Source organism: Fringilla coelebs, assembly GCF_963513975.1.
Source record: "Fringilla coelebs genome assembly, chromosome: 6".
NCBI lineage: Eukaryota > Metazoa > Chordata > Aves > Passeriformes > Fringillidae > Fringilla > Fringilla coelebs.
The window spans coordinates 54,563,010-54,631,420 of NC_140034.1; the positions used below are offsets into that span (position 1 = coordinate 54,563,010).

General features: G+C 47.4%; 4 protein-coding genes and 1 long non-coding RNA gene across 8 annotated transcripts; 4 read left to right on the plus strand and 1 right to left on the minus strand.

Annotated features, from left to right (window-relative positions):
- Positions 1–259: 259 nt before the first annotated feature.
- RAB3IL1 (RAB3A interacting protein like 1) lies at positions 260–13,490 on the plus strand. 4 transcript variants are annotated; one of them, XM_084208266.1, is made up of 14 exons: positions 260–325; positions 4,136–4,370; positions 4,556–4,651; positions 6,067–6,144; positions 6,720–6,935; positions 7,776–7,904; positions 8,038–8,053; positions 8,163–8,204; positions 8,624–8,752; positions 8,840–8,952; positions 9,255–9,278; positions 10,566–10,665; positions 11,231–11,297; positions 11,642–13,490. In XM_084208266.1, the coding sequence occupies exons 1-14, from the start codon at positions 318–320 to the stop codon at positions 11,715–11,717; spliced, it is 1,329 nt and encodes a 442-aa protein (XP_084064392.1). In that variant the 5' UTR covers positions 260–317; the 3' UTR covers positions 11,718–13,490. The 4 variants fall into 4 exon arrangements, with proteins under 4 accessions (XP_084064392.1, XP_084064393.1, XP_084064394.1 ...); XM_084208267.1 differs by lacking the exons at positions 260–325; positions 8,038–8,053; positions 8,163–8,204 and adding an exon at positions 1,170–1,520; XM_084208268.1 differs by lacking the exons at positions 260–325; positions 8,038–8,053; positions 8,163–8,204; positions 9,255–9,278 and adding an exon at positions 1,170–1,520.
- A 3,725-nt stretch (positions 13,491–17,215) lies between these two features.
- Positions 17,216–19,360, plus strand: LOC311155262. The gene is made up of 3 exons (XR_014616251.1): positions 17,216–17,910; positions 18,493–18,687; positions 19,057–19,360. It is a non-coding gene; the product is annotated as an uncharacterized lncRNA (long non-coding RNA).
- Positions 19,361–19,942: 582 nt separating this feature from the next.
- LOC311155252 (acyl-CoA 6-desaturase-like) lies at positions 19,943–35,140 on the minus strand. The gene is made up of 13 exons (XM_084208264.1): positions 34,734–35,140; positions 31,217–31,327; positions 30,028–30,225; positions 29,813–29,914; positions 29,193–29,318; positions 27,913–27,973; positions 27,506–27,582; positions 27,251–27,348; positions 26,588–26,684; positions 25,609–25,688; positions 24,458–24,583; positions 23,489–23,562; positions 19,943–21,865 (listed from the first exon to the last, which is right to left on the minus strand). The coding sequence occupies exons 1-12, from the start codon at positions 34,938–34,940 to the stop codon at positions 23,511–23,513; spliced, it is 1,335 nt and encodes a 444-aa protein (XP_084064390.1). The 5' UTR covers positions 34,941–35,140; the 3' UTR covers positions 19,943–21,865; positions 23,489–23,510.
- Positions 35,141–42,929: 7,789 nt separating this feature from the next.
- Positions 42,930–52,032, plus strand: LOC311155253 (acyl-CoA (8-3)-desaturase-like). The gene is made up of 12 exons (XM_084208265.1): positions 42,930–43,169; positions 45,113–45,223; positions 45,499–45,696; positions 46,449–46,550; positions 46,682–46,810; positions 47,942–48,002; positions 48,113–48,189; positions 48,671–48,768; positions 49,068–49,164; positions 49,369–49,448; positions 49,833–49,958; positions 50,164–52,032. The coding sequence occupies exons 1-12, from the start codon at positions 42,972–42,974 to the stop codon at positions 50,213–50,215; spliced, it is 1,329 nt and encodes a 442-aa protein (XP_084064391.1). The 5' UTR covers positions 42,930–42,971; the 3' UTR covers positions 50,216–52,032.
- Positions 52,033–59,501: 7,469 nt separating this feature from the next.
- LOC311155256 (acyl-CoA (8-3)-desaturase-like) lies at positions 59,502–68,289 on the plus strand (the record flags this gene model as incomplete). The annotated part of the gene is made up of 12 exons (XM_084208271.1): positions 59,502–59,720; positions 62,327–62,437; positions 62,827–63,024; positions 64,030–64,131; positions 64,295–64,423; positions 65,524–65,581; positions 65,934–66,010; positions 66,455–66,552; positions 66,845–66,941; positions 67,610–67,689; positions 67,798–67,923; positions 68,238–68,289. 12 exons carry the CDS (start codon positions 59,502–59,504, stop codon positions 68,287–68,289), a joined length of 1,347 nt encoding a protein of 448 aa, XP_084064397.1.
- Between the last annotated feature and the right edge of the window lie 122 nt (positions 68,290–68,411).

Genomic DNA, 68,411 nt, shown 5'->3' on the forward strand with positions numbered 1-68,411 from the left:
CATCCCGGACACTCCGTTCCCAGACTTCAGAGCATGGGCTTGGCCTGTGCTGTCCCTGTGGATCCTGGCCATGAGGCAGGGCAGGGCTGGAAATGACACAAACACCCAGGAGATGCTGCGACAGAGAATTGCTCCCTGTGTAGTATCCACAGCAAAATCCTGTAGTGGACACCAGGATCACCATGTCTGACTCTCCTGCCTCTGGTGTTGGGTCTGAGCCAGAGGCAGAGGATGGACGAGCTGAGAGCAGGGAGGGAGCTGTCGCTGTGTGTGAATGCTCCAAAGGAGTACAGCTGCCTGGAGGGAAGCCCAGGGCAATGGCAAGGTAGGATGTGATGGGAAATGACCTCTGAGGGCAGCAGCAGGTTTTGGTTCAAAATTCCAGTGCTGTCAATCCACAGGTGGCAATGGGATTTGTTGTGGGACAAGGGTGACAACAGGAGTGGTTTGTCTGTTGGGTTCTGTGCCCAGTGCTCCCCTTGAAGTATAAAAACCCTGGATGATCAGCAGCCGATTCCCTCCCAGCCAGATTTCTCCCATCCTTCCACCTTCCTGCGTTTACATCTCAGGTTTCCCCTCTGTATTGGCTTTGTTTGGCACTGTTTTGGTAGCGGCGGGCTACAGAGAAGCAGAAGTCCATCGGCAGTGGAGGAGCCCACGCTGGAGCAGAGGCGTGCCCGAAGGAGGCTGTGGCCCCACCGGGAGCCTGTGCTGGAGCAGGGTCCTGGCAGGACATGCGGAGAGAGAAGCCCACGCGGGAACTGCCCATTCCTGACCCTCTGGAAGGGACCCACGCTGGGGCAGTGCATGAAGAGCTCCTTGGAGAAGGAGGACTTCTCCCGTGGGAGGAACCCCACCACAGGAGCAGGGGCGGAGTGTGAGCCCTCCTCTTGAGGAAGAAAGAGGAGCAGAGACAGCAGCCCCCATTCCCCGTCCCGCTGTCGGGAAGGAGGCGGAGGAAGCCAGGAGCGATTCCGAGCCGGGGACGAAGAGCGGAGCGGAGGGACGGTTGTCGGACATTTCCTTGCACGTCCTCACTGCCCCGCGGTGAGTTGCTGGGTGACAAACCCCGCTAGCTGCCAGCTCAGCCCGTCCCGCCCGTGTCCGCAGGGACGCCTCGGGCCGGCGGCGCTCAGGGCGCAGCCGCGCCGCATCACGTGGGCGGCGGGGCCGCGGCTGCTCAGGATCGGCTCCGGAGCCTCCGGGAACCGATCCCGTTCTGGCTCCTCCGGGAACGGATCCGCCGGAGCCTCCGGTTCTGCTCTTTCCTGGCTCGGCGGCGGCTCCGGTTTGGGTCCCTCCGGTTACAGCTCCTGCTCCAGCTCCTCCGGGCACGACTCCCGCTCCGGCTGCGGCTTCTCCGGGCGCGTCTCCTCTTCTCTCTCCGGTTTCTCCTCCGGACACAGCTCCGGCTTCTCCCCCAGACTCCCGGTGCGGCTGCTCCGGCCATGGGGGCTCTGGCGGGCGCGCCTCCGCCGTAAGCAGCATCGGCAGCAGCGGGACCCAGCGATGTTGCGGGGGTAGGTGCGGGTCTGGACGGGGAAGGAGTGGCGTCCTGTGCTGGGGCTCTGTGTCTCCGTAGAGTCCTGGAATGGTTTGTGTTGGAAGGGGTCTTAAAGTTCATCTTCTGCTGCCACGGGCAGGAGCACCTTCCACTAGACTGGGTTGCTCCTTGTCCAACCTGGTGGGGACACTTCCAGGAATGGGGCAGCCACGGCTTCTCTGGGAAATCCATTCCATCACCCTCAAAGGGAAGAAGCTGTGTGGAAGCCAAGTAAGGAGATGGAATACAGAGGCAGCAGCATCCCCAGATACAGGACTTGTCATTTCATTGCTGAGGCAAAGATAAGAAACGCTTATGTGTGTTCTGCTATAATATAATAACATAAAAATATAATAAACCACTGCCAGATGCTCTGCCAAACATTTGAGGGATGATGCTGAGCACACATGGGATGATGGGCCACTCTGGACTGATGCTGGTCCATGGTAGTGCAGGTCAGGTGTCCATCCCAGTGGCGATGGAAAAGTCAGGCTCTGCTCCCAAACCTGGGGGTAAGAGTTTAACCTGGAGAGAGCTGGAGACTGCTTGCACAGGAAACAACCCCGACGGATCAGTGCTGCAGGAAACATGTGGGGCCTGCTGGAAAAAGTGCAGATCCTGCACATTTTTTTGCTTTTTCTACAGAAACCAACTTTAGAAGGTTGTGGGGTGTTGGGGATTTTTTTTTTTTTTTTGTGTAGGTTTGCATTTCTTGTGCCAGTGCATGACTCTTAGGATATGATCCATTTTTCCTGGAAAGACAGCTACCAGTCAGCAAGAGAGGGAGTGTTTTTGATGATCCTTTGGTCTCTGGGATAGGATTTCAGAGCCCCACCTGGACATTGAGCAGAATACAGCATAGCCAAGGCTTTCATAGGGATTCTGTTTGCATGGTGTGGAGAAAGAATGAACTATTCCATCGTAGATGATTTTCCAGGATATGTTTTTGGCATTAAAGAGTGTGGGTGGGACTGTTTAATTCCTCCGTATCGTCCAGTTTTCTTCCGTAGCGTGTGGAAATACACTGAAATATCTGTCTCCTGAGACAACTTTCAGCTGAGAATTAGAGAGTCATAAAGGAACAACATGATTTTTCCTTCCTGTGGGTTAGATTAAGTGTATTTATATCAGTAGACTGGTAAAGTAGTGAAATTTGAATCAGTAGACTGTCCCTTTTCCTTGCTGCTCATTTTATTTATTATTTTTATCCTCCGTGCTCTGTTTTCCTTGCTCCTTTCTGGTGTGAATTCTTCCCAGTGTTCAGAGAGTTCTCCATGTGTGCTTTTCTACATGCTTTCCTATGACACCTGAGCTGATTTAGCTGGGAGCTGCAGCTTTGTTCCTTCTTTGGAAGGTGGCTGTGGACAGCTGTTGCTCTTGGACAGCTTAGGGGCACAGAAAGGGAGAAATTTGAGTGGAAAAGGTGATAGAACACTCTGGGACTGAGGAGATAAGCCCAGCCTGTATGGAGTCAGATGAAGGGGAAAGAGCATGGCCTGGCTGGAATGCAGGAGAGGAGAGCACAGAGATGGGGCAAAGGGAAGAGGAAAAAGTGAGCCTGAGCAAAAAGAGGTGATGGCTGCTCTGCAGGAGGAGGTGGTGGGTGAGGAGCAGTGTCCAGGAGTGTGGGAGGAGGTGCACGAAGAGAAGGGCACCAGAGCTCAGCTAGAGCTTGTGAGCCAGAGATAAGCAGCAGCCAGTTAATCTGCAGGGCAGTATCTGTGTCTGGGCAGGGCAGAAAACTTCCACGTGGGGAAGTCTTGGATACACTGCCCCGCCTTCAAATGGAGAGAGATTCCATGGGGAGAGTTCAGTGAGGAAGAGGAGAAATGCAAACACCACAGTGACAGCAGTACCCTGCATGCAGGCACTCAAATGATGTTTTCCATTCCTAAATCTTCTCCAGCCTGTGTTAATTTGGGAGTTGACAGAGCCCTACTGAGCACTGGGGTGCAGTGTCCTGAGTCACTCTTCTGGTTTCTTCTTTCTAGGACATCTGTTTGCTGGTCACTGAAACTAAAAAATAGGGCTTCAACTCAGCTTGGGGAAAATACACTGGTTAGACAGCTCTGTGGGGGATTTTGGTGAGAATAGGTGGGAAAATAGGTTAAAAATGAGTTAAAAATAGATCTTTTCCTTCTGAAGCAGATGCAGTGGGTAGAGGAAGGCTGGTTGGCAGCAGAGGGAAAGGGGCTCTTTATATAAAGAATCGGAAAGCTGCATTCTTTTTTTTTTTTTTGCTACTTCAGTAGGGAAGTCTGACCTTAGGTCTACTGGGTGTATCCTGGAATCCTAAAAATCTATCTGCAGGGTGTTTTTCTTGGACAGCAGGTGAGAATGGGATCCCTGGAGGAGCTGTCTTTCATTCTCCTGGTTATCCTCAGTTAATAAGGACACCCTGCCAAAAGGGTAAAGCACTTCCATAGGGTTGCAGGGCAGAGGAACAGGTGCAGCTGTTGCTGCCCAAATTCTTCCCCATCACTCTCCCTGCCTCATTCCTGTTGCCTGTGCCTGGGGCTGGATGTGTTGTGAGTGTTGGAGGAAGGCTCTGGATCACCCCCATGCTCATTTTCCCTGTGCTGTTACCCCCAGCCAGGTCAGTTTGGAGGAAGAGAGCCAGAATCCACCTGCTGTGGGACACTGGAAGCCCCTGATGCCGTCCAAAGGTGACAAGGAAGAGCCAGAGGGTGGATGCCAGGATGCTGGAGGTGCGCATGAACCCCAGTCCACGGAGCAGCTCAATGTGTCCCGGCTGCGCAGCTCCTCGGTGGAGATCCGTGAGAAGGGCTCAGAGTTCCTGAGAGATGAGCTGCACAAAGCACAGAAGGTGAGCCCCAGGGTTTTGGGGAACTCCTGGGGAGGGTGGCACAGGTTGGAGCAGAGGGGGCTTTCCTGGAGGTGGTGACAGGAATCTTGGGTCATGGATCAGCTGCTGGGGTTGCGGGGAAGGGCTGTGTTTGACAGGGTAGGGCAGGGCATCAGCATTTCTATCACTCTCCATTTCCTCAACAGGAGCTGAAGCTCAAGGACAAAGAATGTGAGAGATTGTCAAAAGTCAGGGAACAGCTGGAGCAGGAACTGGAGGAGTTAACAGCCAGCCTGTTTGAGGTACCAACCTCTTCCTTTCCCATAATTTTTTAAGCTAAGCCTACTTCCAGCTCCCTTAAGACAGGCTTTCCCTCCCTACTTCCAGCTTTCCTCACACAATTTCCTCCTCTCCCTTGTTGCTCTTTCCCACTTGGAGAAACAGAGCTGGCCAGTGGTGCTCGTGGAGCCTTTACCTGGATTTCCTTCCCCTTCTAGGAGCTGTGGTGTGGCTTAAAGAGCACAGTAGTTATGGTTCCAAAATGCGGGAATGCCTGGAGCTGGAGCCGTGCATAGCTCCCTGTCCTTCTCCATGCCTCCTCTGCAGTCTGGGCAGCTGCTCTGTAATAGAGATGATTCCCTGGCTCATCTCAGCCCTTGCTGGGGGTGGGAACATGCTGGATGTCCTCATCCACTCTGCTCCAATGAGTGTCCAGAAGGCTTTTTGGTTGTTGGTTTTGTTTTGGTGGTTTTTTGTTGTAATGGGATTCTTGCCAAGCTGTATCCTGGCAAAATCTTATTCACCAGCAGCTCTAATGTCTGGATCTGTCTGGATAATGAGGAAAGCCAGAGCCCATCTGTACCTTTGAAATGCAGGGCTGTGAGAGGCAAGGAAGCATTCCCTCCCAAAATTTTGGCTACCTGAGCACAGGGTGATCTTGGAGATCATGTAGCCAAGGGCTGTCCCCTTCCTTTGGTGGCCTTGGCCAGATGCTGTTTCCAGACTGCAGGGAGGCCCCAGCTGGGCTGCGTCCCGCTCCCCTCTTCCTGTGGGAGAAGCTTCTAAGGCAGTTTCCACCATTTGGCCCCCACAGCTCCTGCTGTGTCACAGCTATGCCTGGAGCAGTGTGACCAGCTGTTCCAAAAGGGGAGCAGGAGCAAAGTGCAGTAACAAGGCAGCAGGAGCAGGGCCCTCACCGTGACTGAGCAATGAGTGTGGATCAGGATCAGAGGCACAGGCAGCAGTCAGGGTCAGGAAGTCAGTGCAGGGATCACCCAGCAAGGCTGCAGTGACTGCAGGAAGCAGGCTGAGGGGAGGCTGGAGTCACAGCTGTTGGAATAGGGGCATGCACAGCTGTGGTGTGGAACAGGTGATTTCTAATGTCAAAGCAATTCCCAAGGGCAAAGAAAGGCAGGTCCTTGCTTCTGGCATTCTTCTCAGCAGCTTCTGTCAGTGAGAGATGACCTTGGCCAGCTAAGCTCCTTAACTTAGTGAGCTACACTCCTGGAAAGGGGATGCACTCCAGGCTCTGGCACTGGAAGCCTTCTCTGGGAAATTCTGAGGGAAGGCTCTGCACAGCTGAAGGAACAAACTCCCTGGATGTGGCAGGAATGTCTGTCCCCTTGTCTGGAACGTGTGATGTGACAGACCTGGGACCTGCCTTGTTGGCTGTGTGAGCTGGGGTGCAGCAGGTGGATTAAAACTCTCTCTGGTGCAGGAAGCCCACAAGATGGTGAGAGAAGCCAACACCAAACAGGCTGCAGCAGAGAAACAGCTCAGAGAGGCCCGGGGCAAGGTGAGTGACTCTTTGTGACTTCATTTTTGGGGTTGGTGTGGTGGCATCTCTGCCTAGCCTGGCCACAGGGCTGTTTGTTGGCTGAGCAGAGTGAAGTGCAGCTCCATCTCTCTGAGATGCTGTGGTCCCTTTCTAGCAGACACTTGAGTGAGAGGGAAAAGCCCTCACAGACCTCCTTGCATTGCAGTCTCCTGCTGATCCAGCTCTCACTAGGGAAGTGGATCCACAGAGAAATGATGAGTTCAATTCTTACAGCTCTGGGATGGAAGGATAGGGCAGGAACCTGGGGAGTTGGAATTTCCTGACATGGCTGCACCATAGGGCTGCTCAAATGGCTCCATCTTGAGGAGAGAGAAATTTCTTTGGAGTGATTTGTTCTGAAAAGAGCCTGGGACAAAAGGGGTAGATTCCCAAACAGTTGCTGTTTAAAATTCTGGATGATGGTGTCACTGGGAGGATGGGGAGAGGCTTTGTGGTTGGGCTTGTAGCTGCTTCCCTGTGGTTTCAATATTTGGTGGGATGCAGCAAACTGGAGTCCAGCAGGTGCTGAGGGTGACTCTTGCTTGTGTCCCCAGATTGACATGCTGCAGGCAGAGGTGACAGCCCTGAAGACGCTGGTGATCACATCCACGCCGTCCTCCCCGAACCGGGAGCTGCACCCGCAGCTGCAGAGCCCTTCCAAAGCTGGCTTCAGGAAGGGCCACGGGCGGAACAAGAGCACCAGCAGTGCCATGGTGTCAGCTGCCAGCCAGAACGTGGCTCCAGAGCCCGTCAGCCGGGAGTGCAGAGAGGTGGGTCAGGGACGTCGGCTGCGTCGGCTCAGAGCCGCCACTCTGGGAACTCTGGGCTTCCTACAGAGTCTGTGGTCTCACTGAGCAGCTGTTTGTGCCCTGTTCCCTAAATTTGTGCTGAGGCAGGCACTGGAGTGCTTCCTTTTGTGGGGTTTCCTCTTTGTTGGGACAGGAAGCAGTCGAGGGATCACTGAGGGGCAGATCCAGGGGTGCCAGTGCTGTGAGCAGATGTGGAGATCTGCTGAGCAGAAGCCAGTTCCATTAGCCAGATGTGGCTTCCCAGCTGTCCTGGGAAGCAAATAGGAGGCACTTGATCAGGAAAAATGAAACTGAAGAAGAATGTACTGCAGGAATATGATTTTTTTGGGAGCTGCAGCCTGTGTCATGAAGAATTATTGAGGGAATACAAAGGCTTGGTAAAAATTTGGATCTGTCATTTCTTCATGGAAGCAACTTCCACAGGGTGGAAATCTCCTGTGGTTTCAAATCTCAGGGCTCAGCCTCCAGAGTGCCCAGTGTTATATATCAAGGATGGGAAGGTTTTTTGTCCCTCAGAATCCTTATGGAAGAAGTGATAAAAGGGAACCTGGTGTGCAGAAAGTTGGTGCTCTATGGGAAAGATCTTAAATTTGGCCTAAAAATGGTAATTTCTGTTCCCTTTCTGCACCTCAAGCTGAAGTCTAAAGATATGGCTTGTGGCCCTGTGGTGCCTTGAGGACTATGCTCAGTTCCTGCAGGGAAGGACTTGAGCCTTTCTCTGTATCTCATGTTTTTACCTCCCTCTTTGCTTGTCTCTCTAAACCTCTTCCTTCACTGTCTGTCTCTCCCTCTGCCTCCAAGTCTGGTTTCCCTGCTCTCCTCTCCCTGCTCCTTTGCATCCTCCCTGGGAAGGCTATCCACATCACCTATGAGCCAGGCTGGCAGGCCTTGGGAGCAGATGCTTCCTCCTCCTCCTCTTCCTCACGGCAGGTAACCAGCCTTTGGGAATGGGTGGGACCCACCTGCCTCTCACACTTCCAGCCTTTCAGTTCAAGCTTCCTTTTATGCTAATCTCCATTTTTGTTTTCCTCCATTTTTTTTTTTACATCCTGTGGCTCTGAAGCTGTTGCTGGTCCCAGGTGAGCAGTGTCCATGGCACAGAGGGGATGTGCTGGAATCTGGACTTTTCCAGCTGTGTTCACTCATGTTCTTTGTGTTGCTCAGCTTAGTTTTATTTTTTCCTTTCAGAAGCTTTTGTTGGGCTTGTAGGAGCTGCTCTGTGTCACTCAGGTTGGTGCTTTGCCCAGTGATCCATCTGGGATTTAAATGCCAGATCCCACAGAGTCTCCTCTTGCCCCTCATCATTTGTGCCACGGGTTGAGCGTGCACTTTGTCTATTCAGTAGTTGTGTGGTGGCTTTCCTGCAGCCACAGGAAGGAGGAAAAGCTACTGGAGGAAAATGGGATAGAGAGGTGCCTGCAGGCTTCTGGCACACACAGCCCAGGGTGGCTATGTCACTCTGGCACAGAACTGCTGCTGGGTGGGACACAAGAGATCCTTGGAGCCAGGCAGCTTCCCTCAGATACTTCTGTGATGTCTGAGCCTCTCCAGCTGCAGAGCAGATGTTTCATGGGTTTCCTGCATAGTATCAGGTACTTTCTGACAAGCTATTCCTCTCTCTTCGTGCTCCTCTTGGACACTCGCTGCAGGTCGACTCCATTTTATTTGCCGAGTTCCAGGCCTGGAAGGAATCTCCAACTTTGGACAAATCCTGCTCCTTCCTAGACAGAATTTACCGAGAAGATGTAGGACCTTGTCTGGACTTCACCAAGCAGGAGGTGAGTGCTGGAGAAGCAGGAGCAGCTGGCAGCTCTGGAGTGTTACCTTCCTGGAATTCATTCCTGCTCTCCCTTGTTTTGCTGCAGCTGTCGGAGCTGGTGCGAGTGGCAGTGGAGCAGAACACCCTCACCATCGAGCCAGTGGCTTCCCAGACTGTCTCTGTGGGGAAGGTGGCAGTAGAAGAATGTGGTGGCCCCAAGTAAGGACCATGTCTCCCTGCCTTGTTCCCTCCTTGCTGCTGGTTTGTCCCCTGTCATGGAGTGGTGTGACAGGCAACTTGGGGCCACCTCCCACTAGCAGGAGTGATGTGATATTCCAAACAAAGAGGAGGGATTTTATTCAGATATTAAATTTAAGTCCTTTCTTACCTTCTGTGGTGTCCCTGTGACAGAAGAGACGTGCAGGTTTCCTACCACTTTCCTGCAAATTATTCCCCAAACAACCCATCCTGTGTTTATCAGTTTCCTTTTGATTTTTAAAATATTTTTTTTGTCTTCACAGTGGCTTCCGGTCACAAATCGTAACGTAAGTGAAATATTTATTGTTCAGCCAGCGATCAAAGGTCTGTGGAGCATTAACAAGTCACTAACTCAGCGCCATGTGGCAGCTTGGAGGTTTTTGCTGAGCTGACCTAACTATTTAACTCTGTCTAAATTCCACCCAGGCAGGAAGGGAAGGAGCCCGTCGGCAATAAAAGACCCAAAAGGAATTTGTTCCCTTTTTTCCCAGATGCAAAACACTGATTTTTATGGCTATTTTGGTTTGTTTGATTGTGATAGCTGTGGTTTTAAACCAAGTGGTACTAATCAAGCAAGAGTCACTCTTTTCCAGGATGTTGCAATGCTCAAATATGTGGCTTCTTACAGGTATCTTGTTTACAAGGTCTTGGGTCATCCTGCACCTCTTGGGAGTTCAGTCTCCTTAGGTTGTGTTAATATTTGGTAAATGATTACTTCTCCTTGCATCTGGACACTTGGATCCCGTGTTTCCACTCTTGGCTAATGTTTGCCTTGAGAGCAGTGAAAAACAAGCCCAGGGACAAGCTCAGAAGCTCTCTGAAACATTTGCTCCCCTCTGCTGTCACCTCCTGTGGCTCCCCAGAGAAGGTTTTTTGCAGTTTGGGAGTGATGTTCCTCTTCCTACTGAGTCACTGAGGAATGTGGTGATGACTGCGCTAGTAAATTCTGCTTTATTGCTTTAAGTGGTGATGGGAATCATCTGCCTTACAAATAGCAGGAGAAAAGGGAAGAAAATAAAGGAATGCTGCACCCCTTGCTGATGATTGTATGGAAAAGGCTGTTTTCACCCTCTGAAATCTCAAAACTGGGAAGCCAAGCTCCTTTCCTGTCTGCTTGAGGAGGGGTTGGCTTGTTTTGAGTTCTTGGTATGTGCAAATCCTGCTCAAATGCTGGATTTACCTGTTTTGAGGCCAGCTTTGGTGCCCACCCAGCATGTTTACATCTCACCAGGAAAGCTGATACACCTGAGCCTGCCCTGGAATGTGGGGGACATGTGCAGAGACCAGGGGACATTGAGGCTCTGCTCCAGTCTCACTTCTGTAATATTACCTGTGGTTTCCTCTGGGGCTGTGTGTCAGGGAAAAGGTGCTTTCATCTAAAAGCTCCTAAACTTGCCATTTATGGAATACTTCCAGAAGCAAAAGAATATCAGCCAAGGAGTTTTTTTCCCTTTCCTCACGCTGCCTGACCCAGGGGGGGCTCCTGATCTCTCACTTCCATCTCTCCAGGTGGCTGAATTTCTGGATCTGTGCGTTGCCACTGGATTGCTGAAGTGCTTTTCCCCTTTCTGCAGGAAATGTGCTCTGAGCGGCCTCCCCAGGACTTGCAAGCACCGGATCATGCTGGGGGATTCTGGGAATTACTACTACATTTCCCCTTCCTGCAGGGCCAGGGTGAGTTCTTCACCTCCTCAGGGTGCCTTGACCCTCCAACATCATTCCATGCCCTGCACTGGGCGAGTTCCTGGGGGTCAGCCCTGGAATTGAGGAAAAACTGTGGGAATTGAGGTTGTTCCTGAGGTTGAGGTAGCTCTTAGTTGGTGATTAGGGGGCAGATCCAGCTCTTCCTTCTGCTTTCAGATAACCTTCAGTTCACTTGCCATGATTTCATTCAGTACAGAGCTTTGATTGTTTGGCTCTATTGTTATTATTTAATTCCCCTTTGTAAAGCACAATGATTTTCTGCTCTTTGGAAGCTGTTGCTGTTCCAGTCAGATCCTGGCTGTGGGAACAAACTGTCCTTTCTGTGGAGGGGAGGGAGATAATTTTTTAATGTTGCTGTTGGGGCTCTTGTTCAGAGGAGGATTTTAGAAGTTATTTCTTTCCTGAGCTGCATTTTTGAAGAGCTGATCCCACAAAAAGTTGGTTTCTGTGCATGGGTTTGACTCATTTTCATCATTTACACCAAAGTAATGTCTCAAATCTTTGCTCCTTTTTTTTTCCTTTCTCTGTCACCCAGATCACAGCAGTGTGCAACTTCTTCACCTACATCCGCTATATCCAGCAAGGCCTGGTGAGGCAGGATGGTAAGAGCTGGCTCGAGGGGATTGCTTTCTGTGGAGGCAGCTGAGAGGAATTGGGAGGAGCTGTTTGGATTGACAGGAGTGGGATTGGCTGGGGGTGTCTTTGAGAAGCAGATAAATGACAAAAGAGAGGCATGAGGGGAGCATCTCTTCCTTCCTTGTCAGCTTCCTGGGAGCTTTGCTCAGGGGTGGAGCTGGTAAGGGGTAACCTGGTGGGCCTGTCCTGCTTCCCTTCCCTCTGGGAGTGCTGGGAGCACAGCAGAGCAAGAGCTGGTGGCAGCTGTGCCCTCCTTACTGATTTTTTGGTGTTTTTTTTTTCCCTTCTCTGCCCCCATTGTGCTTTGCAGTGGAGCTGATGTACTGGGAGGTCATGCGGCTCCGGAGGGAGATGTCTCTGGCCAAACTTGGATTTTATCCCCGTGAGATGTGAGCAGAGCCCTGAGCCTGGAGGAAACTGCTCTTGGAGGAAAGGCTTGGAGTGCAGTGCCTGTCCTGCTCCCTCCCACCTTCCCTCTGCCGGGAGCAAGGAGCAAGACGCACAAGTTCCACCTTCTGCTGTCCCACTCCTCCAAGTGTGACTGGAATGCAGCTGTCACACTGCCCCTGGAGCTGGGCTGGCCCTGGCTGCTCCAGGATGGCCGTCCATGGACTCTGGAGTCTCCTATATGTAGTATATATCCATTTTTTTAAACCCTTTTGTTTTTATATGCAGCCTGCTTTGTCATAACCCAAGGCCAAGCCTGTGCAGGGTGGGAATTCTGGACCTTCCTTGTGATCCGGTCTGCCAGGACAGATGCTGGCTGTCTGTTCCACTTGTTTTTTTGGGATGTAGGGGGTGCTGTCCCTGAGATTCTGCTGACCACAGCAGCCCTGAAAATGCCAGCAGAGCACAATAATCTTGAACAGTTTGTTTCCAAGTACTTCCTTGTTCCTTTTCAAGGAGCCTGCAAGAGAAGCTTGTTGCCAGCGGAGTCACAAAGAGGGATTTGTTCCTGTTTTTAGCTGGATGTTTGGCACTGGGTTATGCAGGCTGGGGAATGGCTGGGGCTGTGCACCTGGGGCCTCCAGCAGAAGAAAGGGAGCAGGGAAATTCCCTAACTCCCAGCAGGCTGCAGGATTTTTTCCCCTGGACTAGGGAATCTACTCGAGTTGTCAGAGGCTGATGCAGGATCCTGTGACAGTCCCTGGTGTGAAGTCTCCCATGATGCTCCTAAACACAAACCTCACTCACAAACAAGTCTTGGAGCTGTTCCTGCTCTTGGGGGAGCTTTGGGCAGTCCTGTTCCCACTCTTCAGGCAGAGCCCTTGCCCCAGCTTGGGTTCTTTGTGTCTCCAGAGGGGGCATGCCCAGTCTCAAAGCCCAGAGATTCCTTCCCAGTGTTACATCAGAGCTGGAAATGCCTGTCCGCTGGGAATCATGACTTTTCCTGGGCTGCCATTCCCTGGTGAGGGAATCTGAGACCTCTTTGTGTGCCCATGAGGAATGTGGCTAAGGCTCCTGCCTGCCCCAAAATGTGCTGGGAGGGAGGGATGTCACTGGAGCTGTAGGAATGCACAGGCCTAACATATCCTGAGCCCAGACCCAGGTTTATTAAAGCCATGACAGTATTTTGTAGCTAATTTAGCCTTTTTTTCAGTGACTCTGGAATCAGCTCAGCCATCTCTCACTCTGGGGTTTCCACTTCTGACAGGGTTGTCACCCTGTCCCTCTGCCACCCTCAGCAAGCTGGTGCCCATCCTCAGCTCCATAATTCCCTTCTCTCCTGAAGGATGTTACAGTAGGAACTTGATTTTCTTCCACTGAGCTGCTGGATTTTGTCTAGGGGAGAGAGAAATAACACAGCTTTGGTTTTCCCAGCTGTGGATTTCAGCTCAGGTGAATTCCACCCCTGGAATTTCTCCCTGCATCTCTTCCCCTATTCTTTCTCTCTCTCCATGTCTTCCTGTGCCGTGGGCTGCTACACTGCACAAACATTGCAGCACTGGGAATGAGATGATCTCTCTGGCCTAGGAAGTGTTTTGGTTTGTGGGATATTTTTTTCCCCTTGGTGTCACATTGAAAAGCACTTTGAGACAGAAGGAACTGGAGCAATGCCTTGTCTGAGGTTGTCTTGCATTTCAAAGCAGAGAACAATTTGTGAAGGAAAATGAAGTCACTCCGTTAGCAGCGGGATGGTTGCACCCTGCTCTTTCATAAAGGAAAATAAACATTTGCTATTAATCTCTACAAGCCTGGTTGGAGTTGGAGGGTTGGGGTGTTTGGGGTTCAAGATAAAATTCTACAGGCTGGTGTTTGGGGTGCTTTTATTCATCACAGCAGGTACCTGTACTTCCTGAGGGAAGCTGAGGCTTCTCCTGCTCGGTTGTGTCTCCTTTAATTTGCTGGCTAGAAGCACTGCACGGGTGCTGGGTAATTGGAGGGTCTTTCTTCCTCTTTCCTGATCAGTCTCCCCCTTCTCCTCTCAGCAGGCAGAGGTTTTGGGTCGTTTTGGTTTCACTAAAACCTTTTGCTCTCCTCCCTGCTTGGCTCTGCACATTAACAGGGAAGATCTCATCCCCTCTGGGAGATGACAGTGGGAGAGCTGTGTGCAGAAAGGGATTTAATTTCATTTTCAATGAAAAAGCCGTGCAGGAATCTGGTTGTGCAGCACAGTCAGGCAGCCACGAGAGGGCACAGGCAGCCCAGGCACGGACTGTCCTCCCTCCCTCATTCCCTCCCTGGGAGAATGGAGCATCTCCAGGTGCCACCTGCTCCTGACCCTCCCTACAGCCTCTTGACAGTAAAACATTCCTACAGCTTCCCTGCACTGCTGGGAAAGGGAATTGGGCAGCTGGAGAGTGGAAAGGAAGGATTTGGATTTCTGTTAGGGATGGTCAGGTGAGACACTGGGAATGCTTTCCTGAGTCTGGGTCTTTCAGTGGAATGTCAGCAGGCATTGCTGTCAGAAACTTCCCTGTGACATTGGCTCCCAAGCTTCTAAGGTATGAGAAGACATCATGTCCTCTATTCCCAGCCTTTTCCACCAAAACTTTCCTGCTCTTTTTCCCCTCATTAATAAACCAGGGTTTGAGCAGAGTCTCTGGGTCCTCTGGTACCTCCTGCAATCTTCCTTGCACCTATTTACCCCCACACAGGGTCTGCCAGCCTGTCCTGGGCTGAAATAAAGAGCTTAAAAGGGATGGGAGTTCAAAAAAATCTGCTTTTATAGATGTGTTTGACTTGCTTGATTTTATTTTCATCCCTGTTTCCTTCAGGTTTGGGAGAGAAAAGGGATATTTAGATGATAGTGGAGGTTAGTGTTGAGCACAGTGAGGTGCTTCTAAGCATTTGGATATTACTATTTGAGAAAGTTGGATTTAGACCAGAGATTTGGTTGCTCCTGGCAGTTCCCTGTGTCTGCTGGCTGTGTCCTTTCCCTGCTTGTGGAATTACTCCAGCTTTGCTCAGGGCTGTAAATCATGCTGTCTTTGCGCAGCTGGTCAGGCTGCCCCCACCCACACACAGAGACCGATGGTTCCTGTTCCCAGGAACAACAAATGAAAGATTTTAAGTTTTTTTATTATTATTTGCTCCAGGTGCAATCAAAGAAAAGAGAGAAGATAAGCAGCTGGCCTCGGAAAAGTCAGGACTTTCCATGCTTTCCTGAGCTTCCTGTAGGATGAATCCATCGAAGCAGAGAGGATTCCCTGCAGAACAGGCAGCACTGGGCCAGCCAGGAGGAAATTCCAGTCATTTTGGACATTCAGGGAGTGTGGCCCTGCCAGGAAAAAGTCAGATGTCCTGGCACAACTCTCAGTGTGCACGTGGCACCCACGGCTGGGGCTGGCCAGCTCTGCCAAGGCAACCTGTTCCTAATAGGAGCAAATCCCTGTGGTGCCACCAGTGCTGGGAGCCAAGGGGTCAGATTTGCTGTTTGTCATGTCAATATTCCCATGTTTGTGCAAGGCTCACTGGGCTGAGCTGGAAAGTTGACTTTAGCCAGGCTGAGAAGGCAGCTGGACTTCATGCTGGTTTATATAACTTCCAGAGAATGTTTCACCTCCTTTGGGAGTGGATTAGGATGGAAAGGGAATGTAGAGAAAATGAGACTCAGCCTAGTTGTGGGCCGGATGTGAGGGGAAGAAGGGAAAATGGCTTTGGAATGGCCTTAAGATGAAGGAGGGTAGATTTGGATGAGATATAGGAAGAAATCCTTCCCTGCAAAAGTGAGGAGCCCTGGCACAGGTTGCCCAGAAAAGCTGTGGCTGCCCCTGGATCCCTGGAAGTGTCCAAGGCCAGGTTGGATGGGGCTTGGAGCAGCCTGGGACAGTGGAAGGTGTCCCTGCTCATGGCAGGGGTTTGGAATGAGATGGGCTTTGAGATCCTTTCCAACCTAAACCATTATGGGATTCTGTGATAAATCTGAGCTGCCAGTGGTGTCCTAGCTCAGGAGATGAAATAGCACTGGCTGGAGTGATGGAGCAGAGGGACAGCAGGGAAGGTTCAGGAAAGAAGAGGCACTCCTTAGCTTTTGTTTGGTTTAATCCTGAAATTATTCCCCTTGAAGGAGAAAACATAGCTGCACAGGAAAAGCAGAGTCTCTGATACAAATCTGGTTATTTACAAGTGACTCCACCAATGGAAAAGCCATTTGTGCAGGAGTAGAAGCCAAAACAGCTCTCCATGGGACTGTGTCAGAGGGGAGCTGGGAGAAGGAGACTGAAGGTGGAGGTGTTCCCCAAGATTTGCAGTGGAAGCCCCAGCACTCAGTCCTGCTCACAGAGCTTCCAGGGATATCTGTGTGGGCACACAGAACATCCTGCTAATTAACTCTGCTAATGCTTCTGGTTTCTGCTTTCTCTCTGGTTCTGGGACTGCAGGCTTCCCTCTGACAGATGTAGCCATGGGATTGGCTCAAGGACAGCTCCCTGCCCTTAATTCCCCTGGCTCACTGTGCTAATTCTGCTCTGTTAATCACCCTAGAGTCAATTTAAGGTGCTTCATGCCAAAGGACACTTATGTGGGTCACAGCTCAGTGACACCTTTGCTCTTTCTGCGTCAGCACCTGGACAGAGGTCACTTGTTGCTTGCCTTTGGTGACCTTCCCCTTTGTCAGGTCACCTGTGCCATTTGGCAAAACCAGGAGGAAGGAGGGAAGCACCAACCCAACTTTCCATCAAACTGATAAATAATGTCTCAAGAGATCTGGAGCTGTGTCTGATGGTCCCATGGTGCTTTCAGACAAGGAAAGTTTTGCAACCACCCCAAAATTTTGGCCACTTAGTCCTTAATTGGAGAGGGAAATTTGGTTCCAAACCTGATTAATTTCACACTGGAATAATGTGTAAGTGGAGAAGACCTTGTGAGCTGTGTTTGAGTAGTGCCTGAACCAACTGAGTTGGGAAAACCTAAAAAAAAAAAAACAAAAAAAAAAAACAACCATTTTCCTGTTGTCAGCAGTTGGGCATTGCTACTTTCTTCTTACTGTGCTTAAAAGCCTGGCTTTACACATTCAAAATAGCCAAATGAGTTAAACCCTCTCTCTTTCTGCAGCACGTGGGACTCATCCCTGTGCCAACACCACCACATCCAGGAGAGCTTCTCTAAAACCATTTACTAAATATTTCAATAGAGACCTTTAAAACTGTTCCTCTCTGTTTAGAGAGACATTGCAGAAAGGAAATTGCTTCTGAATCTCTGTCTGCTGTTTTGTGTTGGATTAATTTGTGTATCATAGGGCAGAGCAGGCTCAACGTCTTTTTGCTTTTAATTCTTTATTTTATGCAGACAAAACCATTCCCAGGGAAGGTTTGGGCTTGAAGGGATCTCTAAAGATCATCCAGCTCCTGACTTGCCCAGAAGCTCCTGCTGCACCATTCAAGCCCAGACATCCTGTTACTGTGGAGCTGTTGGTTTTCTGCAGGGAGGTGGAGGAGTCATCTTGCTGGAATGCTGCTGGAACACTGTGGCTTCACCATTCCTTGCCCTCTAGTGCTGTTGGATTCCGTTTCACTTGCATACCTTCACCAAATCAGGTGTTCAGTTTTAGACTCAGTGAGCTCCAGCATGATGGGGAGACAAGAATGAGCAAGGCATGGAATTGGAGTTGGCAGCAGTGCTTTGATTTCTGGTCACACTTTATTTCCCCCTCCCCAGGGTGATGGTGAAGCACAGGCTGTGCTGCTTTGCTCCATTTGGGGTTGTGAGCATGCCCTAAAGGTTTGTGGGCATGCAAAGGGTGATAATTTCAGCTCTGAGTGATTTACCTGGAGATGCTGGACCAGGAACTGGCCCCAATTGAGAAACCAGAAGCATCTTCAGCTCAGAACCCAAACTTCCAGGTTTTATTAGCATCTCTCAGCAATAAGGGAACAAAACACACGAAGTGCAATGTGGCTTCTATATTTTCTAGAAAAACCAACTGCTGCTTAATGAAGGCCAGGTTAATTGAGGCCAATTAAATTAATCAGGCAAGTGAACCAGCCACACCCATTCTGAGGAGGATGGGTGCCATCACAGGCAATTACTGTGATTAATCCTCTCATTGTCATCCCCACAGCCAGCACCTGGCCAAGAAGTTGGGGAGTTACCTAACTGTGCTCAGGAGGATGCTGCAGGCAAAGGTGGTGCTTCCAGGTGAGGATCCTCTGCTTGGCCTTTTCCCACTCCTTTCTCAAATTTCTGCTGATCCTCCCTTGACCTGAGCAGCCTGGGCTTGACCTTCAAACCTCAGAGGTTGGCAGAAGGTGGAAAAGCTCTGACACGGGGTATTTTAGAACACATCATCATTCACCCCAGTGAAACTTACATTTGTACTCTCCAACCTCTGGGGAGGGTAGATAACATATTTATTTTTATTTTATATTTTATTATATGTTCTGCTGTGTGGGAATTATTCACCTCCTGGCTCACCCTCGAATTCTGGATTATTCCCTTCATACTCTTTACATTGTGATTTCCAAATGGATAAGTGTGTGGCACCTTACAGCAGCGCCAACAATGCTCTGTTCTGTAGAAACCCTAGGACAGAGGGATGGTGTATGGAGGACTCAGAATGGAAGTGTTTTTATGTGATATTTGAGGAGTTTAGGCTAATTTTTCAATAAAATATATGTGATAACATTATATAACTCAGCACAAACACTGAAAAAGAGGGTTTTTCAGAGGCTGAGCTTGCTCTTGTTTTTTTGGGGGGGTTTTGTTGGTTTTTTTTAACAGAGTTTTAAAAACCTGTTGCAAGAAGGAAGCTTACAAATGTGGCTGCCCCATCTCTGGAAGTGTTCAAGGCCAGCTTGGAGAGGATAAAAATTGTACATCTGAACACCATGAAGCTGTTTCTCCCCATGCTGATGCCACACACAAATTATGTTGTGAAGAAATTTCCTGAAACCTCTAGAACTGGGCCCCTGCAGAGTAAGTAAAACATGATTTTTTTTTTTTAAAGCAATACTGTTCATGGATGAAGCTATTGATTTGTAACAGTTAATTTTTGTGTAACAGCCACCTGTGTTTGCATTAGGGGAACCTGTTTGTTCTGGGATGAAATGAAAGCCCTAAAAACAGGGTCATTTTCTGCTTGGAGTTCTGTGACACCTCGTGGCACCTGCTTTTGGGCAGGATAAGTTTGCCTATGGAGCAATTCCTTTGGACTCTGGCAAGCTCCAGTGTTGGTTTTAGGGGGTAGATAAGGATAATCTGACCATCACTTTGTCTCCTGACCCTGGAGAGCCTTTGTCTGCCCCTTCACCTAATGGGACACGTTTCAATGGGTTCATTTGGCAGAACCAGCTCTGTTAAAGCCTCTGGGCTGAGCTCAAGACAGTTTTGACCTAAAATCCACTGCTGGTGTTGACCCAAAACCCACCAGAGCATCGGATGGAGCTGTGGGTTGGAAAAGCTGCTGCAAGGTCCTCACTACACCCCAGGATGAGCCATGAATGGGCACAAAATGGACTTTAAGAAAATTGAAATATGTTTCTATGAAGTTTTCACAACAATGTTGGTCTCAGTTGCTTTCTCAGACAGTCTGGAGGCTGAGTTTGAGTGGCCAGGCAAATCTTTGACAGGAAAATCTCCTTTCCTTTGATGTTTGTTCCCAGCATGAAGGGAAGCAGCAGCATTGGTCCTGAGATTGTGAAGGCTAATAAAGCAATCATCTGTGCTATTAAAGTCAATGGTATCAAAGTAATTCCACTAATTTCACCACATGAAATGGAAAAAGGATTTTCCACACTCACTGGCTAACAGCTCCTCCATAAAAAGCCCCAGGAAAACCAAGGGAAGCCATAATAAGCAAGTCTGATCCCAGGTCCTTTTTTAGTTTGTTTCCACAGTGTTTTTGTCTTGAGATCTGTTTTTAAACTGCTAAAAAAAACAGTTACAAGGCTAAATCTGAAATTGGAGCTTGAATCACCCTTTATGTCATCACCCTTTATGTCAAATCCTACCCTGACTCTTTACAATTCTGAATTTGAACATGTTTTTGATCTCAGAGCAAAACCCGGATGGTAACATTCCCACCCTAGAAATGTCCTGACTTGCTTAGTTGGCATCTCCATGCCACCTGCTTGTGGGTTTGTATGGCAGAAGGCACTCCAGGAAGGAACAAATTCCCTGAGCACCAGGGGTCTGGAAAAAACCACATAAAGCATCTGTATGGTCAACAAATAGTTATGATTTTATTGAGTGGTAGAATACACAAGGAAAAAAGAAATTGTTCTTTTTGAGTTATTGGATTTTTTTTTCCCAGAGAATTATGAGTAACCAGGAGCTGTCCTATAAGGAATGTGGGTTTGTTGTTTTAACATTGGAAATGTTAGGGCTTTGTTAGGAAGGCTTTCTTGGGAAAGCATCTACTGAAGAAAAGGATGTATTTGCCCTAATGAAGACCTCAAATCCAGCCAGAGAGCTCAGCCCCTGCAGCAGGGAATGATGGTGCCTGGACATAGGTCCTGACAAGCCTCCCAAGCCCTATTTCAGTGAGCAGCTGGGAGCTAGACTCCTCAAATCCATGCTTGGAGGGAAAACTCCAAGGAAAGTCCTCTAATTCCCACTGTGCCTCTCCCTAGAAGCTGGGGGCAGCGAGTCCCTGCTCCCAGCGCTGTGAGAGGGGGGGCTCAGTGTGAGATCCAGCTCATTCTGAGGTGCCTGTGGGTGTCACCAGTCCCTGCCCCCACCTCTGAGCCCCAGCTCTGTCCTGTCCTGCCCTGTGTCTCCAGCACAGCCCTCCAGGCAGATTCCAGCCATGCTGGGCAATCATGGGACACCTGATTCCAAATTTCTCCTCCTTCATCCCTCAGTATTTTTTCTCCAACTCTCATACATCCCTCCTCAACACCTGACCTTCCCAAACTTCTCCCATCTCTCATTCTCTTCCCAAAACACTCCCAGAGGTTTCTCTTTGCTGCAGTTTGTGCTTTTCTCTGGCATCCTCAGTCATCCTGGTCCTCCAGCTCCTACTCCAGTCCCCCACAGTGAGTGGGGAGAACAAGTACTTCCTTGACTGTTGTTTGATTCTCTGCCATGAAACCAGCTCTGTGTTTCCAGCTCCCCATTGCCATGTATGTAGCTGGGTTCAAGAAACCCTGGCAGGCTCCCAGCACCCCTTACTGGCTTAGGGGTTGGTGTTTTTGTCATGTTTGTCTCTCATTACAGTGCAAATGAATGAACTTTATCAAGAGAGAAAGTGGACAAGATTCCACCTTATTATTTTCAGAGAAACTGGTTACTTAAGAGTCCTCAGAAAGCTGGGCAAAGCTGTGCTGAAAATTCTGTGTTTCAGTCATTTTGATGGCAGATTTTAACCTGCTCGTGTCTCACTCATTGCTGCCTTGTTGGAGACAAAGCTCATGGGAAGTTTATATCCATCTATGTTTCCAGTCTTACTGAAACTTCTGGAATATCTCCAGATAAACTTAATTTCACTTGGAGAACAATGATAACAAAGCAGATTGATTCAGATTTCCAGGGCTCTTTGTCAGGGATCTCTTTGACCTGCTCCAGTTAAAGAGGGGAGAGCTTGTAGAATCCTGGAATGGTTTGGGTTGGAAGAGACAATAAAGATAATCCCATTCCACCCTCCTGCCATGGACAGAGACACCTTCCCTTGACCAGATTGCTCCAAACCTCATCCAACCTAGCCTGTAACACTTTCAGGGATGGGTTGTCAACAAGGAATCAAGGCACATCAAACCAGCTCAGATTCCAAGCAAGAAAGCTGGGATTTTTTGGAAGGAGAGGAAAAAGCTATATGAGCCAGAGAGGCTTTGCCTGAAAAAATAAGGTTTTTTGGGGGAAAAAATGCCCATTTGCCTAACAGCTGATATTTCCCCCAGATCAGCCCAAACAGCTTCCCAAGAAGAAAAGTGAGAAGAAGGGGGCAGGGCTAAGGAGGAAAATATTTGCTCTGGAAATAAGACATAAAAACCCCAAGGGCTCTCAGAAGAAGAAATTGGATATTTAAAAGCTTGCACTGCTGATGCCACTGTGCTCGTGGTCGTCCTTGCTGGAGGTACATTCAAGGAAGGGATGCACAAATTAAGGCAGTCCTGATGAGGTTAGCCAAATTCCAGGGGAGCTCCTTACTACCTGCCTGGGAAATCACAGCATTCAGAAGGATGTTACTTATTTAGCTTTTTGCCCTAAACATTCCTGGTGGTACTTGGGTGAGCAAGACCCCCAGAACAAGCCCTTTACAAACCATAAACATTGCTTGCTGAAGTTGCAAGATGCTGAATTCCCCACTGTAAGCAAAGATAAAATCTCATTTTATTCTCCAAAGAGGGTGGGAAAGGAATACATTTTTTTTTTTTTTTTGCAATGCTGGCCACAGTCCCAGAGTCATCTCTATTGATGATGAAGCACCTTGCTGATTCTGTGGGATGCTGCTAGGATTCAGGGATTTGACAGAGAGGATCCAGTTTCAGAGCCGAGGGAAGTAATGAGGCGTGCAAAGTATCCAGAGTCTCCCTTCTGGTGTTTCCAGGGAGCACTGAGGCAGATGCTGGAGCTGGAGGCTGCTTTTGGAACCATGGCCCTTTGTCCTAAACCAAATATCTCTTTGTTGTGTTGCAGCTGAACTCGAACCCCTGGATTTATTTGGGGTCAGGTCACCTGTTCCAGAAGCACCTGGAAACTGTCCAACTGTATCTCCTGATAAGCTACTAGTGAATTTTGGTAATTAGGTGCTGGGCAGAAAATGGAGTTTTAGACAGCCTGTAAGACGGTTCTCCAAAGGTCTCTGATCAGCAGCACAGCCTGGGCAGGGCTGATTCCAGCTGGGATTTGAGCGGTTCCTCCTTTTGCAGGGAGAACTTTTCTCCTGCGATTCTTCCCAAGGAAAGGGTGAACAGTGCCATGACTCCTGGCCTCCGGCAGGCAGGAAGAGGCTCGGTGCCTGCCAGGCCTGTGCAGACAGGCAGAACCCTGGGTTTCTGCAGGGCAGGATGGTGAAAAGGCCGTTTGTGGCTCCCCTGGAGCACTGAGGAGTAATGAGCATGTTTTGCTTGTTTGATTGTTTTGGTCTTTTGTGTGATTTACTGACGATTCGCTGTGCCAGACCTGCTGCTCATGAAAAAGAAAACAGACCCTCTCCTAAAGGAGACCTTTTGCTGTTTAAACCCAGAAATTTCTACAGACCCCTGGGAAGAGGGGCTGATCTTAAAAACACGGCTATGTTAACCCTGCTGTGGTTAGGGGTTAGCTGTGCAGGGCCAGGGTCACAGCTTGCACTAAAGGGATGCTGTGGTTAGAGAAGGGGAGGAGGCAGGGAAGGGAGGGAGCTGGGCTCTGGACAGGGCTGGAAGCACAATCCAGCAGCTGCCAGTCCCGTGGCGTATGATTCCTCTTCCACGCAAACATGGGAAAGAGGCATGAGCTGACTGGGGTGTCCTTGGATTGCAAACACTCAGAGGCCTAAAACCCCTTAGGTGTGAATCAGGGTTTGCGTGGTTTAGGCAGAATGAGAACAAATCTTGTGAAAAGAAGGTCAAGGTCAGATATTAATGTCCCTTTTTTAAACATTTGCACTGCTGGCTCTGCTTTCCACTCCCTGGAGCACATTTTAAATCTGTATGGATTGAACAGGGCCTGCACCAGAAGCAGCTGGCAAGATAGGAAACTCCCCTCCAACCCTGGATTTAGACTGAGATCTGAGAGTAAAAGACACAAGTGTGAATCCCCCCCCATGTCCCCCCCATCCCTCCCGGTCACTCACACCTCCCCAGAAAGATTCATGATCACTTATGGAGATAAGCATCCAGCCAGAGATCTCCAGATTTCTTGAGGGACCTGTGGGAAGAAAAGGAGAAGTTAGGGAATCTTGCTTCTGTCATGTTTTTCCTGCAATGAAGGCTGTTACTGAATTTAATATCAATCACAGGATCACACTCACAGAACCCACCCTCTGTCAGTGTGAAGCCATTCCCCCTGCTCCTGTCACTCTAGACCTGTGTCGAAAGTCCCTCTCCAGCTCCTTTGGAGGCCTTTTAGGCATTGGAAGGGGCTGTAAGTTCTCCTGGGAGCCTCCAGGCTTCACTCCACTGTGCCTTGGTGCTGTGTGGCCCCGTCCTAACCAGATCTGGGGACAAAAGCAGGTTTGGAACCAGCTCTCCTGCCCACTGTGGCTTCCCACTTCAATCTTCTGTGCTCAGAGTGCTTTGTGCAGGAGGTGCCTGGACTGCAGAGCTTTCTCATGTTCCCTGCCATGAATTATTCCCCTCGGAGGAACTGAGACAGCAACATCAATACCGAGGCTGCTGACAGGGACTGTTAGATCCTCTCCAGCTCTGCCTGTAGGGAATTGCCTGTTGCTGCTGGCAGAGCTCTCAGGGGACACAGCAGGGGCTGTAACCTGACCTGTTTCCCTTTGATTCATCTCACTTTGCAGCAGGAGATCTGCTGGAAACTCCCAACAGCAGGAGCCACCATCTGTCAGAACAGGGTGCTATAAAAATCAGAATCATTAGGGTTGGAAAAGCCCTCTAAGATCGACCCCAGCACTGCTGAGCCACCATGTCCCCAAATGCCACGATCAGGTTTGTATCTGTCTAAAGGTCAAGTGTTTGTTACTTTGACAGCAACACACAAATTTCTGAAGGGTCTGCTATGTCCTGGATCTTCTGTGCTAGAAAATATCAGGTGTCCCTGGAAAAATGAGCTGCAGGTGGGCTCAGGAGGGCCTTACCCAACAATGTCTACGAATGCTTTCCCGAGAGGCTTCTCCTCATAATGGACTCCATACTTGGCACATAATGACTTCACCAAAGGCTTCACCTTCCAGAAGTTGTGCCGTGGCATTGTTGGAAACAGGCTGGAGAGGAAAGAGAGAAAACAAAGCTGAGAAAACTCTCGAGAGAAGCAACAAGGGATGGGCATTAGGATTTGCATCCTCAGGGGCTCAGTGCCTCGTCCTCAAACTGCACAAAGGAAGGGAGGAATAGACACACCCCTGCTTTACACTCCTCTGTTGCAAGGAAGTGGTGAAAACTGATTTTCTTGTCCTGCCTCAAAGCAAAGCCATGCTCAGGATACACTGAAAGCCAATTTGTGCAAGAAGGGACATGAGCACAATGAGAGGGCAGTGGGAGTGAGGGAACAGCCTCAGAGATGGCCGACCATTCCTCTGGGAATAACTGTTTCTTGCTGAACTGAATTCCCAGTGACTTGCTTTTCCACTTGTGGAAGCAGGTAAAGAAGGATTTTGGGGGCACCTTGCCCTATGCTCTTCCATGGGGATTTCCTACATTGGCTCCCAAACCAGCCAGCCTCACACTAAAAGCCATTTCTTTTACATTTGCTGTTGCCATTGGCAACAGACTGTCCATATGGCCCTGTTTTCCATATTTTTTCTGGAATCTGGTACCTAGCATCCTACACAGTTCCACACTCTATAAAACACTGGAATGCTATAGGGGAGGGGAGTTTTCTGAGGTGGATGCTTGGGATTTGAGCCCACAGCCTTTGCAACTGGTAGATACATAACAACAACTCCTAATTAAACCCTAAATTAAGGCTGTGAGAGTGAAAGCTTTGAAGCAAGAGAGAAAAATGTCATGGCTGTAAGAGAAGTCCACTGTCATGGAATGGTTTGGATAGGAAGGGATCTTTAAGCTCATTCAGTTCCTGCCCCACCATGGGCAGGGTCACCTTCCACTAATGCAGGTTGCTCCGAGCCTCATCCAGCATTAGCTTGAGCACTTCCAGGGATGGGGCAGACACATCTTTCATGCCTGTGTAGTCTGGAACTGTTTCCTGGGCATACAATGCTTCCCCAGCTCATAATTCCCTCCCCTGGGCTGGGACAAGCTGGCAGTGCCATCCCAGCGCTGTACTCACTGGTGCTCGATCTGGAAGTTCAGGTGCCCGGTGAACCAGTCGTTGAAAAAGGACTGTTCAATGTTGCAGGTTGCTGCCATCTGCCAGGGAGAGAGAGAGCTGTGAGAGTTAGGGATGGCTCATCCCAAAGTCAGGGTGAAATTCCTCTTCCCTGAGCTCTGGGAGTGCCAAGCCTGCTGTGGCTGGGTGCAGCAAGGGGAGTTTTAATCCTTCCTCAGGACTTTAGGTAATCAAACTTGCTGGTGGTGAAGTGATGTAGCAGCCCAAGCCCAGATTTCTAAATCTTAGCCTCTCCCATTGGAGATCAGAGGGTTGACAGCAGTACAAAGGTGGAAAACAGGAGGAACATGGACCCAAAGCTTCCCCATCCCTGTGTAGTTATTGCTCAGTTTGCCTTAAGTGAGATATTCTGAGAATATTTCTTAGGTATTTTTGCCATTAATGATCATAAAATTAGATATTTTTTCTTAATATTTTTAAAATTCAACCAAATTCTTGATAGCACACATTTAACTTGGATTTGCAGGGAGATAGAACTGCCAAAATATCAAGAATATGGCTCTAGAATAAAAAGGAGGAAGGGGAGAACTCAATCACTCATCTTCCAGAACAAAAGGACAAAGGCGGGCTCCAAAATGAAGAGTCAACATATTTTCGTCAGCTGTTTAATGCTGGGATCTAGAGGCCTGGCCAAAACATGCAGGAATGTTTTTTGGATCTGCAGTCACATCCAGCTTCACTCACCACAGGAGCAGGTAACCTTTTGATTGTCAAAGTAATTGCAGAACTTTGGAATTCCATGTCTTTCCCCAGCACTGTTGGCTCTGGGAAGAACATCTTTATGGGAGAAGTCATGGACAAGACAACTCTATCCTAGTAAGGGGTGGTGGTAACACTGGGGGTGGTGGTAACTCTCGCACTCTTTGAGTAAATCCCATTTTGGGGTGATTTAGAGGTGGTTTTCCCCCCTCCCAGTTACCTGGGAGCTCAGCCAGTCTCTGTGCTTCTCAGAATCAATTTCCATTGGAATGTGATTCATCTGGGTGACCCACACAAACCAATGACTCTCCAGAAACCTGCAAAACCAGGAAAAATCATGAGAATTTCAACCAGATGTGGGGACATCAGATAATTAAAGTGGGGTTTGCAGGGAGTAGCAGAGATTTGGATGGATATTGACAAGGAATTGACTGGAATCATCTTTGTTCCAGGCTTGTTTTCTGCAAAAGCAGATGATCCAATTTTGCAATTTTGCTTTTTTTTCCTTGCACTTTGAGTTTCATCAAATATTTTGGAAATAATGGGCTGGTTGTGATAAGTTTTCCAGCTTGATTTCAGACTTGGAGCATGCACAGAATTACCTCCACAGTCTGCTGGGAAGAGGGTGGGATGAGGCACTCTGGGAGGGTCCAGCCATGACCAAAGTGGGGTCAGCAGTGTGTGAGAAGAGGGAATGAGGAAAGGCAGGGGAATCCTGGCAGGACCATCATGGGACAGGAGAGGGTGCAGGGAGAGTGCCAGAGGAGCTGGAACTCGGAGATGCTGACAGGGAAGTGAAGCAGTGGGATAGAGCAGAGCTGAGGCCAGGCTGAAACAGCACTGGAGGGATGGGAGAGCAGCAGGGATGCCCTGGATGCCCTACCTGACAAACGTGAGGAGACACAGGGATCCCAGGACGCCGTAGAACGGGATGTAGGTGATGAAGTAGCGCAGGTAGTAGCTGATGGCCCAGGCCAGGTCCTGGGGGACAGAGAAAACATCAGGCATCACTGTGCCCATCTTGGATAACATGTGGTGATGTTTGGAACACTGGGTAATTCCTGCCTGCCCCCTGGCCTCCCTCTCTGCTCCAGTTTCCAGCCAGACCCCATAAGGATGGAGGGAATGTTTCACTCACCGCCCAGAACCTGCGCTTGATCATGGTCGAGATGATTTGGATTTGGAAATACACAGGGATGAGCAGAGGTGGGAAGACTGCAAGGCAAAGGGAAATGGTTTGGCCATCAGAGGGGTGGGGAGGTGTGTGACATGAGGGACTGCTTCCATGGAACTGGGAACATGCAGTTTTTCCATGGAGCCTCTCACATGGAGGTTATTCCCAACCTCAGCTGTTTTACATTCCCTTGCTCTATGGAGTAGTGTTCCAGGTGCTTGGATATCCCTGAGCTAATTTTGAGACTGCACAGGGTCCTGAGGAAGGGTGGGATGAGTTGGGATTTGAGGAGTTGCTCTGCTCACACAGTGAGGGCTGGAAAGGACAAGTGGCATTCCAGGAAAAGGGAAGAGGGGAGGGTGGATACTCACTGAGGAAGAAGTACTCATGCTGGTGGTTGTAAGGCAGGTACTTCAGCTTCTTCTTGCCATACTGCAGGACACAAAGAGGCAGCTCAGCCTGGGACTGGGACATTCCCAGGTAAAAGCAGATTCTCTGCAATAATTCTTACTTTATTGACCAGGGAGTTTTGACTGAATTCCCATGAGCGGGTAAGAGGAGATTTGGATCGATTAAATGTCCTAATTTTGTCATTGCATTAGGTGTAAACTCAATTTTTAAAGATAGTTTCTATTTACTTGAAGGAATTTTGATGCACTTCACCTTCTGCCATCCCTGTGTCTCTGAGAAGAGTTGCCAGCATGTCCATCTTTACTAATATGAATGTGATAGGCATAAAGTCTGATTTTTTGGAAGGGAAGTGTTGTAACACCAAAAAACCAGGCACATTATTCACTATGAGCTGAGCTCTGCAAGGCTGTGTGCTTGGCATCATTTGGAAAAGGATTTTTATACCAATGTGAGAATATTGGGATAGATTGATTTTGGCCAAATATCAGCTATTTTGAGGTGGAAATCTAGTTTTTCCTTGTTATCACCAATGTTTAGGTTTTTCTTTAAGTAACAGAACCATGGTCTGCTTTCTCAATAATACAAAATCTGTCTGAGAAACCATTTTTAATGTTGTATTTCCCTGTGCTGTCTTTGCTGCTTGTCCATTTTCCTGGGGTTTTGTTTTTAAAACTAGAAATCCTTGTTCCACTGTGAAAAACACCATGATTTAAGTGCTTTGCGTAGGTTTTTATAAACAGGCAGTAAATATTTTGGCTCTGGAGGGATGGATAGAACTAAAATTAAAATCACTTGATGCTGGAAGATATTTGCTATGGAAATGGAAGGTCAGTTTTGAAATGCTCCTTCTGGAATACTGAGGAACACTGTATTCCCCCCTCATATCGGTACTTCAAGCCAGCAGCATGAAGTGGCCTTTAGTGGCTTTTTGCTTTCTCTCCAGCCCCATCTGCATTATTTTTCCTGAGGTAACTCAAGACACTTTCTCCTGTGGTCAGCACAGGAAATGGATTGGGAATTAGTAGTCAGTGCTGCTCCTCAGCCCAAGGGTTGGCTCCAGACTACTGTCAGACCACGGCCAGACGAAATCCCTGGATTAAGCATTTCCTTTCTAGCATTCCTGGAAGTCCTGCCTGTGTAAGTCATGTCTAACAGTGGGAGCCAACTCCTGGATTTGCGCGACCACTCTCCAGGGCCCTCTCGGACAGTAGTTTTCCATGTTTTCCCCACTTTTCCTTACCTCAACGGGCTGTGTGTCTCCTAGGACAAAAATGTGCAGCATATTCACATCTGGGTCCTTCTGGAAGATGTTTGGCTTGGCATGGTGCTGGAAGTGGCGGTGGTTCCACCAGTTTGCAGAGGCACCCTGGGCAAGGAGAACAAGGAGATTTCATCCATGAAGAGCTGCTCCCAAGGTGGGGGTTACCCAATCATTTATAGGAACTAAAGTGGTGCGAGTCAAATTGTAGCCAAAGTGGGACTTGCTTTGGAAAGAACAGCGAGCAGGGAGTGGTGGAGTTGTTGGTTGCTATGAGACTGCTGCTTGCAGAGGGATCCCTAAGGATCATCCATATTGAAAGAACACAGAATAAACATACTCTGAGGGAGTTACAGGTCACTGTCTCTTCCCAGAAAATCCTGAAATGGTTTGAGTTGGATGGGACTTTAAAGCTCATCCAGTCCCAACCCCCTGCCATGAGCAGGGACACCTTCCCTAGCCCAGGTTGCTCCATGGGCAATGGTCACCAACTTTTTTTGTGCCTCTCCTCACTGTGGGAAGGTTGAGAGCCTCCCTTTCCTACTCTGCCACAGCCAAAGTGAGGCATTCCCAGAATTCCCTGGCTCCACAATTCCCTTTACCTTCAGGTGCCCAATGACAAACTTGTGGACGATGTGGTTCCAGGAAGACTTCTTGAAGACAGAGAGGTGTCCAAAATCATGTTGCAGCCACCCTGCCTGGGCCTGGGATAGGGAGAAATCAAATAGTTAAGAAGCTATTGGGAATCAGAGCTAAGCTGGAAAGAAATGGAGATGGAGGGCACATTGGCAGTGTGAGGAAGATCTCTCTTTGTCACCTGGGAAGTTGTAAGGATGCAGGCAAGGATGAGGGTTGTGATCCAGCCGGTCCCAAAGTAGGAAATCATGAGCCAAGCCAAAACTTCCATGACAATGATGTGGCCCAGGTAACAGGAGAAGAACAAGGGGCTGGCTCGGAACAGGTTCATGTCCTCTGCTGTCTTCCGCAGGGTCCGGAAATCCTCCACCAGCTGGGACTGCAACAGGACAGGCAAGAGCAGGGTGAGGCTTGGAAGTGAGCCTGACTGAGTTGTGGGATGGATGGAGGAAGGATGAGCTCCATGCCAAGGACCCTTGCTCTATATTCCAGCTTTTTGCCCTGTATTCCTATGAATAAACATCCTGGCTGGTCTGAGCCCACATCCTGACCTTTTGGACCTGGAGCCAGGAGAGAATCCAAGCTCTGTTGAATGTCACATCACCTGATGGCTCTTGTCTGAATGAGCTTCCGAAGCACTAAGGAGAAGCTGGAGCAAGAGGGAATTCAGTGCTATTGTGCCTAATTCCAGAGCTCGGATAATGAGCACCCACTATCACCCGTCATCCATTCAATCCATGGGCCAGCTCCTGTGCAGCCATCCATGAGGGGCATTCCTGGGTCACTGGGGGCCAGCGTTGTCCCCTCTATTGTGAGTGACACAGATATATCACAATCATGGCCAGCCACAAACAACGGGGCAGGATTGAGTTTCCTGACCAGAGCCAGTTGTGCCATGCTCTGGGCCTGAATAATGGATGAGCAGGGATACAGAGCTGCCCTGAGGATGGGCAGTGGCTGCTGCTCCTTAGCAAGGCCACCAAAATGGGACATCTGGGGACTTGTGTTTTGGAGCTTGGGCACCAGCAAAGAAGCAGCAAGAAGGGACCACAGTCACCAGGGCTGGTGCACATTTCCCATTCCACATGTCTCAGTTCCCATTTCCCTTTGGGATGGGCTCAGTCCAGCCTGGGTGCCTGGAATGGGCTGTCAGAAATTGGCTGTTGGTGGCTCTGTGGGAAAGAAAATATTTGTACAGCCAAAAGTGTCACCCCCTTTCCACACATATTTGAATCCATGATAGGATGAAAATATTCTACATGGAGATGTTCAGTCACTGAGAACTCCTTTACCTCTCTGGAGAGCATACCAAGAGGGAAAGAATGGTGGGAATAGCCAGCCTGAACCCCAGCTGAGGAATAAATACTCACATTTTTGTCTCGGTCTTGGCTGGGCTCCCCTGGAGCGAGTTCTCCAATAAGCAGCGGCTTGAGAAACTTCTGCACCAAGGTGGGATTGATGTGGAAGGCCTGGAATGCATCCTGGAGTGGAAACAGGAGGAACTGTGTGAGATCCAGGAGTAAGATGTGCTTCCTATTCACTGTGTCATTCCCACCCACCTCCAGTAGTTGTGGAACCTGTGGAAAAGTGGGCCAGGTGGCCTTAAGCTCTGGGATCACTTTTTGGGACATTAGTTCCACTGATGAATTTGCTGTGCTGGGAATAGTGAGACCTGGGATGGCATCCAGCCATATGGTGAAAGGCACCTCAAGAAATTCTTTCTAAGCAACTAAATACTTAAATCCTGTTAATTCCCTTAGAAGGTAGGCAGAGGGGAATTTGTGCAAATCCCTCCTAGGATATAAATACCCTTGAAAAGTCTGCTCCTGGAGGCAAGTCAGGAGAGGGGCTGACTGGTGACTGAAGCTGGATGTGACTGCAAACAGTGCAGTGGGTGTTTTGGCCAGGCCTGGAGATCCCAGCTGTAAAACACCTGAGGAAGAAGTGGTGACTTTTCAGAAGAATAATGCCTTGTTTGTGGAGTCATTTTTATCTTGGCATTCACAAGTTTATCTGTCTCTTCTTTTTCTCTGTGCCTTCCCCTTTCCACATATTACTGTCCACCTGTATCCCACAGGTGCCTGATGTTCGTAGTGAGATCTTGGCCAGATCCTTTCACATGGCCCAGCCAGAATTTTAACCCCAAGGACAACAGCAGGGACAGAAAGCTGACCCAGATCAGAAACCCTTACTCTGTCCTTGCCCTTTCCTCACTGCACAGAACTAAAGTCAGCTCTTGGAATTCACCAGGGAGCGCAGGAAAGATTGGTTCTATTAAGTGCTAAGAGAGTGTGGAAAAAAAATTGTTAAAAGCAGGAGTGAGGGGAACCATGCTCCAGCCTTTCCACCTTTGTCCCATTGCCTAACAATTGTAGGGACCAACTAATATTTCCCTCCTGGCTCTAAAAACAAAGGGCAGACTGGGAAGTGCTCCCTGTGTCCAGCTGACCCTTCTGGGAGCTGCCCTCCATCTGGAGTTCAAAAATGGCAGGCAACAACCTCGGGCCCAAAGTCCTCCAAAATCAATCAAAACTTGGACCCAGAAGTGGGTCACTGAAATGTTGACTCTGGTTCCTTGTTTCCCTCTTTGGAACAATTTGTAGAAGATGTGAAAGAGGAAGGAAAAGCAGAATGAGGGGGGAAGTGAATAGCTGACTGTGTCTACTGCAAGGCTCTGCTGTTTTGCGTGAAAACAAAACAAAGCAGAAGAAAGGGGAAGAGAGAGGGTGACACATAAAATAATACTGAATCAACATTTTTTAATGCTTCTTAACTGCTGGAAGGGCTGATTGGGTGCTTACTGCCTGGAGATCCTGCAAATGATGGAAGGATTGGATTTTTGTTATGTTTATCTGATTAAGCTCCTGTACTAATAGGTCCCAAATATAAGAGAGTACCTGAATTTTGGAATTGTTCTCAGTTCTGTACTGCAGGAGATAAAAAGCTTAAGGGAAAAGATAATCCCTGGGAAATGCTGTGTGATATTGGCACTTGACCTCCCAACTTTGTGATCCACTGACCAAATAAGCCAAAGTGTTTTATGGGATATGGGAATTATTCCAGCTGCTTTTGGTGAGAAAAAAACCTTTGTATAGTTGAGATATGAGCTGTACTTGAGCATTGGGAGTGCTTACAGCAGTCAGCACCAGGATTTTCTTTTACACCCCTGAACATTTCTGGGACAGAGACACTGCAAAGTGTCCCTGCCTTTGTGTTCTGTGCATGACATGACACCAGAACAGGTTGGCCTAGACTCAGATGTTGTGTTTAAAAAACCAGAGACCCATGGAATGGTTTGGGTTGAAAGGGACTGCAAAAATCATCCCATTCTACTCCCCTGCCCTGAGTAAGGACACCTTCCATGGACCAGGCTCCTCCAAACCCCATCCAGCCTGGCCTTGGACACTTGCAGGGATGGGGCAGTCACAGCTTCTTTGGACAACCTGTGCCAGGGCCTCAGCACCATCACAGGGAAGGACTTCCTCCTAAAATCCAGTCTAAACCCACAGAGGGTTCTCGCCCTGAATGAGAGAGGGTTTTCTGGCTGTAAATGGTTGTTCACCACAGGGAAGCTGCAAAACTGATGCCAATCCTGGTTTAGTGCTCAGAGTGGTGATTTAACAATTTCAGAGCATTTTTAAGGCCATGGCTTCATGGAGTGTGGGATGCAATGTAGCCTGGGGAGGTGGGAGGAGAACCAGCAATCCTGGAACCACCAACCTGTGTTTCAGCCTCCCTTTCAAGGATTCTGCAGTAACAGATGCTTTTTGGTTGCTAATGGAGATACTGGAGTTAAATTCTTGGGGATACGAGTCAAACTCCTCCTGTTTCAGCAGCTCTGTGTTTAAGCAGTTGAAAGCAAAACCTGGCCCATCTTTCTGAGGGAGAAAGCTATTCATTCAGAGGATTTACTGCAAAGGGGCAGAAGGGCCAAAATGCAGCTCAGTGCTTCAAGGAAAAGAATGGAAAATACCCACAGCATGCATGGAAATGGGGGCTGATGGAAAGGGAAGGTTCTGCCAAAAAATTTTGTCACACATGGAGCCTCCTCCTTGCCAAGGTGTCAGGAGCTGTGGGAGACCAGCAGTTCCTGTTCCTGCTTGGTCTCTGCACGTTTTGGGAAGAGCTCTGAGGCTGCTCGGATTTCTTTAACATGCCCTGAAGGGAGAACATGCTCTCTGGATGCACTTCTAAGGAAGGTGGTTTTGAGGGGAACCCCAGACAACAAACAATTTATTTCTAATTTGTTGCTGTTTCAAGGTTGGGGTTTTTTTGTTGTTGTTTGGTTTCTTATCTTTGACTGAAACCTGAGAAGTGGCTGAACCCAGCGAAGGAGAAGCTGGAGCAGTAGCAAATGGTTTGCTGTTTGGTTTTTTTTTAAATTTTTTTCCCCCTCTTTTCTGTAGCAACCTGTAACCAAATTCTCCAGAGAATTTTCTCCTGGGGAAAAAAATGCTAAAAAGATCCTTGTTTTAAAGCCTCCTCACAGAAGCAACTTTGAGACACAGCCTGGCCTCTGTTTAACCCTCCCTGTGCTTGGCTGCGTGACTCTGCATGTCACAAGCTGCCCCCTGGAAAAGGGGACATTTGGGACACTTTGCTCCTGAATTCAGGGCTCGAGGCACGGCACAAGCAGGAGACAAAGGCAAACCAGCAGGACTTAAGCACAGCAATCCCTACCAACCCATCGCGGGGGCGGGGGGGACACCTGCATCCGCTTGAACCGAGCTGGGAGCAGCGAAAGGGGCTGAGCCGGGTATCCAGCAGGTGTTGGGGAGATGGGGACGGGGGACAGCAGGCAGCTGGCTCCCCTCGGGGAGGGAAGGAGCTAAGGAGCTGTCAGAAGATGCTGCTGGAGCCGGGAGAGCCGCGGGGGTCGGTCCTTACCGTGGCATCTTCGCCGGCGCAGTGGCTGATGACTCGCTGGCCCCCCGGGTGCCTGTTGGCCCACTTGGTGACATTATAAACCTTCCGCTCTATCACCAGCCACTTGTCCGTCCTCAGGTTGTGCTTCTGGATCTCCTCCCAGGTGTAGAAACGGATCTGCGCCGCCGGCTCTCCCGAGTCCCCCCCTTGCTCACCCCCTTTCCCCATGGGGCCGCTCGATTCTTTGTCTTCTTGACCAGAGGGGGAGAGGAGGGGGGAGAACCTGTCCCTGCGCCTCTCGGGGATGTGCCGGAGGGGAAGAGCTTTCCTGGCGGGATTGAACTCAGCTGATCCCCTGCTCCCTCCCTTCGCCTTCGCTCATGTCCTCCCTTCTCTTTGTTTCTCGCTTCTCTCCGCCTGCTCGGAAGTGCCCCCTAGGCTGGCTGTCCCCGCACTGATGCACTTTATCCTCGCACATAGCCCTGTGTTTTGAGGGAAGCTCGGCCCCTTCCACCCACACGCCCCCTCGCACCCCCCTCTCGGGCATCCCTCCCCGGGCATTCTCCTCCCTCGGCATCCCCTCCCTCTCCCGGCATCATCCTTTCTCACAGACATTCTCCTCCCTCCCGGCACCCCCCGCCTCCCCAAACTCAGCATCCTCCTCCCCTGCTCGGCTCGCCGCCCCCCTCTCCCCGGCATCCCCCCCGCTCCGCTCCGCCCGGTGCCGGGGCTCTCCCGGCGGGATCAGCCGAGCCCCAGCGCCAATCCCGGCTGTCCCGCCGCCCTCCCGCTCCCGCCCATTGGCCCGGCCCGATCTTTCGAAGCGGCTGCGGGCCGGGACCGCCGGGGGACGGGAGCCCCTCGCCTCCTCCTCCTCCACCTCCCTCTCCGAGCTTCGTGTCCTCGAAATTTTTTGGCTGCTGATGAAAAGAGCTGCCCCGCTGGGGTTTTTTTCCCTTTTCCCGCGTTATTTTTCTTGTCCTTCCCCTTCTCCCCCCCCCCCCCCCCTTTTGCCTGTTTTCTTTTTTTTTCCCTTCATTTCCTTTTCTGCCCTCTCCTTCTTCCTCCCTTTTCTCCCCCTCCCCTTCCCTGCCTTTCCCACTTCCCTCCTTTCCCCTCTTTTTCCTCCCTTTATCCCCCTTTTCCTCCTCCTCTTTCCCACTTTTCCTGCCTTTCCCCTTTCTCCCGTTTCCCTTTCTTACCTCTTTCCCCCTTTTGTCATCTCTTTCCCCTTTTCTTCCTTCTTGCCCCCTTTTTCCTCCCTTCTCTCCTTCTCTCCTTCTCCCCTTCCTGCCTTTTCCCTTCCACTCCTTTTCCCTTTTTTTTCCCCTTCACCCCTCTTCCTGCTTCCCCTCTTTCCACCCTTTTCTCCTCCTTCCCCTCTCCTTTTACTATTTTTTACCATTTTTACTCTTTTTTAACCTTTTTTACTATTTTTACTATTTTTACCGTTTTTCTTTTCCCCCTCTTTTTCATATTTTTTCCCTGCTTTTTCCTCCTTTTCCTGCCTTTTTTCCCCTAGACTTCTCACCCCACTATTCACTGCTGAGCTCAGAAAGGAGCTATTGCCGTTCTGCCCAAAATCTGCATTGTTTTGCTCTGTTTTTGCCAGGCTGCCGCTGGTGGCTGCCAAATTTCACAGCTTTGCTGTGGCACAGGCAGAGCTGGTTGAACTCTACTGCCCCAGGCCATGCTTTTATTAACAGGTGGGATAATGCTATCTTTGCCATCTTTTCCTTGCCGTGGGGCACTTTATAGTACATAATTCCTGTGGTAGGTTATGCAAGGTGTGGTGTGGCAAGGACAAAAACAACACAGAACTCTCCCTACGGCTTTGTTTACCTCTGACAGGACCTGTGGCCAATTTCCAGGGCCAGGCAGGTGTGATCCCTACCTTTCCTGGTAATAGGAATCTTTTCCTGTGATTATTTTGCATGAATAAGTGGGAGGATTATTAATCCTTTCTGTAGTGGCAGAGCAGGGCCTAAGCAGGGGAAGGAACCCACAGGGTTAACCATAAAATCACTGAAGGATTTGTGTGGGAAAGGACCTTAAAGACCATCCAGTTCCAATCCCTTGATATGGACAGGGAAATTTTCCACTATCCTAGGCTGCTCCAAGCCCCATCCAACCTGGCCTGGAACACTTCCAGGGATGGGGCAGCCACAGCTTCTCTGGGAAATCTGTGCCAGAGCCTCAGCACCTCCCAGGAAAGGATTTCTTCCAACCCAAATCTTTCCTCTTTAGCTTTGTGCCAAGCCATGCCAGAGCTTTCCTCTGTTTCTGCCTGGTGTTAATGCTGCAGGATGGCTTCAGCCTGTTAGACAATCTTTGCCTGTGGTGTGGGGTGAGGAAAGTCAGAAATGACAGGAATGTTTTGCTAAGGCATGCAAGTTTTATTTAGTTTGGTTCAAAATAGCCCTGTGACAAGGATCAGACTAAATTACAGCCAGACACCACATTAAGGTGGACCTGAAACTTGTTGCTTGTGGTGAGGGAAAAGTTCGCCGAGTTCTTTGAATTTGGGGATTTTAGTCCTGTAGACAAGCCTGGATATGTACAACTCAGGAAGAAATCCTTCCCTGTGAGGGTGGAGAGGACCTAGCACAGGTTTCCCAGGGAAGCTGTGGCTTCCCTATCCCTGAAAGTGTCCAAGGCCAGGCTGGAGGGGTTGGAGCAACCTGGGATAGTGGAAGGTGCTTCAAGCCCCATCCAACCTGGCAGGGGGTTGGAGTGGGATGAGCTTTAAGGTCCTCCCCAACCCGAACCATTCCTGGATTCTATGTTGATTCTATGAAATAAGCTGAAAAGGAGGTTGGTCCATTTTGGAATTTACCTGTAGATGGACAAAGAATCAAAATCAGCTCCCAGAACTCCCCACCTGGAAATATCCCATGGAAAATTGCACCGTAACTTAATGACAAGGCAATGAAAGATGCTTCTAAAATAATCCCTGCTGCTCTCAGCCTCCTGCAGCACAGCCAGCCAGGCTGTCAGGCTTCAGGCAGGGCTTGTTCTGAGTTTTCTTTGGCTTCTGGGACTCAAACCAGCCCCAGCAAAGAGAGGAGAACAGGCTCTGCTCTATGGCCAAGTGGGTGAAAGGCTGCGGTCGCTGCCCGGTGTAGCTTTAGCAGCACAAAGAGCTTGTGTGAGGGACATAAAAGCCCTGAGTTTAACCAAAGAGTCACGAGATGTGGGCAGAAAAGGTGAGGATTGTGAAAGGGAGCAAAGTATGGGAAGGGGGGATGTAAAAGTGGAAGAGTGTTTGCAGTGAGCACACATAGAAGTGGCATGTCTGCTTTTCAGCTAATGAGTCAGTGAAGGATTTCTTACTGGAGTAGACTGGAATGGTGAAAAAGCAGGGAAAATTGGTAGCTCAGGTATCTTTACACGGTCTCACACATTGGTTTAATGTAAAAAAAGTTCCTTTTCCCTGAGGAAAGCGCTTTAAAAATGTAGCAAAACCACAACATTTTCTGTGTTTGTTGTCTCATCCGATTGTGGAGTTTTATGTAGGAGGCAAGGTCTGATAAGTTTTTTTGCCAAAGTCTGACAAGTTTCTTTTAATTTGGTTTTTAGAAAGGACTAGACTTTAACAGCAGCATGCAGATGGGCACCAGCACATGGAAATGTCCTGTAGCTGTGCTGCAGTCCTCATGGATGCAGGGAAAATCCTCCTTTTCACCCAGTTTATAGTGTGAGATCCACCACTTGGTAAGGCCAGATGGCTCCAAGGCATTTGGTGGGAAAAGGAGGCAGCAGGAAAGAGCAGTGAACAGGGGAAAGACACAGAGCAGCTTTCTGAAAGGGAAAAAGGCAGGAACCGAGGATTTGGGGAGAAAAACAGAGTGAAAATCAGATTTAGCTGTACCTTTAAACTTTTTGATACTTTTAATAGTCTTTTTGATACCTTTTTCCTTTCTGCCAAATAAAAATACATGTAAGGAGAGAAGACTCCAGGTTTTCCTTGTCTTTCACAAGAGGGAAGGCTGAGGAGCTCTGAACATAAAAATGAATAATAAATTCAAACATAGTGGGAAACAGCTGGACGGGAATGGGGGGCTGGAGCCTGAGGCAAGGGAACCCAGTGATTAGGTGGGAATGCTGTAGCAGTCCATGCATTTAAAACAAACTGCTACCAAAGATTTCCTTGATATTTTTTACTCTGACATACTCTACTTTTTCTCTAGTCCTGGGAGAGTGGCTGAGAGCTGAGGAACATTGAGAGGGAAACAACCAACAAAGGAACAGAAATCCCCATTGTGTGGCCATGGCTGGCAGGGATTCCACATTCTGCAGTGGATCTTGGGCTGCCCGTGGGTTTATCAGGGTCAGGGCACAAACTGCCAGGGGAGCAGGGGAGGGAATCACACTCAGAAAGCAGCAGACACTGCAGCAGTGCAGGAATAAGGAGAGAAATGCTCTGATCTGATGCTGCTTTGTAATGATTTCTAGTGAAAGTCCTGCTTTCTAGTGAAAGTCCCATGTTATCATCGGATCCTTTCCTTCTTTTCCTTACTCAGGTTTTGCTTTCAAAAGTGTAGAACTCTAAACAATCACCACCTCACTCCCTCAGTTGCTAATCTGAATTTATGAATTCTGAAGGACAAAAAATAAGCTTATTTTTATCTCCTCCCTTACACAGAGTAATTCCCATGTGCTTTTCCTGCCAAGATGCAAACTCCTCACAATCTCAGTCTTTTTTGCATCTAAACAGTCACTTTTGCATTTATCAGTCAGTTGAGTTATTAGAGCAAAGCACTGAGCAAATACTTAATGAAGTTACACTGTTTGTATGGAAAATCAAGACTTTATTGTGAGTATGAAGTGTTTGCAACCCTAACAAAGAGTTTTGGGTACAACACTAACTCATTTAGGCCAACTTATTCCAGGATTCCAGCTCATTCCCAATAAGACAACAAGAATAAAGGCAATGTTTCCAGTTCTCCCTCTTCTACTGGTGTTACACAGATGCTTGCAGTGGATCCTAAGCCTGGTGTAGGAATGGTGTTACAGGGAGCTCTTCCCTGGTAGTAACACAATGACTAGATTAGTGGTTTCCTGCTGCATTTGCTTCATCAACGTGGCTGTTTTAATTGCACTGATGACAGAAGCTTGTAAGTCATGCCACCACAATTCCCCTGTGCCTGGAATCTTCAGCTTTTTTTAGGCTGAATCAAAGCCAAGAACTGAGTCTTCTTTTAGGCTCTGCCCTTTTAAACTGTTTTTCAGCATTTGTTGTTTTCCTTTATTTTTTTTTTCCCCTGTGGTTTCAGACCTCACCATCCGTCATTGTAACTCATTTTCTCTAAAAGGAGAAAAGAAAGACTGCAATCCTTTCAACCCATCTCCCTCTTTCCCTGATGACTGGTTTGGTCACCAGAAGCCCAAATATTTAGTGAATATTTAGTGATCCCTCACCACCCAGGTCACTTGGGTATTTTAAAGCAAGTTCCAGCTAAATCATTGTAGTGAAATAAGGAATTTTACTATATTTTCTCCAAATTCTGGTGACCCCAGTCACCACATTTGCAGGCTGATCAGAGGAGTCAACCAAAGAACATCTCTTCCCTCCCCTTGGATTTTTGGTGGTTCATGGTAGTGGTTTTGGTAGTCGGGGGAGCTGGGTCACAGCATGATGGTGACAGCAGATACAGAGGTGGAAACAGTGAAGGTAAAACAAGGAGTCAGGGCACTGAAGGACTCATTTTACCGGGTTAATTGTGTTCCAGCAGGGATTGATGCCAGGAATCCCAGCTGGATGCAGGGTGCTGGTGAGTATATAACAGCAGCTGTTTTTTTCCTGTCAGTTTTTATGACAAAGGTCCCGTTCTTGTCCCTGAGACACCCATTGAGATCCTGACTAGGCAAGGGCAGGGCAAGCAAGCACTGCTGGCAACCAGCAGGACACAGAAACCTTCATTGCTTAGGGCTGGTGATTCCAGGAGCTTCCACGGCTTGTCTTGAATCATCTGCTGAGGGGAAAACAATCACAGCCAGGGATTTCATGTCAGAAGGAGCTTGGAAAAAATTTCCAAGGGCTGTTGTATAATTTGTGTTAATAAGACATTAACAGTCCTTATAGCTGCTGAAACCAGAGGAAGCACATGAAGGGAACAAGAGTGGATTTTATCAAGTTTAGTGATGCTTTTTGCCTGTTAAGATCCCTCAAAGCAAGTATCCAAAGGTTTAACTTGTGTAGGAAGATGGAATTTATTTGCTTTTAACAAATATAGGAAAAAGAAAACTGATCTCTGCATGTTGCCTGTATTCATGATAAAAGATCATAAATATCAACTAAATTTAGGAGAAATATTCTGTTGTGCAATTGATGATGGGGAAAAAGAGAATTTGAAATAATTACTGCACTGTTCTGAACATAATTATGTTTAAAAAGATACTAAACATCCATTAGTGTTTATTATTATGAATTGCTGAAAGGGGTGGAAATAAAAACATTCCATCCAGTGTTTTGCAAGCACAGAGTTCCAAGATGTGATGTAGCCATCAGGTGATGCAGCCTGGTGGCTCTTTGTTTCTATGGTTACCTTCAACTGGAATTGTTGTAACTAGGTCAGATTGGAAGGTGTGAATGGAAACAAAGAAATCTGGGATCAATACAGAGTTCAGGGAGAAGGCTGGTGCTGCTAGGGAAAGGGAGAAGAGTATGGGGAGAGGAATTTAAATTTGTAACTCATATGGATGAAGTCCCACACAGAGAGATTGGTCTGTTTTAGCATCATTCACTCTTCCAGCATTATTCTGCTGTCTGAAGAATCATCTGCAGGGTTTTGATGTGATTTACCTGTGGCAACACCTTCCCTCCCTCTGGCTGCATATCCAGGCATGAGCAGCCAAAAGGAACCTCAGGAACAGGAAAGGCTGAGGCAGCTGGAAGGGAGAACAGATGAAAGAGAGGGAAGGATCTTCTGGAAAGGGGAAGCAAAATCAAGGGTAGGGAAGATATGTCACAATCAGCATAGAAATAAGGAGAAACAGGTTGTAAAAGTGGTTCAAAAGAAGGAACTTGAGTGTGAGGAAGGGAAACTCCCTGTGATGCCTTAAGTTTTAGCTTTCATATTTTCCAGATTCTGCACTGCATTAGTATATAACTCCGAACTTCACATAAAGTGTTAGCAAGTTGTCTTCACAGTTAAGTTAGACAAAACAATCCTTTTCCAGCCCCAGAACCAAGGACACCATTGCAGCTTCGAGCCCAAAAAAGTGTAAACAGCAAATTGTGGAGAGCAAACTGGGAGGATGGGACTTCATAATCTGAAGCAGTAATTGGACAATTAACCCCAAAATGTTAACGGACCCAAACTTATAAAAGTGTGAAAACTTATAACCAGTCCTTCATCTTAGGTCCAACTTGGGTTCATCTTGGGTACAGACATGGCCAGGCTCTTCTTGTGCCCAAGGTGTATCCTTTGAAGGCCTTTTAATAAATACCTACTTTATTCCTTTAACTCTGTCTAGCCTCTGTTCCAGGTAACCTCTCTAGGCATCACCTGGAAGGACAGTGGAGGCAGGTGGAGGTCGGTCTCTCCCCCAGGTAACAAGTGACAGGACAAGAGGAAACAGCCTCAAGATGTGCCAGGGGAGGTTTAAGTTGGATATGAGGGAGGATTGTTGTCAAGGGTTGACAACCCCTGGAACAGACTGTCGGGGCAGCTGGGGGAATTTAAAATTCGTGTGTATGTGGCATTTGGAAACGTGTTTCTGTGGTGCCCAGCAACAGGACGAGGAGCAAAGGCTATAAACTAAAACTCCACAAGTTTCACCGCAATGTGAAGAACTTCTTTACATTGAGGATGGCAGGGCACTGGGACAGGCTGCTCAGGGACCTCAGGAAGGATGTGGAGTCCCCCCCTCTGGAGTCTCCACACCCACCTAGATCCTGTGCCACCTGCTACAGGCGACACCCTGCCTTGGCAGGGTCAGGTTGAACTGAACGATCCCCAGAGCTCCCTTCCAACCCGAACGCTCCCGTGGTTCTGTGACTGATGGGCTGGGCAGTGCTGGGGGACTCGCTGCTCTCAGCGAAATGACTCCGGGAGCCATCCCAGCCCGGACAGCCCCAGCTCCCCTCCGCCCCTCTGCCACCCCGAGCGCCCCGGCATCCCGGCCGCCCCTCTCGGGCCCCGGGGGCGGGCGCACGGCGGGCGCAGCCCAGTGGGCGGGGGGCTCCGGGAGGCGGAGCCGGGCCGGGCCGAGCCGAGCCGAGCCGAGCCGAGCCCGGGCGAGCCGATCCCGGCCATGGAGGCTTCGGAGCCCGTCCGGGGGGAGATGCGGCGCTTCACCTGGGAGGAGATCGGGCAGCGGAACGGGCGGGGGCCGGCGCCGCAGGAGCGCTGGCTGGTGATCGACAGGAAGGTGTACGACATCAGCCGCTTCTGCCGGAGACACCCGGGGGGCTCCCGGGTCATCAGCCACTACGCCGGGCAGGACGCCACGGTGAGCGGCCGGCTGCGGCCCCGGCAGCCCGGCAGGGAGGGCTGGAGGAGGGATGAGCGCGGAGCAGGATCCCTGGGAGCAGGATCCCTGGGGCTGGGAGCAGGCACGGAGCCCGTGTCGCACGCTTGGAGACTCGGCTGTGCCACACACGCGTACGCTGGGAGCGGTGTGCAAGGGAACGCACAGCGCGCACGCTCCGCTGGGAATTGTTTGGGATTGTTGTTACAAGGAAGAGCTGCTGAAGGAATGATTAAAAAACCGCAGCCGGGAATGAAAAGCAACCCAATTCCCTCGGTAATTTTTGCACGCAGAGAAGTACCCGGTGCTGCCCCCCGTGTGGCACACGCGGTGACAGAGTTGTTGTTTGCCTTCGCCCTCCTCCAACTTCCCGAACCCGAGAGATGGCACTAGAGCAGAATATCACTGAAAGTCGTATTTCAGTCACGAAAAAGGAGTGAATCACTCGTGTCTGAGTGCCAGCGGCTGTTGCAGAGTGGAGTAAACGCTGCTGGAGTAGGGCGGCTTTGCCAGTGGTGTTTCCTTCCTTTGTCTGCTTGTGCCTTTTCCATGTGAATCTCTCCAAATGCGCGTGTTTGGACCCAGGGGTGGATATGGGTGGGAATCCACCTCTAGGATGGTGTTGATGGACTGTGTTTCAGCCAGGCTGGAACTTGAGATCTCCACGGGAAGATCTCATGGTAGGAATATCATTTAGAGCCCAGAATAACAACTGAATTTGCAACATTTCATGAGGGCAGGGTGCCCATGTGCGTTTTCAAAGCCCTGCCACTGGCACAGGTTGCTAGGAGAATTGGTGGAGCCCCATCCTTGGAAGTGTTCCAGGCCTGGCTGGGCAGAGCTTGGAGCAACCTGCAAGGTGTCCGTGGCAGGGGAGAATGAGATGAGCTCTGAAGGGCCTTTCTCACCGAGCATTCTGAGTTTCTGTGAGCAGAAAAGGGTCAGCCCATGGAGTGAGGAGGGCAGCATGGTGGGATTGCAGCCAAGTGCATTCTTTAGGTGATGATATCAGTGCCACTGCTGGCTGCAGTTGAACTGCTGACCGCTCAGAAACCCCTGCCAAGTTTTATTTCCCCGTGGTTTTGTCCCTGGGCATCAAAAGAATGAAACTTCACAAAACCAGGAAAAATGGGAAGTAAAGGAAGAACTCCTCTCGTTCACTGTTCTGATTTCTAGAAGGTGCAGTCAGCCATCCCCTAACCCCCAGCTGGGATTGCACTCCAGGTTTTACAGCCTCCATGGATTGGTCTAAATGTGTGGTACCATCCTCCCCTGCTCTGCCCACATACTCCTCCCCATTTTTCCCCCCTTTTCTAATGAGAAAATGCAAATGTTGGTTCCCCTCTCTTTCTCCCTCCTTTATTCAGTGACCCTGAGCAGGGAGGATGCTACAGCTGACCTAGAGCTGGCAACACCAGCCAGATTTTTAGCCCCTTTCCTGACCAGAGATCATATAAAAGCACATTTTATTTTAAAAGCACACAATGATGGCCTAGTAATTATAGTGATAAACAATGTGTGATGCAGGAATCTTACAAAGTGATGCCCAGCAAGCAAATATTGTCCCAGAAAATTTAAAAACCCCACATCCTTGGGTTGAGGGAGATTGTAAAAATATGCTAATTTGGGCATCAGAGACATGTCAAAAAGGAGGTAAACGGGAGATCAGGAATTAGATGCCAAAGTGCCATGTGTGCCTACAGGATTTGTAATTTAAATATAGGGACAGAATCTGTACTGATAGCAGCCACTAAGGGGTTTTTTCACCTGGTTGCCATAGAGATTGACACTACATTTCAATAATAAAAGTAACTGGTTCCCCAACAGGAATCTTTTTAATGGTCCAGCATATCATGGAATAGATTTCTTTTGCTGCCACCTGAATGGTGTTTTTAATTCATCCTGTTCCTCTGTCTGCATTTCAGGATCCTTTCATTGCTTTTCATCTTGACAAGGCACTGGTAAGGAAGTACATGAACCCTCTCCTGATTGGGGAACTGGCACCAGATCAGCCCAGCTTTGAGCCCAGCAAGAACGTGAGTGTCCTAAAAACTTGGTTTGGGGGTTGAAATTGTACTGTTTAAGTTTCCTGACTGGCAGGCAGAACTCCCTGTACGTAAGATCATAGGATCTCCTGGAATCACTGTTGGCTGAAGCTTCATTTCACATCATTATTTGTAGTTTTAGCAAAGATTTGTCTCCAGGTGACCCTCAGCTTTCCCCCTTTTCATCCCTGAGAGGGAAAACTATGCTCCTATTGAAGTTCCCGAGGTGTTTCCTGAGCAGTGGATGCTTTTGGGTCTCTCCACAGAAAAAGCTGGTGGAGGATTTCCGTGAGCTCCGTGCCACTGTGGAGAGGATGGGGCTTCTCCAGCCCAACCACGCCTTTTTCATCCTCTGTCTCTGCCACATCTTGATGCTGGATGTTGCAGCCTGGCTCATCATCTGGTATTTTGGAGCATCCTTGGTGCCTTTCCTCTTCTCTGCTGTGCTTCTGGGCACTGTCCAGGTGAGCAACTACACAAAATAAGCCAAATTTGGGACTTAGGTGCTTGTTGCCATAAGCAGGAGACAGATCTTATCATGATGGACTTCCCCAAATCCTGCTTCTCTCTGGATTCCACCAAAAGGCAAAACTACACATGCTGCTGTGGTAGAGCAGGCTTTGCCTTGCTTTTTCCTCCCCATATTCTATCAAAGCCTTCTTTATTCCAGCCTTCCCCACACGATGAAAGCCATGCTCCGCTCCTGAGCTCCACGGTGCCAGAACTCCAAGGCAGTGTGCAGGGGCCAAGCCACTGTGTTCCCATGGGAACTTGCAGGGAGTTAGAGGAGAGGGCAGAGCAGCTCTCAAAGCCCCAGCTATTCCTCCTGTGGCCAGTGATCCCCTTGGAATTACAAGTACTTGGAGGAGGCAGTGGCAAGCTGCTCCTTAAAGGAGACTTTGTTGCCGATTTCAGAGCAGTTTTGTGAGGGAATAAATGCTGGTTCTCAGCTCTGCGGCTGTTTTTTTCCCATGACTTTTTTTTCCTTCTTCATGGAAACAACTCTCCAGGACTAAAAGTCATTAGGCAGAGTCTGGAGTGCACTGGTGTGTAGTGAAAAAGGAGAGTTGGGATTGGGCCCTGGCAGTGGAAGTGCTTTTGCTATCCAGGGATACATTGTGAGGAGCGTGGGAGTGGGGGAAGAAAGCCCTTTTCAGACACAGACCCTCCTGACAGTTCATTTTCCCCAGCAGCACTGTTATATTCTTAATTCCAGGCCCAGGCTGGCTGGCTCCAGCATGATTTTGGACACTTGTCAGTCTTCAGCAAGTCCAGGTGGAACCACTGGGTGCACAAGTTCGTCATCGGCCACCTCAAGGTGAGCACTGGGTGTGGGGAGGGGTTGCCAGAGCCCTGCTCTGCAGCCAGAACAAATCCCAGGATAAGGAGAGAACTGAGGGCAGAAGATCCACCTTCTTTAGGGCACTTTCTTCTCATCCATTCCCACAGGGAGCCCCAGCCAGCTGGTGGAATCACCTCCACTTCCAGCACCACGCCAAACCCAACTGCTTCCGGAAGGATCCCGATGTCAACATGCACCCCTTGTTTTTTGCTTTGGGGAAAACCCTCTCTGTGGAGGTGAGACCTGAGGGAGGCTGGGAAGTGACTGCAGTAGGATTCAAATTTGGGAAGCTGCAGAGAGCTTGGACACTAATTAGTATGATTTTATATGATACTAATTTGCTTTCCACTAGTCCCAATATTCCTCAGTAATACTCCAGCAATTCTGAGACCTTTGTATTCTTAAAACTTCACTCAAAGTTATTTTTGCAGTGTTGGAAGATAAGAATGAAATACTTGCCATGATTACAAGTTCCTATTTCCCTTGATGAGAGAATTTCAGTTTTATGAAGATCAGAATTACAAGTTGTTCTCTTTTACCAAGATCGGTGTGACTAATTGTAGTGATCTGGGGTGGAAGCAGCAGATGACAATCCAGGGCTGTCTGGAACTTTTACAATTCCTGATCAAAGAAGTTATTTCAGTGGTCTCAGCCTGACAGTGGGTGTCACAGTGGTTCCCATCTGGGGTCCAGCTCTATTTCTGGTACAGCTCTGCAGTTAAATGAGTGGCTTTAGCATTTGCTGTCCTTTAAAAAAAAAAGATATGTAAATTCATAGTGTCACTTTAAATGCTTTGATTTGTATTGAAATTAAGAGATGGGCTATTAGAAATTAATTTGAACATGTACAGGAATATCATGACATTCCTTAAGGAAGCCAGTGGTTTGATCTGTTATGTTTGTACAGCAAACTTTGAAAAATGAGCAACCTCAGAGGGAAGATAAAGTGTTCACTCTCATTCTTTTGGACACAGTTTCGTGCCTAGATGCTCACTTCTCTGTTTTCCAGACTAATTGCAAGGAGATGGGAGTTCTACACACTGCCATCTTCATTAACAGTATCATAACAGTACCATAGCTTGAGTTTTTTAATTCTGAAGCTCTGCTTTGTCAGCAAACTGTTGGTGTGGGTTTCTATTTCAGCATTTTTAGGCAGCTTGTGCCCTCTGTAGGGGCAGAGCTTCCTGTGCAGGTTACTGTGTGTGTGCAAGGCACTGCCCAGCCCCTTCTGCAGGGTGAAAACGCATCCAGGCCAAGGTCCCAGGGGGATGGTGGATGCTGACTTGGTTGGATAGAACATCTCCTGGAAGTTTAGGAGTGTGTGCACAGGTGTCTTCATGGCCTGAGTAATTTGTGTATTTTAACAGCTTGGTGTGCAAAAGAAGAAATTCATGCCTTACAACCACCAGCACAAGTACTTCTTCATCAGTGAGTAACCTCCCCCTGTGCAGTTCCATGGCCAGCAGTCACTCTGCCCCTTGTTTTCCCATTCCATCCCATCCTGCTGGGAATATTCATGGCTCTGTTTGTCCCTGCAGTCGGTCCCCCAGCTCTGGTGCCCCTTTATTTCCAGTGGTACATCTTCTACTTCGCCGTGCAGCGGAAGCAGTGGGTGGTGAGTCAGCTCCACGGGGGCCAGGGGGGTTCTCCTGGGTTTAGGGATAAATTCCAGTGCCAGATTTACTGGAATTTGTGTGTGTCTGCAGCAAAGGATGTGGGTATAGATTTGGGAATGGTGTTTGCCAAAGGGGGATCTTCCACTGCCTTTCTTTGTGAAAGATCCTCTGGGGAACAAAATATGTTCTCTGGTGTTCTGGGTTTTGGGTTTCGCACTGCTTGGTTCCTCTTTAGATCCAGGGGAAAACGTGGTGATTTAGAGCATGTCCTGTCTGGTGTTGGCCCTCTGCTGGGCTCATGGAGCCAGGATAATTCCTGAGCACAGGGAATGGCTGGTGTCAAGTTACTTTGTGATGAGGCTGGGGAGGAAGAATTGATCAGTAGAAGATGTTATGGGAGATTTTAAAGGGAGTCATGGTAAATTCAGAAGTCAGAAATTTTTCCTTCTAATGAAGTTTTCCCTGTCCCCTGTACTACAGGACCTGGCCTGGATGCTGTCCTTCTACATCCGATTCTTCCTCACGTACTTGCCCTTCCTGGGTGTGAAGGGTACTCTGGGGCTCCACCTGTTAGTCAGGTATCATCCAGCTTACAACTCCAACATTTCTCTGCCCAGTTTCTATCAATCCTTTGTGTCAGCTTTTCTCCAGCCCCCTGTTTTTTTTTTCTCATCACTCCCTCTTCTCTGTCCTGATTCTTTCAGTGGGACAGGGGTGGTTTCCTGTCAGGCTGCAGGAGGTGGAAGGTGTGTGTAGGTCTGATCTGTTTGTGTTTCTGGTGTCAGGCACCAACCAGCTGGTGTGTGCACAAGTGTTTTGTACTGACTTGTCACATCATGGGTGTGTGATCTGTGATGGTTTTTTTGTTTTTGAACAGGTTTATAGAAAGCAACTGGTTTGTCTGGGTCACACAAATGAATCACATCCCCATGCACATTGATTATGATAAGAATGTGGACTGGTTCTCTACCCAGGTACGACCTTATTTATGGAGATCTGTGACACTTCTGGGTGTGTAAAATCCATCTATCTCAGCCAGGCCACCTTGTGTTGGCTGGAAATAACTCCTGGAGCTGTTGTGTCCAGCCAGAATTCCTGTGGGGATGAGAAACCTGTGTTTGAGATGGGCATTGCTAAAATAATACTTAAAACAGGACTTCTTGTTTTTTTTCTTTCAGCTTCAGGCAACCTGCAATGTTCATCAGTCCTTGTTCAATGACTGGTTCAGTGGCCACCTGAACTTCCAGATTGAGCACCAGTGAGTGGAAACAGGGGTTGGGAATAGTTCCAAGGAGTGCTAGATACACCAGGGCTGAAGAGCCTCCAAGGTCCCTCTATCAGCTGAGACAGGAACAAAAGATAATGTGGGTTCATTTTGTGCTCTTTGTGTGGGGGAGGAACAGGAACTCCAAAAAGAAAATTTCTGGAGCACCAATGAGCACCAGCACCACTTCAGATCTAGGCTGCATGGCACAGGGGGGAGAATTCCCAGCACAGGCACTGAAGGGACATGAGAGGGATCATTGCAGAGCACCCATGGCTTTGGCACTAGGGCAGCTTGGGGCACTTCCAGAATTAGGTACAGCAGCGGGGCCAGGATTCCATGTGGTGGTGAGGGAATCAGCACCTCCTTTTCCCACAGCCTTTTCCCTACAATGCCACGGCACAACTACTGGAAGGTGGCCCCTCTGGTGAAGTCCCTGTGTGCCAAGCATGGCATTGAGTACCAGTGCAAGCCTCTGCTCACGGCCTTCGCAGACATCGTGCAGTGAGTACCGACCCGCCGTGTTCCCAAGTCAGGGGCTGTCAGTGCTGTGGAGTGAGAAGGGGAGGGAACAGACAGGGAAGGGCAGCCTCCACAGGTCCTTCCTGACCCAAATCACTTCATGATCTCCTTTGCTTCATCTGTACAATTCTCCCCACAAGGCTCTGGATGGAACGCGGGGTTCATTCCCTTGTTTCTCTCTTGGCAGCTCTTTGAAAGATTCAGGGGAGCTCTGGCTTGATGCTTATCTACATAAGTAAGCAGCAGTGGATGCCTGCAGAGGAATTCCCTAGCCTTGCTGCCTCCTGTGATGGTCACCCTGAAGATCCTGCACTGAGGAGAGCTGGCTAAGCCAGATTTGGGGAGGTGGTGCTCCTTAATTCCATGGATGAATGTAATTAATATGATTTTTCCTTTTTTTGGTTGGTTTTTTTCTGTGGTTTTGTTTTGGTTTTTTGGTTTTTGGGTTTTTTTTGTAATATGTGCTCTTAATTTTTTCTTGTGCTTCTTTCATTCCTCTTCTCTGGTGCTGAGTTCTGGGGAGAAGCTGGATGGAGGAAGTTGTGTCCCACTGAGCTGGGTGCAGCTTTGGGACTGGGAACAGATTCCTTTCCATCTGCTGCTCTTTCATTTGCTGAGTATATAGGAGGGAAGCTTCTTATCTAACATAGGCTTTTTGGGGTGGCTCTCACTGTGAGTGTAGTAAGAAAGTTGGGACAGCATGAAATCAAGGAATGTGGGAATTAGGGAAATGTGGAAGCTCTAGGGAATGGGGTAGGTTCAGTATTTTCAAATCCCTGTTTGTAATAGGGAGCTCCCAGACAAATTTGTACATATGTGGGTGGGATGGGGAGGTGCAGGCAGCAGTTCTCTAGGAATAGGATCTAATTAGAGCCCTAATTCAGGTAGGGAAACAGGAAAGTGGAAGTTTTTCCATGGGCCATTTTCTTTGGGAATGCTGCCCTCCACATCTCTGGAAGCCTCTGGGTCATTTCACCACTGGTGACATTCCAGGGGGGATCTGCAAGGGGTTTCCTCCATGCCAGACTTTGGAGTGTTGTGAAGCCGTTACTGAGTCAGAAGAGAGAGAAACCTGTCCCATCCATACCCAGGATCCCTACAAGAATGACACAGGAAGTGAAAGCATTCCAGACCAGGCTGGACAAGGCTTGGAGCAGCCTGGTTTAGTGGAATACAGTAAACCATGGCAAGGGGTGGAATGAGCTGAGCTTTAAGGTCCCTTCCAACCCAAACTGTTCTACAACGATTCTGTGTGAAGGGTGATCATAAATACTCTGTGATTGCCTGAAGCTTTGGGCTTTTTTGGACCTCTGGGTGATTTGTTAAAAGGAGAGAATTCCTGCCTCCTGGCCCATGGAGAATGAGGCATTCCTGCCTGAGCAGCAGATAAATCTAAGGAAGTTAGAAAGGTGGTAAGGGTCAGACTGCTGTTTAAAAGTGTTTAACTTTTCATTCAGCTGCATATCCACAGGCACACCTCAGCCAAAACATTGCTGGTCTCCCTCTCTTGGATGATGTGCCTTCCAAACACACCCCAGTCCTGTGGGATTTATTGGATAGCCTTACTGCCTTTCCTGGGGCCTTTTAATTTACTGCCCCAACGTTACAGATGCCAAACCAGGATGTAGCACCTGCCACATCACTGAGGAAGGTGTTCCATCACCCTGGTCCCCCAGGGACCGGTGGGTTAGAATCCAGGAGGGATGGGTTGATTTTAAGAAATTTTTCCCAATCTACATCCAAAATGAGGATAAGGTGTTGACAGAATGGAAGAAATAGATCTTCTCAGGCCAAGAGTGTTGTTAAGCACAGGATAAAATTGTAATGGGAATAATAATACAACCATACCTATATAATATATATAGTACTGTTCTTGTTGTAATATAATAATATATTGTTGTATAATAACAATACATCATACAATCAAATACCTGTTGAATAAGACCATAAAGGAAGTGGGCCTTAGTTATTCTTTTACCTTGGTTTTTTTCCTGCTCCATTTCTTTGCCTCGTACTACAGCTGTGGATGGAGGAAAGTCTATTAATAAAATTCCTTATCTTACCAATTTGTGCTGTCATCAGAGTAAAATACATCTGTGCAAGAGTCTTTATTCTGTAAAAGGTGGAACAAATGGCTGTCCACAGCTATAGAGAGAGAACTGTCATAAACCTCTTTCTCCAGAATGTGCTTTTCCTGTGTTTTCCCTGCCACAATAAAGAGGGAACATCTACCATACAATAAACCAAATGTCTATATAACCAGGAAAAATAACACAGATGAGCAGATTCTCAATCCTGAAGGGTAAGAGTGAAAGGCGTAACCAGATATGAATGTGCTGAGTTTCCTGCAAGTTTTCCAGGCTTGAGAAGAGTTCTCCAGAGAGTTTTCCAGGCTCAAGAAATACACTGAATTACACAACCTTGGAAGAACACCAGCCCCAACTTCTCCATCTAGTGGAAACCTTTTGGCCTTAAAAATGGAACCTAAACATTGTGGAATAGCCACATGGTGGCAGTCAGTCATCAGAAGGAGAGGAGGAAATCTCAGAGGATCCGAAGAGAAGGATCAGATCATGAAGGAGACTTGGCAAGGGCCTAGAGTCACAGGAGAAGGGGAATGGCTTCACACTGATAGAAGAGAAGTTTAGATGGGGTAGTGGGAAGGAATTCTTCCCTGTGAGGGTGGTGAGGCCCCAGTACAGGTTGCCAAGGGAAGCTGTGGCTGTCCTTGATCCCTGGAAGTGTCCAAAGCTCGGTTGGACTGTGCTTGGAGCAATCTGAAAGGTGTCCCTGCTCACAGCAGGGAGAAGAGAATATTGTTCCTGAAGATATCAGAGGTTCATTAGGCTTTGAAGATTATCCAGTTAAGTGGAATATCATTGGACAAAGAGGTGGCTCCAACCTGGAATAAATTGCTTTTTCCAAGTCAGGGAGGAACACCTTCAGCAATGGAGAATTTGAATTAGAAAAATGTCAGGGTGATGTTCATACAGTTAAGGGTGAGGGGGAAACTGAAAGAAGAAAATGCTGTAGTTTTCCCCTTGCCAACACCCACCCATTTGGACTTGTTAATGGTGTGGATTTGCAGTCCTTCCCCAACTTGTGGATGCGTTTGCATCCATTATCCCAAATTCCTGAAGAGGGGAATGATTGTCTTATAGAATTTTCCCCACCTTTATAAAAGTAGGGGAAATCAAGCTGATTGTAGATCCCACAGGATGGATGATGAACGCATGAAGGCAGCTGAGTTGCTCATAAATGGGAGGATTTGCTGCTTCCCAAGGTTCCTTTACGAGGAACATCAAGAGATTTCCTAACAGGTCAGGTGTAGAGGACAAGTGCAGTAATGCAACACTGTTCATGGGTGGGAAAGGAAGAGGATTACACTGGAAGAGGTTTCGCAGGGATTTGCATCTCCTGCAGAGACTGGTATTAAATGTTCAGAAAATGGGGAGGAATTTCCACCAAGAATAGTTTTGAAACAGCAACAGGTAATAATACACCCATGACAGCCTATATGAAATGCTGGTTATGATGGTGCCCCTTAGGCAAAGTTTCCAAAGGTCTGATTGATCCATAATAATCTCCCTTGGCTTTGTTCCCAAGAATCAGCCTGGCTTTTAGATTTTTGCAGCTCATCATTTAGGCTCTTGCCAGTCTGGTGATGTTTTTTTTTTTGTGAGAGAATAAAACAGTTGGCGTTCCCTGAGCCAAATAAAAAAAAGAGGCAGTGACCTGATCGTAAAATGAGAAGTTTTAGAGCAGAGAATACTTCAATCTGTCAGTAATAAAGAAATATTCATCAGCTGAAGTGTGGATCAATACCAGTTCAAGATACAGTGTAAGTGCAAATTCTTAGTACCAAGGTTAATTAGTCCAATTAGCAGGAGCAGTGCTAGATTGTCCTCTAAGGGTAATATAAAAATTCAAGAAGAACTAAATTTTATGAGTGATAATTCCTTGTATAATGTTTGCTTTGACTCAGGAAGAGATCAGGGCAGGCCTGTGGGCAGTATTATCCTAATTAGGTCACCTCCTGCATAATAGACCTTTTCAGATGAGCACTAACCCATCATTTAGCTGCAGACCAAGATAGAATGATAACTTCTTCTGGCAAGAAGGGGTGCCAATGTTCTAACAAGTGAGCCTGAATTCCTTTCCAGGATTGTCTCCCAGTCGGTTAGGAAAAAGAAACAAGGTGAGGTAAGAAATGCTGGGTGTTGCCCAAGTAAAATAAAAGGTGAGTGGAGATCTGCAATGAGCTCAGGTTTTGACATTTTCTTTGTTTCATTCCCTCTTCTCCCCTCATCCATAGAGGAAGATCAGAAACATGTGAGACTAGAAAGCCACAGGTATTTCTGTCTTCAGCAAATATTCCAAACTTGCCAAAATAAAGGAGTAAGTATAAAATTATGGGACTTAGAGCACTAGTGAAGAGGGGAGAAACAAACTCAGGAGAGCAGTTCTGAGGGATGAAGGACAACCTCTGAGGCTGATTGGGAATAGAAAGAGTAGTGAAAAGGTCATGGAACTACAAGTAGGAGTAGCTACTTGTAGTAACTTCAGCAATTTAGTAATTGCTAAAGTGTCAAAGGAAAATTAAGTTTTGCAAAAGAAGTAGCAAAATATGCAAACCATGAGTGGTGCCCTTGCAGGCAGGGTAGGATGTAGAAGTAAAAGGATGAGGGACATCTCTGAGGCAAAATATTTATATTGCCCTAAGAATATACCCCAAAATATGTGGGTGAGGAAGGACAGAGGCAGATGATGAAGGCCGGGGAAGGAATTATGGCTAAATATTAGCTGTGCCATGTTTACTGCAGAGGCTGGAAGGCAGCCCAAGGCCCACAGGAAGGCCAGACAGGGGAAGGTGCTCTGAGTGTAGGCTATGGAACCACCGTGGGTGTTTTAATCCTGACTTAGGCCACTTTGTTCCTAATTAAGGTTGCACAAACCAAGTATTAATACAAACTTTCGAGCATGGGTGCCTTTTGTGGAGTTTCTCTTCTGTGGATGCCCAGTTTCAGGCAGCCAGAGCATTCAGAAGTTTGTAAGCAGCAGGTGCAGGGCACAGAAAATGCAACAAAAATGCTGCCTGGTCTGAAAAAAATCCAACCCCCAAATATGGATGAGTGAGAAAACAAAATGGGTTTTGTTACAGGCATTTAACAATTTTGACTTGGATCATGTTATGTCTTATTCTTTGTAACAATAGAGAGCTCTTGGGAGAGGAGACTTACAGAATTTATAACTTTAGATCAGCTTAATTTAGATCTTAAAGCTACAAAAGAGCCCTGGGATTCTGACTTTCATGAAGCTGAAGGGTGCAAAGGGTTTATTTCATAGGAATTGCAAGAAAATTTATATGTGTTTTAATGCAGTTTATTGTTCTGTGGGGAGATTAAGATGAGAAGGTTCACAGGGCTTATTACAAAGCCTAATTTTAGCCCTCATTCTAATTAGCATCTCAGGATTTTATTGTTTACTCATAAAATGCAACCAAAAGCTGGGAGGGAAGGTGTGGCTTTCCCAGGTGGTTTTTTTCCTCTTTTGCAAAGGGTGTGACGATGGTTTTCACAGGGAAAAAAACCCTGTTTTAATTTACTATTGATATCTGGACTAAGGAATGAAACAAAACTAATAAAAATTTTAAATACCTGAGCAAATGAAATCCCTCAAGGCAGGGTCTCCATTGAGCACTTGACTCTGTCTATAAAAACATCCCTTGGTTTTGCTTTAGGTTTCTCTTTCCATTTCATGGAACATGGTATTCCTGATAAGTAGCTCCATCTGAGATGCAGGGTGGTATTTCACCAACCCAGAATATACTAAAAAAGGGAAAACCTGGTCCTTTTCTTCTCCTTACTGACATGGTGCCCTATAATGTTTTCATCCAAAACCAGTAAATTACTAGATTATTTTTCCTTTCCAAAACAAAATTTTGCCAACTGCATAAGTTTTTTATCACTTGAAAAGATTGCAAAGATCTTTCTGAATGCAGCCTTTTCCTGAATTATGGGTTCCCCATTAAGTTTTGTGCTGGACATAAAATAATTTTAATTATTTCTATTTCCTGGCTGTTTTTGGGAAGAGGCACATCATAGTCACAAAAGAGGGAGCCTTGAAGGAGAGTCCATGAAATCCAGGAAGAAAAACAGACTCTGTGCACAGGAATGCGTGTGCTGACTGTGGATGGATGCAGGTAATTTCCTTGAAGCCACTGTAGGGCAGAGCATTCCTGAATGCTCCACAAAGTATCCTGTGAGCTCCATTCCAGAGTCCCTTGAGGACAAACTTTTCTAAGTATAGTTATGTTACATAAATTAGGTGGTATTATTTTAGATGTAAATGTTACATAAATTAGGTTATATAAATTACCTGCCTTCTGATGCAGAGGCATTTCAGATCATCTCTGCTTTGATCAAAGATGCTGTTCCATGGCTCCAGAGCAGCCAGGACAGGGCAGAGAGACTCAGGTCTGCTTCCAGAAGGAAGTGCAGGTGTACTTGTAGATGTTCATCCAAGGTCACACTTTTCCAGCTTTTTCCACTGTTGACACCTAATTCTGGAGACTTGTTCAACCCAGAACTGTGTGTCTTCTATCTAAAAACCCTGGTGAGGCTCTGGACTTCATAAAGTAGAGATTCTGCACCCAGTTTTGCCCGGGAGCCCCACTTGGGAGGTGTTCCCAATTGCAAGGCTCCATGAAAACCCTGTAAAAAAGTAAGACAATATTACTCAGAACCTAAAGATTCTCTCTGGAAAAGAAGATTTTCTTAGAAATAAGAATCGTTAATGCTGGAAAAATGTCTAAGATTGTCAACTACTTCCAAATGTTCTGGGGTTTCTCAGTACCAGATTTATTTTTGGATTTATTTATTTATCTCCAGTGGATTAAGTGTAAGATGCAAATATTTAGGTGACAGACAATAGAAGGGCTGAGGCAGCAACTGTAACTGAGCAGTCACGTAGTGTCCTTCTGGAAATCTGGGAAGCTGTGTCAAGAGCCTGTGCAGGGAGGCTCTGAGTCATGGGAGCAGGGCTGTGGAGCAGCCCTCTGCACGTGTACCAGCTCCCAGGAACGTAGGACACGCTTTTTGGCAGGTGTGTGGGCAGTGGTTGCAGAACACCAAGTGTGGTGTAAATTCACTTTAGCAGGTTTCTCAATCATTGTTCTGGGTGAGCAGGACCATGCCTTTCACTGTCTGAGCTTTTGGAATCAGTTTGGTGACCCGGATAATATAGACAGAGGCAGCTTCTGCTTTCACATTGGGAAGGGATTTTAATTTAACAGATATCAGTGGGTGTTACAGGCCCCTCTGGATGGGATCTGATGCTAAATAAATTCAGGCTATAAATATTTATACACACTGTTAATACAGAGGACAATCATCTTAGAGTTCCCAAACTTAATTCCACCAGTTTGGTGGATGCTGGCACCCACAGTGTTAACAGTGAAAGTCACACCTGCTGACTGTGGGTATAGACAGAGACATCCCATATTTTTCACTTCAATACATTCCTGGCTCTTTATCCTGCATCTCCTTGTAGACCAAAACTAAACCCCACATTTTTATCTCATCCTTTTCAAGTAGCTGCTACATGTACAAGTGTGAATATAAAGCCATGGGAAGGGTTTTTTGTACTTTCAGCCAGCTATGGAGTAACTTGATATTTTCACATGTGCACAAAACCCCACATCTGCAGCAAATTGCGCAAACTGTTGCATATTTTATTGCCACCACCTCAAGTACTGAACATTGATTTAGGTAAGACTCTGCACATGTACATAGATCATGAGCACATCATTAGCGTGGACACTCTCAGCTTTTATTTAGAGCAAGATAAAGAGTTACAAAATACAGTGTGACAGCAGGAAAGAAATTATTCCTCCCATTCTTTTATCACTGTCCTCTGATGAATAGCAGCAGTCACATTTCTCTTTTACTTTGGGTGGTTCGCCAATTGCCACATGTCAGACAGTTTTAAATGGCAGTTTGGGGCTTGACTGATTAATTTACAAGATGCTACATGATTTGAAGAATTAGAATTGCATAATTTGGAGTTCTGTGTCAGCCAGAAAACTGCCCACTCTGTGCTTGGGAGACACGCCTCAGTCTGCTGAGGTGCCTTGGTCAAGAAAGTAGTTTGGCTTTTTTATCTACCTTTATCTTTCTTTATCTCTCTGTCCTGCCTGAACTCTGCAGCTTCACCTGAGTGTTTTCAGTCCTTCTCAGAACTGGGAGCTCACACAACAAGTGGTTTTGTTGGAATCCCAGAGTGTGAATTGTCTGGAAAGCTCATTGTCATAAGAGATAGTTAAGACCTTCAGCTTCCCAGCTTCAGGCAGGGACTGGGCATCACTGCAGGCCACATCTGGGGCTATAGGCCTAAGAAATTCAGAAACATAAATAGAACATTTGGGGCAAGGGGGAAAAGTCAGGATTTAACTCAGTATTGCATTACAGAGGGGTATGATGGAAATACGCCATCTGTACCACCCCAGTCTGCACCATGTCTGCTGCTGCTTGTACCTTCCTCAAAAGCACCCAAAGCTTGGAATTTTGGATTTAAAAAAACCCAACCAGGATTAAGACACTGCTAGATCTCAAGTAGGGCAATATTTGATTTATATTGCTTAAATTTTTCTGCAAAATTGATGTGAGTTCATCGGAAACTTGGAATTGCCTTGCCACTGCATTTTATTACAGCTGAGAACTCTTTACCTCTGTATTGCACAGCAGATCTTCACAATATCAGAGATGCTTAGGCTTGGTTTCTGCAGGAATAGTGTTTAAGTAAAGTTAGTTATGTCAACATTGCCTTTAAGCATAGGCTTCTGAATTTATAGCCAAAGTTGGTGTTCACAGTTATTGCTATTATTATTGTTGTTATTATTATTATTGTTATTTTTACTGTTATTACTACTGCTATAACTACAAAATATTTTAATGTTATAGACTCATGAATTAATTACTTGAACAATTAGGTGGTTGCATGGCCTCAAGAACATACAGGAAACTCTGAAACCAACTGTATGCAAAATATTATCAATATAGAATCCAAATTACCTGGAAATAAAGAATGCTTTCTTAATGCATTCTTTCTTTACTCTGATCTGGTGGTATTTTAATCAATTGTTTAGTCAAGAAAGGCAAATTAATTTAGCATGCCAGAGTGAAGAAAATTTCAAAGACCAAGAACAACCTGAAGGGTTTGGGTGGTGATGAGGCCATTCAGAGGTAACAGGTGGTCTTCCTAAATTTCTGTCTTTATTCCTGTTTGTGTTCAGTGGAGCTGTCAGAACTTGCAAAGGCAGCTCAGAAAGGAAAGAAGGAGCAGGACTTTTCAGCACGGGAGTGTCTGGAAGAGGAGGGAACTTGGGATGGGTGTGTTTGGGCGAGAAGAGCCAACCAGCCCTTGGAAGTGCAGGGAGTGGCTTGGAGTGGGGCTGTATAACGGGCAGGCCAGGATGGGCCACCCTCAGCCTGGACAGGGAGCTGGCACTGGAGAATCCCAGCACGGATGGCTCCACAGACTGGCCCCAGCGAGAAGGGGACGGGACCTGTTCCAGCCTTTCCACAGCTTTTCACTTGGGAAGAGATCAGGATCCGCAACGGCCGCGGGCAAGGCCGGGAGCAGTGGCTGGTGGTTGACAGGAAGGTTTATGATGTCAGCCAGTTTTCCAAGAGACATCCCGGGGGCAGCCGGGTTATCAGCCACTATGCCGGGCAGGACGCCACGGTAAGAGCTGGGAAAGCAGTGGAGGAAGGTGGTTCCAGTGGCAGGGAAGGAGGATGTGGTGGGGAATCCTGTCTGGTGGTGGTGATCGCTGTGCTTGGTCTGAGAGAGGACTGAGAAAGCAACATGATGACCTTGGGCTGCAGGACATAAGGAAAAGTCCCAAAAATACACCTGAACGCAGATCTTCCAGGGATTCCTGCAAAAATCTTTGATCTAGAGGATTTATCTAAAATCATTTGGTGCTTTTTGGCAGGAATAATAAATTCTAAGCAGATCTCCCAGACTATGCGGAAAGGAGATGCTGAATTTCTGAATAGGCAGAAATCTGAGCATTGGAAACATGGGCATAAACTTATGATGTGGGAGATTTAATTCTTGTCACAACAAGACTTTCTGACTTGAAGAAAGTTGCTTAGCCTGTCTTAATTCCTCATGTTTGAGCGTGTGGAATGGGATAGCACTTCTAACTCCCGGCCCAAAATGGACCAGATAGTTACTTTTCACATTTCATCCCTTGCACCCTGCTTGAAACTGGGGCAGAAAAATACCTGGTGATCTCAGAGGAAGCAAAAGGAGAGGTTTGAGTCTTGTTTGGTTTCTCCCGAGTTCACTGACCTTCAGAGCATAGGCCAGCCCTGAGATCCTGGTGCTATCTCCTACACTTTCTGCTACTGACTTTTACAGATAGAGTCAAAGAATGCAGAATGCATGGAATGATTTGTCCCCAAGCTATGTCCTCCCAGCTCCTGCAAGGACCTGCACTTTACATCATTGTATTTATAGACACCCAGGGGCTTTAAACGCAGTGAATGGGTTTAAAAAATGACCTTTGATCTTACTTGCTTTTATTGTAGCAATAATTACAATCTGATTTTACTTGATCTTAAAGGTATTTTCAAACCTCTAGGTGTAGTATATCCCTTTGAAGACAGAACCACAACAAGTAGCCAAAATTGTGGGTTCAATGTAGATTTATTTTGCATCCTAACAACACTGTATGTCTTGCCCTTGCTAATCCTAGTAATTCTTTTTGCTTTTAAAGTGCTGCTTGTTCATATATTCTAAGAAATCCACATAGAAAAGGAGGACTGGAAGGTGTCTCAAAAAATTACTGGTGCAGGACTTTACCTAAAACCAGGATCCAGGATTTTTTTTCCCAACAACTCTTGACTGCTCTAGAGCTCATAATAGTCTTTACATAGTGAGAATTTTCTTCCTCTGTGGGTGTTATTTTGAAAATACAAGGCACGACCATTGCAGAGCATTTTCTGATGTCAAATGTTGCGAGTTATGTGTGTTGTAGGTGATAGTTCTTGAAGTTAATCTCTAAACTTAATCTTAAAGTTAATAAGATGCTAATCAGGGCCTAAGACCAGGGAGGAGAAAAAACAGGCAGGACTGAGAGGCTTTCTGTGATAAGAATCTGTGATACTGATCTCATGGATAGGAGTTTCTGCTTGAAAGGATTCTGGTTCCTGTTTCCAAACTGCAGTATAGATACTTCTGGATTAAATCAGAATTCCTGACAAGATGGAGGAATATAAAAATGTGCAAAGAACTGGAGGATGAAAGGCGCAAAATCACGATGGAAAGATTTCCCCAGTCCTCTTGGTCTGGACGGAGTTGTTCATGTGTCGCTGTGACAAAAAGTCACTAGATGTCTGTAGAAAGCTCAAATGTCCAAAAGGTCACCCTGTTCTGACTTTTTCTAGACTACAGTACTCAGAGAGAGACTGTCTCCAGCCAAGAGGCTCCAAGGAAGTCCTCTGTCCTCTTCCAGGGATTTGATCCTGACCAGACCTGTGCAGAATATTTGGGTTGTGCTCATCCCTGCTGATTTTCAGAGCCAAAATCAGCAAAACCAGACTGTTCAAAATGAGGATTTTGTTCTGTCTGCTCTTTCTGGAAGAAAAAAGGGTATGGCCAGCCTGTTTACCTTTCTTCTGGAAAATCCACTGAGGACATGAGCTAAAGAAGAGTTCTGATTTATCTGGAATGTCATCCTTTTTCCATTGTTTATATTTGATTTGAAAGTGTGATTTGAAATGCTTCTTGGACAGGCACTTTTGTGTCATTAGTGTTCCCACATCCCCAAAACATCAACCTGTTCTGGAAATTGGGAGGGAGCTGTAAGAGACACCCAGTTTGTGCTGCTGAATATGAGGCTTCAGCATCTGTATTGAATGGCCTTAGTTTTGCACAGACAGGATTCCAAAGCCTCATCCTAAGCATGGCAGAGACACACCTCATTCCCTGCTCCTGGGTCCCATCCATAGGGCAGGGCTGCTGGCTGGAGCCTTCTAGGGACAGACTGTGCTGAAATAAGCAGATGAAGGAACAGGTTTCCCTCTGCAAAGGGTTTTTCATCAAACCCTTTCATGTTTATTACCAGCCTCGCCCAGGGGCTTTTATGAAATCCGGGCGCTTGAAACTCCTCCAGCTTCCTTGGGCCAAGCTCCAGTCGATATAGGAAAGAGTGACAGGAGAGACAAAAATGGACAAGGGGAGCAGAATTTTCTATTATAATCCAGAGCTGGGGAATGAGAGGCTCAGCTCTGGTGTTCAGTCACATGCCCCCTCTCACTCCCTCCCTTTGTGTTCCTCAGGATGCCTTCGTGGCATTCCACAATGACAAGTCCCTGGTGAAAAAGTACCTGAAATCTCTGCTGATTGGGGAGCTGGCACCTGATCAACCCAGCTTTGAGTCTAATAAAAAGGTGAGTGCCCTAGATTCCAGTGGTGGGAATGGCCCAGGGTTCAGCATGGAAGGAGAAGGAAAACAGAAGAGGTAGTAGGAATTGCCTCTGAGGGAGCACGCCTGATGCTGTGGGTGGTGACGGGCAGGCATGGAAATATGACTGTCCCAGCATCATTAAATCCACATCTGGGAGCAAGGAATGAGCTCCAGAGCCCCAAATCCTGCTCTGTTCTCCTCGCTGGGATGTCTCAGAATCAAAGCGAAGTCTGTTGACTTCATGCTTGTGTTGGCACAGAGCCCTTACTGACAGAACATCTCCTCCAGCTTCTGTGGCTGTTTTGGGGTTCCTGGCTCTGCTCTATGACATTTTCAAAGTAAATAGTGCATTAATATTCACTTTACCCACAGAAATCCCTCTTGGAGGATTTTCGTGAGCTGCGCTGCACCATTGAGAAGATGGGACTTCTGAAGCCCAATTACTTCTTCTTCTTCCTGATTTTCCTTCACCTCCTGGTGCTGGATGCTGCATCCTGGCTGGTGATCTGGTACTTTGGCATATCCCTGGTGCCTTTCCTGGCTGGCATGGTGTTCTTCACCACTGCCCAGGTAAACTGCTGACGGGTGCTCAATGCTGCAGACTCCCTCGGCTCCCTGCAGGCCATCGGCTGCTCCAGGTGGAGAGGAATAATGGAATGCTCCCATCCCAGGCATTGCCTCTCCTTAGATCCCATTATCTGGCTGAAGATGACAGGCACATTCTACGTCACAATTTTTTTTGCCTGCAGCTGATCTCATTTTGCTGACAGGCTGCTCCCTTGGGATGGTGGGGCTCTTGTGGAACTGGCTCTTTCACAAGATGGGATGAGCTGATTTAATCACTTACCCCAGCAAAAAGAAGGAATATTTCATTCTCACCTGCACTTTTGGCTCTCTGTTTCTTCTGTCAGATGGCTCTGGTATTTTTTGGTCCTTGATGAGTCCCCTCTAGCCCTGAATAGTTTTCTGCTAGATTACTAAACTCAGCCATAGGATGAAGCAAAGGATCCATTTCAGTGTGGGTGTAGGGAAGGAGGGAATAGGGATTTGTGGCACTTAGGAGAAATTGAAGGGTGTGGTGGAGGGAGGGACACAAGATTTTCTTATTAGCACTGAATACTTAAGTTTGCTCAGGTCCCCTGGAGCAGGTGCAAATGAGCTAATTTATTTAATTAATCTGTTTTAATTGCCTAATATCTGCTAAGGCAGATATCCCTCAAAGAGCAGTCATGTATTTCCATGGAAATATGGACTGCAGTGAAGCCACAGACTTGCTGAGGCTGGTTACTTGGAAATTAATTATTCGTGATGGTAGCAACAGAATTCCATGCTGTGACAGTGAAGTTAATTGCAGTGATGCTTCACTGCTTTCCCTGTAATATTCCAGATGAAACTAATATCTGGAATTGAGCAGGTCTAGTGGACAGTGGCCTGGATGGAAGTTCCCAGCTCTATGAATGTCTCCTGACACATCAGGAGGAGGATGAAACTCACACTATGAAGTTACAGAGACTCACAAGGGAAATTATTGCAATGAAGCAGTTTTCTTTCCTCAGTGATCCTTTTGTCTTCCAGATCCAGATGGGCTGGTTCCAGCATGATCTAGGGCACTGCTCTGTCTTCAGGAAGCCCAGGTGGAATCATCTCCTGCAGATCGTGGTGATAAACATGCTGAAGGTATTGGTGGGAATGTTCTCTGGGGCTGATCGGGACTAAGCAATGGATGGGAGTGTCCCTAAATCCAGGCAAGGTCTCCTGTGAGGGAATTGCAGTAAATAGAGATGGGATCCTTGATATTGCTCCAGTTTGAGTCCCTGGTGTTGCTCTTTTCCCCACGCAGGGGCTGCCTGCCAGCTGGTGGAACCACCTGCACAACCAGCACCACGCCAAGCCCAACTGCTTCCGCAAGGACCCCGACCTCAACATGCACCCTCTGCTCTTCAGCCTGGGAAAGACCCTCTCCATGGAGGTCTGCAAAAGCAGATTTAGTGACAGAAAGCCAGAGTGTGATATCTATCTAATATAGAATAATAACAACCCAGATTGTGCCTTGAAACAAAGTGGTTTTTAAGGTCCCTTCCAACCCGGACTATTCTAGGATTTTATGATAATTCCCACAGTGTTCCAAGATCTGAGAGTCTCGAGTTATTGCAATGCTGAGGCACCCTCTCCTGAGAAGCAAAGGCTTAAAATCAGTGTTTATAAAATCAGGGGTGAGTCAGCCCACTTGCATTAGAGAGTGGTAGTGAGTCAGATGTTCCCTCTGGATCCTCCTGGCTGCTGGAGCTGTTGGGCACCCAAATCCTTCAGGGCCAGCAGAGCTGCTGCACACTGAACACAAACACAGTGAAGGATTTCCTAATCCTGAATTTTATGGCTTTCATAAAAAGGGAAGCTATGAATAGATCCTCCCTGCTTCCATTATGGTTTCTGACAGCATCAGGATAGGCAAGGGCTCATTTGCCTTTTCCTTGTAATTCCTTTTACTCACAGAGTGATGAAACGGCCTCGTTACGAGATACACCAGCCTCTTAAAATAATGCCTCTCTCTCTTTTACCTGCTGATGAAACTCTACAAGGCACATGGAAAATTCCAGTGCTGCTGTCCCAGACAGATTCCTGCAATGGGAGATAAAAAATGCTTATTGATAGAAAACCATTGGATTTTGTTGGGGATTTTGGGAAACATCTCTCATGTAGGAGCATGAGCATCCAGAGCAGGCTGGCTGTGCTCCAGCGGGTTTGATGGAGTAAAAATGTAGGAAATCAGTTCTCGTGTCTTCCTGCTTTTTAGCAGGATCAGGTTAGGTACACTATGGATAGACAAAGTGGAGTTCAGGGGTCTTTTTATCCAGTTTATTTTTTGCTTCAGTGTTGATCCAGTGCAGACTGGAGCTCTGGAAGTAGTTTGCTTTAGCTCCTTATTATTTTGTCTTTTGAAGAATTATATTCACAAAAGTTTGGAGTAATGTTAAGAAACTTTTTGTGCAATTGGTGAAAAATTACAAGGTGAAGAAATAAACCTAATTGTGCTTTTTGTGAATATTTCAATATCTTTTCATTTTTCAGCTTGGAAAGCAGAAGAAAAAGTTCATGCCTTACAATTACCAGCACAAGTATTTCATCTGTGAGTATCCCCTAAAACCATGAGTGCATCTCCTCCACCAAATACGGGTTTTTAAAGATATTCCCATTGAAGTGAGAGCTCCAGGAAGCTTCCTTCACATTAAAGAAAGTCCCATAAGGAGGAATTACCCCTTAAGTCTGTGGGTAATGAGATTTAGATGGGGACTTGTCAAACAGATACAGGGATGAGAAAGAAATGGAGAAGTGATGAGAAGAAAAAGGGAAGAGATTATGTGGGTGCATGGAGGTTAATATGAGTGAAGGACAGCAATTTTTCTTCCACTGGAGGGAAGAATAATTTTTATGATGCAGTGAAATTACAAATATCTGTCTTTTTCTGTTCTGTCCTTCAGTGCTGGCCCCACTGGCCCTCATACCCTTCTTCCAGCTGTCAACAGTCTACTTTGCAATCAAGAGGAAAAAGTGGTTGGTAAGCACTGCTTCCCTGTCTGGAAAACTCCAAAAATGTCACTGTATCCACCTGCACCTTCTATTAGTCAGGTGGCTGGGGTGTAAGAGAGAAAAAGGATAGAGAAGGCTGATTCTAGGCTTGCTGCAGCAAGAGAAAATAGTTTAGAAGAGGCTTTTTAGCCTTTTAGCAGATAAATAAAAGTTACCAGGAAATTCCCAGACCCAGAGTGTGATGGGAGGGCTGTTGTCTGCAGTTGTTGATGGTTAAGTAGGAATATTTCAGGGACACACCCACCTTATGCAGAATGGAGCATACTCCTGATAAATCAGACATTTGCATATCAGAACATTTTTTAAGCTGCAGTTCAAGAAAAAGGGAGAGGATGGAGTGGAGGCATTTAATCAACAAAGGCTGATTTTCATCCTGATTTCTTTGGGGATTTTTTGTTTGGTTTTTTTACAGGACCTGATATTGGTTGTGACTTTCAACATCCGAGTCTGCTTCATGTATGTTCCTTTAATGGGATTTAAAACCTTCATGATATACTACTGGCTGTCCAGGTAACTCAGAGCACACCCAGAGCCCCATAATTAATATTTGTCATCAATATTGAGCTTCAAAAGAAAGAAATGAAAACTAAAACTATGATCTTCTCAGAATTAAATAGTCCAGAAGAAACAGTTTAACTTCGGGGGGGGTGATGGCTGCTCAGGGACATCTGCATCTAAAACTTGAATGGTTCTAAACTCCAAAAGTGCTTTTTCACTTAAGAAGAGACTTAGCCAAGTGTTTTAGTGTTAAATTTGGATGGGATTACAGATATGACAAGAGTTTCTGGATTTATCTGCCCAGGTACCTTGAGAGTAGCTGGTTTATTTGGGTGTCCCAGATGAACCACATCCCAATGGACATTGATTATGACAAGAACAAAGATTGGGTGTCTACTCAGGTGAGAAACTCCTTTCTTTTGGAATACTGGGTCTGCTGGTCTAAATTATAGAACAAAGCCAGTGTTGTTATTCTCTTAGATTTACTGTTAATGACATTTGCCCTTCCATTCATCAAATAAACCTTTCTGTGATATTCAAGCCATGTAAAATTTTAGTTGGAAAACAAGAATTCTAGATTTAAAAAATCCTATTTCTTCACTGAAAGGCCTTGACACAATATTTTTCACAACCCCTTCCCCTCCCTGTTATAGAACAGTTCTGGTCGTATAACCGCCAATTTTCTTTTTAGGCCAAGTAAAGGGAAACAAAGTGGGATACCTTTATTTTTACCCTACAGGCTGCAAGTTTACTACAGATAAATCTGACAAAATTGCCTGATAAAAAAGAATATGTAAGCAGAGCTTTGCTCACATCTATCCTGCCTCCAGCAGTATAATCCCATATAGTGGCTTTGCAGCAGTTTGCTGTTTTATCAAGGATGAAAAACTCAGCCTGGCTAGGCTAGACTGTGTTGAATTCCTCAGGGCAATGATGGCTGTAATCCCTGACTTTGTCTTGATTTTTGTGCTGCATAAGAGTGGGCAGTAATTGCTGGGGGGTCAATTGTTGGACTTGCTGGAAAATAAAATCTTACTCATCTGGGGGTTTTGGGTTTTTTCCCTCCCAGCTCCACGCAACCTGCAACGTGAACCAGTCTGTGTTCAATGACTGGTTCACTGGGCACCTGAACTTCCAAATAGAGCATCAGTGAGTATCATCCTGGGGAAAAAAATGGGAATCATCTGGGGCAGGGGGATGTTTTGAACAGACAGAAAGCCAAGCCTTGCAATAACTCTCCCTCATCCCCTTGTGCAGCCTGTTCCCCACCATGCCTCGGCACAACTACTGCAAAGTGGCTCCCCTGGTGAAAAGCCTCTGTGAAAAGCACGGCATTGAGTACAAAAGCAAGACTTTGCTGACAGCCTTTTTAGATATTTTGCAGTAAGTATCAATTAACAAGATAATTTTCCTCTGTGGTGGCAGGTAAGAGACTCCCAAGCAGCCATTTCAAATCAATGTCCATGGAGAGTTCAAACCTAGAGTTTATTTGGACTTCTCTAAAGTTTAAGAGTTTCAAAGCTTGTTTTTCTTTTCCTTAAATCCTTTGAGCTCATTGCCAGCAGTCAGACTTTGCTATGAGGTGTCCATGCAATTTAAAATCAATTTTTTCCTTTTATTTCTATAACTACAGTTGGCCTTCCACAAAGTTGAACTCTGTTTCCTCCTAAGTGATTTTTCCCCTTCTGCTCCTGCAGTTCCCTGAAGGATTCTGGGGAGCACTGGCTGGAAGCATATCTGCATGGATAGAAACTGGCAACTCTCCAAGGGAATCCCTTCACTACACAACTGCTGCCAAAAGCCAGGACACATCCCTGTGCATGTCCTCAGGCATGGGAACTCAGGAGCTGGGCAAAGTTAATTTCAGTAAG

What these genes read in the sequence shown, in the direction of transcription:
- RAB3IL1 (XM_084208266.1), top strand. An exon ending in TGGACTTCACCAAGCAGGAG is followed by an intron (nt 8,753 to 8,839) that starts GTGAGTGCTGGA and finishes GTTTTGCTGCAG; the next exon opens with CTGTCGGAGCTGGTGCGAGT. An exon ending in CCCCTTCCTGCAGGGCCAGG is followed by an intron (nt 10,666 to 11,230) that starts GTGAGTTCTTCA and finishes TCTGTCACCCAG; the next exon opens with ATCACAGCAGTGTGCAACTT.
- LOC311155253 (XM_084208265.1), top strand. Translation starts at nt 42,972, where the DNA reads ATGGAGGCTTCGGAGCCCGTCCGGGGGGAGATGCGGCGCTTCACCTGG. An exon ending in GCTTTGAGCCCAGCAAGAAC is followed by an intron (nt 45,224 to 45,498) that starts GTGAGTGTCCTA and finishes GTCTCTCCACAG; the next exon opens with AAAAAGCTGGTGGAGGATTT. An exon ending in TGGACTGGTTCTCTACCCAG is followed by an intron (nt 49,165 to 49,368) that starts GTACGACCTTAT and finishes TTTTTCTTTCAG; the next exon opens with CTTCAGGCAACCTGCAATGT.
- LOC311155252 (XM_084208264.1), bottom strand. Translation starts at nt 34,940, where the DNA reads ATGGGGAAAGGGGGTGAGCAAGGGGGGGACTCGGGAGAGCCGGCGGCG. An exon ending in GCATCCTTACAACTTCCCAG is followed by an intron (nt 29,915 to 30,027) that starts GTGACAAAGAGA and finishes TCCCTATCCCAG; the next exon opens with GCCCAGGCAGGGTGGCTGCA. An exon ending in GCATGAGTACTTCTTCCTCA is followed by an intron (nt 27,583 to 27,912) that starts GTGAGTATCCAC and finishes TTTGCCTTGCAG; the next exon opens with TCTTCCCACCTCTGCTCATC.